This window comes from Alligator mississippiensis, chromosome 11, assembly GCF_030867095.1.
Source record: "Alligator mississippiensis isolate rAllMis1 chromosome 11, rAllMis1, whole genome shotgun sequence".
Classification (NCBI taxonomy): Eukaryota; Metazoa; Chordata; order Crocodylia; family Alligatoridae; genus Alligator; species Alligator mississippiensis.
Genome location: NC_081834.1, coordinates 21,773,089 through 21,845,177, shown reverse-complemented (window position 1 = coordinate 21,845,177; position 72,089 = coordinate 21,773,089). Strand labels below are relative to the sequence as shown.

Sequence of the window (72,089 nt, the reverse complement as noted above, 5' to 3'; positions counted from 1 at the left end):
GCCCTGTTTTTCTGTTGTAAACATGCTTGTCTTGGATTGCTGTCTGAGTAAGCTTAGGAAGAAAGGGCATAGAATACATCTCCTCAATTTCTCTGAAATTATTCAGGATAAAGATTTAAGGTGGTTTTAAATGTGAAAGGGACTACATACAAATACTTGGAAAAACAGGATTCTTTTATAGGGGTTTAGGTTGTAGCTGTGTTGGTCTAAGGACATAGGCAGACAAGGTTCCTTGGGTGAATTTGATATCTTTTATTAGACCAACCCAAATAGTTGGAGAATATTTATTAAGCAATCTTTCGGGTTCAAAAACCCTTCATCAGGCTAAGGAAGTTTCAGCAGTTGGTGTGTGCTCTTCCTGGATGGAATGAAAAGTAAAGAAGCCAGGGGCTGGGCTGGGGAGTCAGTTGCCAGGCAGATTATAATGTATCAAAAATCCAATGTCTATGTTTAGTCCATGATCTCTAGTATCCAGCAGGTTGATGAAATGGAGCTCATAGGCTCGTCTCTGGGAAGTGTTGTGTAAATTTCCCTTGAGGATCAGGACTGAGAGATTGGAGAGAGAGTGGCCCTCCTGTGAGAAATGTGCCCCCACCGGTAATTGGGTATTTCTGTCTTTGATGGATTTCCGGTGTGTGTTCATTCTGGTGCGCAGTTGTTGCTTGGTCTCTCCTATGTATTTTCCATCAGGGCATTTGGTGCATTGGATGAGGTATATTACATTTCTGGAGGTGCAGCTGTAAGATCCAGGGATGCTGATGGCTCTGTTGTGGGGTGTAGTAATTGTGGGGGTGGTGGAGATGTGTTGGCAGGTTTTGCATTTCTTCTCATGGCACGGTCTGGATCCTTTTGGTGTGTTCTGGGCTTGAGGAAGTTTGCTTCTGGTGATGAGGTTGGCGAAGTTCGGTGCTTGTTTAAAGGCTAGGATGGGTGGCTCTGGGAAGATCTTTTTAAGAATAGGGTCTGTGTCTAGTATGGGTTGCAATTTTTTGAGGATTTTCCGTACAGGTTCAAGGGAGGGGTGATGCGTCATAACCAGCGGTGTGGGATTTGTGGGGGTTTTTCTTCTGTACTGCAGCAGTTCTTCACGTGGTATCCGGGTGGCTCTTTCAAGCATGCGATCTACCTCTCTGGAGGAGTGTCCTTGTTGGGTGAAAGCCTTTTTAAGACTGGTGAGGTGGCGATCCCGGGTGTTCTCTTCAGTACAAATTTGGTGGTATCTGAGGGCTTGGCTGTATATCACAGCTTTTTTGGTGTGTTTAGGGTGATTGCTGGTTCTGTGCAGATATGTATGTTGGTCTGTGGGTTTCTTGTATACTGTGGTCTGTATTTTACCCTTCTGGATACTGATCCTTGTGTCTAAAAAGGAGATGTTGGTGCTGGAGTATTCTAGAGAAAGTCGGATGGAGGGATGGTGACTGTTGAATTTCTGATGGAACTCAATCAGAGATTGCAGGTTCTCAGTCCAAATGATGAAGATGTCATCAATGTATCTTAAGTACAGTAAGGGTTTGATGGTGCAGTTCTTGAGGAAGTCTTCTTCCAGTTGGCTTATAAAAAGGTTGGCATACTGTGGGGCCATTTTAGTGCCCATAGCTGTTCCCATCATCTGGATGATTGTCCATTTTTCTCTCTCACTCTTTTCTTTTGCTGAAAAATTTTGGAATTTGAAAAATTATAGCCAATTTTAAGTTCAGGTCTCCTAATGAAAACTTTGAAGTGCTTCATGACTTTTTAACTTTACAGGAGTACATGTGCAGACATATAAAGTACCTTCATCTTAGATGTAGATGAAGATGTAAAGTACACTGTTTTGTAAGAAGATGATATGTTAAGGCTGTCAATGATATGAAGATATGACCTCTGTATTTCCTCCCCAAAAGAGCCTTTTCTTTTTATTTAGTGTTTCATTCTTGACTTGCATAATTCAGATTTTTCCAAACTTATGACTTAAGTTGTAACTGCTGGTTGACAGGTAGAAGAAATGAAGTTTACGTGTCTGAATGGATAAGTAAAAAGATGCCAAATTGCTGCCTTACAAGCCATTGTTAAAATGCCACATAATTCTAAACAACTGCCTGAGAAGCATGATAAGCACAGATCAATTTGCAGGATTCTGTATAGGCATGTATTAGTAACTATTACTGACAAATCATAGTGAATAATTTATTTGATGAATTATGCCTTTCTGTTGTTAATCGAGAATCTTCTAACAATGGTGACTTTCTTTTATTCTTTCTTTAAAATTAGATGATTTTTCATCAATTACATGCACTCTCTGGCTTGCTGTTTGTGTATGATTTGCTGTGGTTGCATTTCATAAATAAATCACATGGCACTCTGTTCCCAGATTGTGAGACTGTTACACTATTTAGGAATACAGAAATTTTCATATGACAATAGACCACTGTCTAGTCTAGAACTGATAAGACTCATCTTATCTGCAACAAAGATAAGTGCCAGCTGCTTCAGAGGACAGTACAAAAAATTATGGAACAACCTGCATATAGGAGAAGTTTATTCTCTGTTAGTTTATTCCCTGTTGGTTTCGTCCCTTTTGGATATTATGTATAATTCCTAGGTGCACCAATTATGGATTAAGACCTTAGTGTAGTTGGATTATACCTTGAAGCATGAGGACGTAAGTTTTCACTTCAATTTATCTAATGTAATTGTATTTGCTGTCACCATCCATACAAACATCTATACCTTTTTGTTTCTAGTATGAGTGTTTGAAAGAAGCATACTTAAAATTCACTTTCTATGATCATTCATGCTGTTTAAACTTGGCCATATGAATATTCATGGAAGTCCAATACAAAGGAGAAGTGAATGTAGCCAAAGCGAATACATTTAAAAATTCAAACCCATATTAGCAGAAACTTTTCTTTTTTGGAGCATTTGCTATTGATCTTTGTAATCCAAATAGAGCAAATAAATCATGGACACATTGATGACTGCAATATTTCCAAGCACACATTTCACTCAGGGAAGTGTGCCAACGTATGAAGAACAGGCACCAAAGAATAGGAACAACACTCCAATACTACAAGGAGGAAAACTTGGAACTACTCAAGACAAGCATATAGGGCTGTGTGAAATGGCAGCGTTCCGTTTCGACCAGTGTTTCGCAGTTTTGACGGAACAGCATTTTGTTTCAAATTTTTTTTCAAATCGAAACAGCTGTTCTATTTTGTTGTTGAAACAGGGTCAAAATGGCGAACCTGTTTTGCCATTTCGCCCATAGGATATAATGGGGAAGGACAAAACAACTTATAACTTTGTAATTTCTGGCTTGATTTGGATGAAACTTTCAGGAATGGTAGCCCCTTATGAGGGCACAAAGTGTGCCAAGTTTCAAGGAGATAGGTACAGGGGTTTGGGGGAAACTACATGATGAAATTCATAAAATAATTTTGGCTCAACCTGAAATGTTTTATTTCACCAGAAAAAGGATTATTTATTTTTTTTTAAATATGGTGTTTAGACTTTTTTGTTTTAAAAAAACCAACGTTTCCTTTTTAAAATTACGTCAGTTTTACATAAAAGAAAAGGTGTCATTTTGAAACTAGTGAAAATTTACCCCTTTTATCAACTGAAATTCTTTGCTTAATTCAACCAAAATTTCTCTTGAAGTTTTTATCACTAATTAATTATTTATAAATAAAGAATGCATGTTGGTTGACACCAGTGACTGAGCTGGAGAATGCCAGTGTTAGATGCATGAGTTTTTATAACTTAAGTGATCTTTCTGTAGCTATGGACAGTAATAAGCTCATCTTTCATTGATTCAGTGGCACATAACATACTAACAAAGTAAGCTACAAAACTTTACATCTTGCTGCTTGCTTATCTCTGTTAGTAGAAATATAAGGACCTGGACTCTCATCAAATTAAATTTTCAGGATGAAGAACTGTAGTCTTTCGCCCATTTATTTTCAAAGGCCATGATTGCTACTTATTTGAAAATTATTCTGGGATAAAAGATCTGTCCTCAAACTCTTGAACTCAACTGACATGATTCTCCTTCAACTTAATGGTGTTACTACCAATTTACAATAGCTGAAGTTACTGGAATTGCCCTTACATAAAACTAGTGTGACAGAAGTGTTGGGCTCAACAAGATGCAGTGATGTACATAAGGCAAAGACATTGAGAGCTGGAAGTGCCTGATAATTTGATTTCTTCCAATGCTATTTATATTGGAACAATCATTTGAAGGTCTAGAGGAATATTTGCTTCTTATTAGCCTATTGTTTCAATGTGTATATTCCACCTGTCTGTTTAGATTTTAGGCTAACAGATAGTTATTTCTTTTTTCTAATCTCTGCATTTTTTCTAATCTCTGCATGCAGTGTAAAGCATGTGCATGTGTGTGAGAGTATAGATATATATAGATATATATCTATATACATATCTACATCTATATCTATCGGTATAGATATTGATATAGAGATAGATATAAAAGGCCCTGTTTTCCTATCATGCTAGCCAAGTCCTGAATAACTATTAAGGAGGTCAGTGGAGCAATGCTAGTTAAACATTTTCAACATCTTTTAATGAACTGGGCTTTATGCTGTAATCTTGCCGCCTTGTGTGCTTTCATTGGTACTTGTGCTATCTCAATAATCAATTATACGCTATATATTCTTGACAGACAACTTATCACCCCAGCAGTTGAATCGTATTCCTCCTACTGATATAGTTTAAAGTTTGTACTGTTAAAAAAATGTAACACAATAACACAATGATTTTTTTTTAGAGATTTTCTATACTATAGCTATATGGTCCTACTCTAACTCATCAAGATTATCCATAACAACATGGCCTATCTGTTTATAATTGAGTATGTTTGAGAAAGGAAGCTCTCAGCTGCTAAGCATATTATCTGAATAGATTATCCATCTGTACATTCAATTGGAAAAATCAAATGACAATGTGGCATTTTCATATCTGGATAAATTATCCCAAATTACCTTGGGAGCATTAATAGTTTACAACGTTCACCCTCTGTAATGGGCTGTTTGCCTTTAAGGGCTTTGTCAGCTTTGCTGGACTTAGCATGTACTAAGCTACAGAGATCATCTTTCTTCACTACATTACCTGTCATTTGAATAGGTCACACTTTGATGGGATGCATTTGATTCTCTGACTGTGAAACTGCTGTATAATTCTTCCTTCGTGCTTGCATATTTCTAGAAAGATCCATTCTCTTATTCAGATAGCAAATACCCATTTTTTTGCTGCTAATGATCTTGTAGGAATACCTTCATCTATTTCTGAAATGCTGCAGTGACATCTGCCAACCTACAGAAAGTTTTTAGCCGTGGTGGCTAATGTGATGGGAATTAATTCTCTCCCACAAGCCTGCTGAGGTGGAGCCTTGCATTGTTCAAACCTGAAAAATGTTGACTATATTTTGTATGAAGCAGTAAGTGGTGGGAAAGAGCCTTTTAGGGATCCAGGCTTTTAAAATTACTCTATTCCTTTTTGAGTAATCTGTATTTGGCCCTGTATTGTTTTACCTCCCTTCAATTTTAAGGGGAAGGGAACTGAGTATTAGGCCACCTGATCCCCTGGAAGTGTGGTAAATATTCTCCTGGCATAGGTTGAAGCTCTGAAATTCTCCTGGCATAGGTTGAAGCTCTGAAATCAGGCTCTCCATGAGATCCTGTCTCATCTCCCAAGCCTCTTTTACAGTATTTGCTGATCCTTACATCAGTAGTTCAAACTGAACTGATGTTCTTAATAAAGCGACACACATTATACTTAAAACATGAAGACATGACTCTCCCTCCTTTTCAGGAATAATAATGCTGAGGAGAATGGTTTGTATTTGTATTTTACTCCTGCAAAAGAACTTACCAGGCTGGCCAGGTTGGGCATGTTTCTAGTAACTTTGTATCCAGGGTTATTTCTTTTAGGAGCTATAGAAGGGAGTAAACATTATTAGAATTCTCATACAGGAAAAATAAAATCTTAATTAAAAAATACAAACCAACAAGCATAAGCGAGAATCAGTTGTGTGCCTTTGCTGTCTACTGGTGACCCATGAAGCTCTGACCAGTGAGCTGCTGAGCAGACAGAGAAACCTGGAGAAGCTTGCTGGTATTTGCAATGGTACCCTGAAGAGCAGTATTTACTTGTAACTGGACTCCATGGGTGCCCAAAGAGGTGGCTGCTCAAGGAACAGGCTGAACTGGTGCATTGCTTGTGTGCATGGCACAGCCCCAGTCAGCAGTGCTTTGGGGCTGTATAGACTGCTACACACTTCCTGCCAGAAGTGTGACTGGATGTGTCTGGTATAAGTCCTTTTAGGGTGGACTTTTGGTCTCCTGGGGTTCACAGCCTTCAGTTACCTCAATGAAAGCCAACATGAGCTATCAAGACCAACATGGTATTTGGTACCTAGTACCGGCCACTAGCATCTCTGTGAATTAGAGGTGCCAAGTTGCTACTGCAGAGAGAAAAGTGGAAGGAGCAAAATATTAAGATTCGGTATTGACAATATTGCTTGCTCTAGTGGTAGCTGAGTATTAGAGTTTGGAAGCTGACTACAGTTTTAGACAGAAGAGGATTTGAAGCTCCCCTAGAGCTGTGGCAGGATTATCAGAAGCTGTCATGACAACATTAAACTCCAGCATAGTTCACTTTCAGTTTGCCATTTTGAAGATTATCTTAGCTAGATGCCGACATGCTGTGAATTTGTATGATCAAGAGTAATGTGGCTTGAACATACTGCACAAGAAAAGGTAATGAACACTTTAATGCTCAAGGAAAGGTTAATGAATAAGGTAATGAAAAAATTCTACAACAGAGGGGAAAAAGTATTTCTCTGTGCTGATATCTGGATTTCATGCATAGCTTTGCCTTTGGCTGTACTCCAACTGGCACAGCCACTTGTAAATCATAGTTCTTCTTGAACTGCATATAAAATCCATATCCCCACTACCTTCTGTGTGAGCCAGGCAGGCACACCTCTGTTGCTGTAGGATGTGGTACCCATAAAGAAGAGATACCCATAAAAAAGTCTAAATTTAAAGCTAATGCCTTTTCCACCCATTTTGAAAATGTGCTCAAACTGGGCATTGAGCTGTAAACCCCCATATCCAGAAAGCAACAGGTATTTTGTTTATCATTTGTAACTCTTGTCTGTGAGGGTTATATGTTGCGAGTTCAGCAACAACACACTGGACACCCTGGGGTTGAGCTACAGTTATTTATTATTATAATTCTCTGGAAACATATCTGGGGGATCTTAACAATTTCCCTCAGTCTATGTATGCAGAACTTATACTTGCTCTGCCTCTGACTTGACCCTATCCAGTCCTGCAGAGGGAGAGGAACCAAGAAAGCCTCTGGCTCCTCATGGCAGAGAAAATGGAGACCCCAGTGCTGCAAAACTGCCACAAGCAAACTGTAGGGGTGTGCAAAATGGGCCATATTTGATTTGGATTCAGTCCAAATCGGGGACAGTGATTCAGTTTGTTGACTTGGATCACTGTCCCCGATTTGATTTGGCCAAATCTGAATCTGAAGATGTGATGATGTTGACTCAGAGAATCAGTGATTTGGGACATAGACACACCTTTAAATGTTTTTTTCTACACCACTTGAGGTACCAGGTGCAGCTCGTGAACACTGCAATGCTGGGGTGGATGGAGTGTCCCACAGGAGTGAGGGGGGGGAGGCACATGCTTGGTGGCAAACCTGGAAGTGGCTGGAAGTACTTCTGGTCCACTTCTGGGTCCACTGTGAAGCGCGTTGGGAGGAGCTCCCCCATGGTTCCTGGCTCAGCGATTAGGCATCGGGGGACCCCAGGTGCCCCCCTGACCCAGGAGACACTGGTTACCAAGCTGGGCTGCATGGGGGGCCCCTCATGCGCTCTCTGATGGACATGGAAGTGGACCAGAAGTCAAGAAGTCTGCTGCCTAATGTGCTGGGGACTCCCCTGTACTCCTGTGGGATGCTCAAATGAGGTTGCGGCTGGCAAAATCTTGGAACTCTCCTGAGGTGAATGTACTACCATTATCAGAAAAGATAGTGTCAGGCACCCCATAGGTTGCAAACAGCTGTTGGAGAGCTATTACAGTGGCAGTTGATGTAAGAGTTGAGACAGTAACCACTTCAAGCCATTTTGAGTACAAGTCAACAACAATTAAGACGTTCTTACCTTGAAAAGGGCCAGCAAAATAAATGTGGATGCATGAGCAGGGTTCCTTTGTCATTTCCCCAGGGAATACTGGTGCCTTCAGTGGATTATGACGGGTTGCTTGACAAGTACTGCACTCCCTCACAACCCTTTCTAGATCATTGGTACTGGACAAAGGGGATGAGCTAGTCAGTGACCTAAGAATTGATGGAAAGCTGGGTGATAGTGACCATGAGCTGATCACCTTTACTATCCATCACAAAGCTGGTAAGTCAGTTAGCAGCACAGAAGTCCTCGACTTCAGGAAAGCTGATTTTGACAAGCTCAGGAGGCTCATTGTTGAGGCCCTAAGGGACCACGACTTGACAGGAAGAGAAGTCCAAGAGGAGTGGTTGCTCAAGTGAAGTACCTGAAGACTGAAAGAAGGCCAATGTGGTACCCATCTTCAAGAAAGGGTGGAAAGTAGATCCTGGGAATTACAGGCCAATCAGCTTGACCTCAATCCCTGGGAAGATTCTAGAGAAAATTATCAAGGAGATCCTTCTGGATAAGCTGGCTGAGGGCAACATCCTGAGGGATAGCCAGCATGGGTTTGTCACAGGCAGGTCTTGCCTGACAAATTTAATCTCATCTCCTATGACCAAGTAACACATCATCTGGACAAGGGAGAAGAGATTGACATCATATATCTGGACCTTAAAAAAAGCCTTTGATTTGGTGTCCCATGACCTCCTCATGGGAAAATTGGCCAACTGTGGCTTTGGCTACACCACAGTCTGATGGCTGGGAAATTGGCTCCGAGATCAGACCCAGGGAGTAGTGGTCGATGGTAGTGAATCATTATGGCACCCTGTGACCAGTGGTGTCCCCCAAGGCTCTGTCCTTGGACCAGTTCTTTTTAACATCTTTATCAACGATGTGGACATTGGTGTGAACAGCTGATGGAGAGCTGTTATAGTGGCAGTTGATGTAAGAGTTGAGACAGTAACCACTTCAAGCCATTTTGAGTACTAGTCAACAACAATTAAGAAGTCCTTACCTTGAACAGGGCCAGCAAAATCAATGTGGATGCATGAGCAGGGTTCCTTTGTCATTTCCCCAGGGAATACTGGTGCCTTCAGTGGTTAGAAGTGCACTGGCTAAGTTCACCGATGACACTAAACTTTGAGGCATAGTGTCCACACCTGAGGACAGGTTAATGATCCAGGCTGACTTGGATAAACTTAGTAAGTGGATGGTTACAAACCTGATGACGTTCAATACCGATAAATGTAAGGTACTCCACCTCAGGAAAAAAAACCTGCAGCATACTTATAGGCTCAGAAATGCTACACTTGCTCACACCATGGCTGAAAGAGACTTGGGGGTCATGACTGACCACAAGATGAACATGAGCCACCAATGTGGTCCATTCAGATTTCAAATTTGCAGTTTGATATCCCAGAAAGTTGATACTGGAAACTCCCAGTTGACATTTCTGTCTTTTTACTCTGATACCTGCTTTAGCGAATCTCTGTAAAACTTCTCAGAGTCCCTCAGTGAATTTCTCTCTAGATGGCCCCATGATCAACATATCATCAAAGTATGGAGCAACCCCAGGATTTTCTGCTAGCATTTTCTCCATGAACCGCTGGAAAATTCCTGGTGCCGCAGAAATTCCAACTGGAGGTGCTTGACACGGAGCGCTCCCCAGTGTGTAATTATTGTTTGGGCCTCAGCAGCCTTGTTGTCCACTATCAATTGCTGGTAGGCTTGAATGAGGTCAAGTTTGGCAAAAACCTTCCCTCCTGCAAGAACAGACAGTAACTGGTTAATGGCAGGCACTGGGTGCAGGTCCTGCTTAAATGCTTTATTAATAGCTCACTTGTAATCCCCAACACTGCTGTTAGGTTTTAAAACAGGAACAATTGGTATGGCCCAGCTGGTATGTGTGATTGGCTTGAGGACCCGCTGCGTGATATGCCAATTCAATTCTGCATCAATTTTCAGCTGCAGTGCGAAAGGTACATGCCGAGCCTTCGTAAAGATAGGAGCTATCACAGGATCCATTTGGAACATCACAGGTGGACCTGGATTAAATTCCTAATTCCTTGGAGAATACCTGGGAAGACTCCCTTGCAAGCCTTTCCAGACTTTCTGTGCAGAGACTGTGTACACAGTGAATACTGATTCCCAATGGTGAGAACCAGTTTCTCCCCAGAAGACTTTTGCGGGAACCCTTAGTGACAATGAGGAGTAGATGTTATCTAACAGATCCATACTAGACATAGACACTGCAGCTATCCAAGGTTTCCACAATCTGTCTATTGTGGTTACACAGACAATACTCAGGTTTCAATAACTTGGGGAGAGGGTGCCAAAACAACTGAAGAATGTGTTTTCATCTATGAGGGATACTCCCGAACCCAAGTCCACTTCCATTTTGCATTTCTTTCCATTTATTACTACAGTTGCAGTCGTCTCAGAACCTTGAGTTTCAACAACACCAACATTTTGAATCAACTATAGTTTTTGTACCTCACGTTCTGGGGAGGAATCTAATCTGTGAGTGGTTTGGGAATGAATACATTTGCCACAGTCTTTTTGTCTCCCAGAACTGGCCTTCGAGCAGCAAACCCTCTCTATGTGGCCCTTTGTCTTGCAGGCAAGACACTCCATGTTCCTAAACCTGCACTCCCTTCATCTATGTTGGCCACCACAACTCAAACATGTCTGTGGATTAATTGGCTTACGTGGTGCTGTTGGTGAGGGTATAATCTGCTGAATTTGCTGGTGATGATCTGATTCTTGATCTTTTTGGAGTAAGTGGACATTGCTGGAGAATGCCTGGTAAATTTATTTCACGTTATAGGACGCTGATTCAGCTGCCAAGGCTTTTTCTTGTGCAGTAGCCAAGGTCAAATTTGGTTCAGAGACCAGGCGACATTGGAATGCTTTACCTCGAACCCCACAGATAGGACGGTCATCTAGATAGCAGGCCATCCAGCAGATCATCAAACTCACCAAATTCTGTGAGGTGATGGAGCTCTGCCAGGTAATCTGCTATGCCTTCATTGGCTTTTTGGTCCCGTTAAAAAAATGAAATTGCTGCAGGGTAACAGATGGCCTTGGGCAAAAATGTGCCTTTAGCAGAGCAATTAGTTCAGCATAAGACTTAGTGTTTGGTAAGGCAGGTGCTGTGAGGGAACAAACAATGGCAAATGTTTTGGCACCACAGACTGTCAGGAGGATCGTGCGCTTCTGTTCTGGGTTTTCCACTTTGTTGGCTTCCAGGTAATAGGATACGCTTTCCGCATAAGAGTCCCAAGAAGCCGACTGGCTCGCATCAAATTCTTCTATATGCCCCAATGTAGCCATTTTAACTAACATCAGCCATAATAGTGAGAAAAGAAGAAAAAAAAATCTTCCCTCTGATCACAAAACACAGCCAGGTCTCAGAATGGTGTCCCATAGTGTAGGGATGTCTTTTCAGCAAAGGATCCCATCCTCGTCACCAGATGATATGTTGTGAGTTCAGCAACAACACTCTGGACACTCCTGGGTTGAACTAACAGTTATTTATTATTATAACTCTCTGGAATCATATCCAGGGGGATCTTAACAATTGCCTCAGTCTATGTATGCAGAACCAATACTTGCTCTGCCTCTGACTTGACCCCATCCAATCCTGTGCCATTGGCAGGGCTGCAGCAGCGCATAGGGGATGGGGCCAGGTGGGGCAACAATTGGAGGGCTGGGGGTGGGGCATATGGGCCTTGTGGGGGGTGGTAGCCCCTGTGGGGGCCATTTGGCCCCCCTTGTGTGGGGGCCGGACCCCCCTGTTGAGGGGCCAAACCACCTGTTTGCCATAGCCCTTGTGTGGGGGCCGAACACCTTGTGTGGGGGCTGAATCCCTTGTGTGGGGGCTAAATCCCCTGTTGGAGGGATGTAGCCCTTGTGTGGGGGCTGAATCTCCTGTTGGGTGGCTGAACACCTTGTGTGGTTGCCGAACCCCTTGTGTACGGGCTGAATCCCCTGTTGGGGGGCCAAACCCCTTGTGAGGGGGCGAACAACCTGTTGGGGGGGCCGAATCCCTTGTGTGGGGGCCACTGCCCTGTGGGAGGGCAGCAAAATATATATTCATGAATTCGTGAAACATGTATTTAGAGTTCACTTTATTATTATGATAAGAGACTTGCTTTAACACTCTAGATATATCAATAAAACATTGTCCAACTGATCACTGTCTCTGTCTCTGTCTCTGTCTCTCTTTATAGTGGGTTTTTGTCTTACTTGTGGAGGAACATGGATTTGGGGGTCTTTTCTAGAATAAATGGTGACTTTGGGATTTTTTTATCAGGGATTTTTCAGTTTTCCAATAGGGAACACCAGAATTCCTGCTAGGGAGGCCAGTGGCAGGACCCTGCTTGCTCAGAGCTGGCACCCAGGCTCTAGCTGCCCCTGGCTGCAGATCCGGGAGGAGCCAGGCAGGGTTATTTTGCCCCAAGTGGCACAATTTGATCCACACCAAAGTGCATGTCTGAGCACGTGCAATGAAGCAAAAAGCCCCGGCTCAAATTTGCACCGCTTATATTTGAGCTGCTGCAAGCGCACGTGTTTGCATGTGTAGACGCGCTCACTGAAGCGATGGCTAGGGGGCTGCGTTCTCTTACAGTGACTGAATACGCTGCCTCCATGGCAGTCTTGATTCCTGCTGATCCAAACATGGAGAGCTGGGAAACTGAAACAAGTCTGTCTCTTGGCAATGCACAGCTCTACAATTGTATCTCCAGGCCTTCGAACTTATATTCTCATGCTGCAGTTGTTTATTCCACAAGTGAACCCATTGATTCCAAAGAATTTTCTCACTGAATAAGAAACTGATCCATGAAATTAAGAATAGTGGTTTCTGGTGTTTTACTTAGTGGTGGCTAAATCTCTATACATTCAGCTGTTTAGAAAATCACTGCAATTATGAAGTGCATCTGCTCTTACATATAGCATCAGTTCTCTTCTGCCCTCTTCCCATTTTCCCCTGTTGATCCTGTAAATGCTACACCCCCTCCCACCAAGACCTACCATCTCAACAAGTTGGTTGGTGAATTATTTATCAGCACATTAATTTACCATTCTGTACCTCTACTGTTATCAATGGATATCCAGTCCTGACAGTGTGTCAATAATGTGTACGCCTGTTCTGCATTTTTTATTTCATGTCAATCCAGCACTTCTCTAGCCATCAGGAGTCTTTATACCCTTAGTGGGAAGCCACTTAGTGCTTCCTTGATAAATAATTAATAAATAATTAATCAAGTGCTTGCAGTTTCCTCTGCTCTGTACAAACATTTAAGAAGAACTTTCAATGTAGTAAACATTAATGAAGGAATGGCACAAGGGGTTTATGAGCCATTTCAAGTTCCAGAATTGTCCTCTGTATGAAGGAATGGAATACGTTTCATTCCGGAAGCTATGGCTGACATGTGTTTGTTTGTTTTCTTTTCTTCTGCTGCTGCACTGCATCCTTTTGTAGGATGACTGCCCCTAGCTTACTCTTTCATGTTTCTGATCATAGAAAGGTGGTGTCATCCAACAGAGAATAAATATGTTTGTTTCTTTTTCAGTTTGCTGAATACATCTACCAACATCTTGATTTTTATTTGAGACAGAGCATTGAGAGTATCAGAATCAGGATTACAGAGATGGATATAACTCTTGCCATACCTAATACTTACTGACTGGAGATCAGATCAAACATCCTGAGAAAAGGGCTGTTTTAAATTCTTCTGCAAAACACATTAAGTGTGGAGCTATGTCCTCTGTAAACTCTAGAAGCAAATGTTATACATGCAAGGACAAATTGTAGTTACCAATAGTAAGCCCCAGCTGCACCCATCGATTACCCAGTGCACAAATTAGAAATGACATCAGATGAGCATTCCTTTGCAGAAGACTTGATTAAATTGGATGCTGCATTGGATAGGGAGGATTACAATAATGTTAAAGGTCCTAAGGAAACATGTAGCAAAATAGACCATGCTATACCTCTGCCTGTTGACCCTGACCACATTACTTCTGTGAGAAAACCTATTAGGGTAAAGAGAGAAACCTGCTGTAGCCTGATTGTTTTCATGTCATCACATAACAATAGGTCCATGGTGGCTTAAGATATGTCTGCAACACTGTTTATTTTCGGATTGAGCAGTATGACTAATTTTTATTATGGCGGTCTCAGCATTGCCCTAGATGTAGAATCTTATTACATATATACACTATTCCTACTGTGGCATTCTTTTCATATACTGTGAATTAGCTACAATGCATGAATCTCAGCATGTCATGTGATAGCATTTTATTCATGCTGGAAATACTACATGATTACGTTATGTATTTCAAGCCCAAAGAGACCTAGCATGACTTCAGGCAACAGAAATTAACAGTATGAAACATGATTGTTTGTGATGTTGATGTTTTAATTGCTCCATGTTCATCTATGTTCCTCAACTTCTGAGGTGGTGGAATTATAATTAGTCCTATGTGTTTTGTTGAAATGTAGAAAATAATTAGTCTGCCATTAATGATGAGGCATATGGGACCCCAAAACTGAGTGTCAAATCAACGCTTCTGTTGCATAGTGCATATTTTTATAGTTATTTCTGGAGAGAGTGGCATTTGTTAGGAAAATAACTAAAACCAAAGGAAAATTAACAACTTGCAAGCACTTCTTCTGAAAAAATAAAAGGCTCTACATGTTTTATTTATTTCCATTTAAATGCTAATTATATTATGATGTAATTAACATATTCTGGTACAACAGAAAAAGGATTTGGTAATGGATGTTGTTTGGAAATGTAAATAATGCCATTATGGTTAATCATAAACTAAGTCATTTATTCTCTTACGGATGTTTGTACAGCTCATTAGAAATACATGTACTCCATTTATTCTAGACTATTTTTTAAAGCCAGGTAAAGGTCACATTAATCATAAAATGACACACGTATGATAATCAGTCATGCATATATGAAATTAATTTAAAAAATGCATATGTGCAAAAGTTGTGCTAATTCTGGACCTTCAAATTTGGATCTGCCCTAGGACCCAATTGGCTTTGAAAGTTAGCATATTTTCTGTTCTATTCTCAGCCCTTTATCTGAGAAGTAAAATAGAAAATCATATTCCCCTATGTCATTGCAATAGGCATTGATGCCCATATGATACAATTAGGTAAAGAAATTATACACTGTGTTGCCTGAATTAACCTGGCTCCTTGAACTTCATCCTTAACAAATTGCCCTTCAGGCATCAGCAATTTTTCATTCATGAGGGCATCTTTTTTCCCAATGCCACAGTCTGAAACCAAATTAAATCCACTCTCTATTGACAAACTGCATAGAACACAGCAGGTAGCAAACCTATGAAATGGCATGTGTGGACTGTAATACTGGTTTCATATTGGAAGATAGAAGCATTTAAAATATCCCTTCAAAACACCACTGAATGTTCACTCACAACACACCATAACTCGTCTACAAAAGCCCTATTATTTGGCCAGTCTGTCAAATTTAGTAGTGCCTCAGTGGAATAATAAGCTAGTGTTTCTGTATGAAATTGTTCTTTTCTGTAAATTTTTGGGAGTGGGGGGGGGGGGATCAGAATGAAGGATGAAAAAGATGAGGGGTACATATGTATTAAAAATCCCAGAAAGTAAGCTCACTAAAGAAATGCCCCTAGATTAAAAAGCCAATGATGGGTTGAATGGGCTTAAGAAGAAAGAATTCTGTTGGAAGCCAGAGAAATATTTATGGTGACATCCAGTTAGGTGGGTTGACAAAATAAAAGCAGAGAGCAATTAATTAAATTTAATATTTCTTTATTGCAATGCAGTCATTAAAAACTTTACTATTCTGCTTATTCCAAGGGCTTGTCTAAATATAAGTTTTGCATGCTTTGACTATATTATTTAAGTAAAGGTAAACTCTGTCTTTGGAAGCTATGACTGAAAAGGATGGAGAAGCCATGGTGAATTGTCAGCTGAGCATGAACATAATGCAGGAACCAACAAGCAAAAAATAATTCTCCATGAAAAAGAGGGATCTGAACTAAGGACTAAGTACAGACATTCAAAAAGCCTGAGGCAAAAGTGCTCTAAGTATCACGCTTTACTCGAAGCACTCTAGATCAGGTCAGGACCAAACCAAACAGTCCTGTGTTGTTTAGTGCAGGAGAAGGGGGGCGGAGGCGGGGGGGCTTGGAGCCTACCTGAATGGCCGGGGCCAGCAGCTTTTGCATGCCCCCAATGTGCCCCACAGGCTTCCCAGGCTGCCGGAGGCTTCTGAGTACAACAAAACTGCTCCTCTCCTGATGCAGAGGAGCAGTTTCTCCAGGAAGACCACCTCTGTGAAAGGAATCACAGAGAAACAGGGCTGGAAGCAGAGGCAACATGTAGGGGGTGCATGCGGGTGCACGTGCACCCCCTGGTTGCCGCTTGCCACCCCGCTGCTGACATTGCTGGTGGCATTTGCAGGTAGTCAGCAACCCCCGCTGGCTGCCACTGATGCTGCCAGTGGAGCCTGTGAGTGGCTGCTGACCAATTGTTGGCACTTACCACCCCCACCCCCAACTGCCGACAGTGCCGGCAGCATCTGTGGGAGCTCCCTGCTCACCGCTGCGATGCTCCCACCACTGCCGCCATGCTCCTGCTGCCGCCAGTGCAGCTGTGCCCTGCCCAGCCGCTGGAGGCACATGCCATTCATAGCTGGAAGGGACCTCCAAGGTAGGCTGTGGATGCTGGGGAGTAAGGATCCAGACAGTGGAGCCCATATGTTGAGTGCTGGCAGGGGCAGTCTGGATACCAGCATTTCTCCGGAGCCTTGATGGGCATTGGAGGCACCTGTTTTGCTTGGATCTGGTGCGGATTGGGGGTGGGAAGTGAAGGAGTGCAGGACAGGATCGCTTGAGGCCAGGTTGAAGACACACACCCAAGCACCACCCCCCCCCCAAGCCTTGCTTTCTACAGTGGTGGCATCAGCTCTGCCCCCCCACCTCCCTCCTGCACCATGGCCTCACTTGGGGCCAGGCTGGAGACATGCCCTGTGCCCCCAAGCCTCACTCCCTGCTGAGAGCCAGTCGGAACAGCAGCAGCATCATGCCATGGCCCTGCCAGGCTCTGTGCACACAGACCACAACAGCCCACCACTGCCACTCACTAGCTCTGTCCTGCCCTGCTGCCACTACCTGCTGAGGGGCCTAATCCATCTGTGGAGCACCCCATCCCTGCCAAGGACCATTGTATAGTGGTAGAAAAATACAGATACAGACATTCCCTTCCCCCGCACTCCCTGTCTGTGGCTGACAGCTCAGGGCATCCAAGTGAGCTAAGTTCCAGCATACCTCCATGTGAGGGGGCTAGTGGGGAAGTTCACTAAACTACCTGGCAGAATGTGACCTACCTTGATTCGCAATGGGAGCTGTTACAGACGTTAGACAAAAGTGTTGTAACCTGAAGTGCTTTAATCTGATACCACATCCATCTAGGACTAACTTAGAGTGGGATCCACCATTTTTAAAGTGCTCTATGTGCCATGAATGTCTGTTTGGTTATGGCTGTAGAGCACTTCCTGAGTGTTTAATGCACAATAAGTGTAACATCTGTACCTAGCCAAGAGTTCTGAGTGTATGGTACCTCTATCTTTGGCAGCAGTGTGACAGCTCCTGGGATACTGCATGCAGCTCTGGTGCAACAATTCAAGAAGGATGTTGATAAATGGATAAAGTTTCAGAAAAGGACCCCAAAATTATTTTAAAAGATTGGATAATGTATCTTGTGATAAAATCACAGGGCTCAGTTTCCTTAGCTTAATTTAGACAATGCTCACTGTATCTTCATCACAGTCTTTGGGGGTGCCTATATATACTTGCAGTGAGGCTACTCCAATGTGCTGTAATTACAGTGCATTGGAGCAGACTCGATTAATCAAGTCTGCTGAAGCGTGGTAATTACTGCACTTCAGCAGACTTCAGTGTCTCATGCATCAGAGTCCCCAAGCTGAAAAATGGCAGTGGGGGCATTTTAACAAAACCTCATTTGATGAGCTTTAGTCAAAGCACTCCTGCTGCCATTTTTCAGTGCAGAGATATTGATACACAAGATGCTCCATGCGCTTTAATTACAGCAGCTCTCAAAGGTGCTGTAATTAAAGGACCCCCCAGTCGCTCCTGGACCATGTGTATAAATGCCCTGAGTGCCTACATGCAGGACATAGGCAGACAAGGTTCCTTGGGTCAATTTGATATCTTTTATTAGACCAACCCAAATAGTTGGAGAATAGTTATTAGGCGAGCTTTTGGGTTCAAAAACCCTTCATCAGGCTAAGGAAGTTTCAGCAGTTGGTGTTGCTCTTCCTGGATGGAATGAAAAGTAAAGAAGCCAGGGGCTGGGCTGGGCTGGGGAGTCAGTTGCCAGGCAGATTGTAATGTATCAAAAATCCAATGTCTATGTTTAGTCTTTGATCTCTAGTATCCAGCAGGTTGATGAAATGGAGCTCATAGGCTCGTCTCTGGGAAGTGCTGTGTAAATTTCCCTTGAGGATCAGGACTGAGAGATTGGAGAGAGAGTGGCCCTCCTGTGAGAAATGTGCCCCCACCGGTAATTGGGTATTTCTGTCTTTGATGGATTTCCGGTGTGCGTTCATTCTGGCGCACAGTTGTTGTTTGGTCTCTCCTACATATTTTCCATCAGGGCATTTGGTGCATTGGATGAGGTATATTACATTTCTGGAAGTGCAGCTGTAAGATCCAGGGATGCTGATGGCTCTGTTGTGGGATGTAGTAATTGTGGGGGTGGTGGAGATGTGTTGGCAGATTTTGCATTTCTTGTCATGGCACGGTCTGGATCCTTTTGGTGTGTTCTGGGCTTGAGGAAGTTTGCTTCTGGTGATGAGGTTGGTGAGGTTCAGTGCTTGTTTAAAGGCTAGGATGGGTGTCCTTAGACCAACACGGCTACAACCTAAACCCCTGCAACATGGAAGATATCTAATTCAGCCATCTGAAATGGAAACTGTACAACATGAAAAAGAAAGAAGCCAAACTCAACAGCGACATATATTTTCTAAGCCTTTGCAAGAAACACAATTTCATTCCTCAAGGACTAAACATCTTCAATCCCCTGTCTACTACACACAACTCCAAATATGCTTCCCAGCTATGCAGAAGAACTTCAGAGAAAATTAGAAATCATCTACTTCACCTACTCTACTCCAAAAGAGACCATCACAGGAAGGAAATCACCAAATGCTACAACAACTTAAAAGACAGAAATCCATGCATGTTCCCTGACAATATGCAGTGGATACAAAGAGACTACGAAAAACTTTCTACAGCATTCATCCTACATAAAAAGAAGAAATGGAACAAATTACTGCAAGAACAAGCTCCCCAGCCACAAAACAACCATCAGAGGAACAACACCAACACCTTCCAACCTTCCAACCTCAGATTCGATGAAACTGAAAGCAGCAAACAACCCACAAATATTATCTATCTCTCCTTACACACACTTACCAAAACTGAAAAATCTGTCCTTTCTAAAGGCCTAAATTTCTGTCCAGAAAAATACCCTAATAAAATACTTCAATGTGGAGAACTAGAAGAATTCTTCCGATGCCTGCACCTCAAAGAATATTTCCACAACCAAACTGAACCCACTCCCAACAACAACTCATCCTCTGACAACATTCAGGAAAGGATCAATGCCAAAAAGCCCCAAAAAACATCAGATTGGACACCTCGCAGTGGACGAAACCCTAACCTTGACCGCTACATTGACTGCTTCAGGGAAAGAATGAACAATGAAATAATCAGCAACACGCGCCACCACAGCAACTGCTCTCTACTAGAGAAAAAGGCCATAGAATCTCTAAGATCCAACCACCAAATAGTAATAAAACCAGCAGATAAAGGAGGAGCCATAGTCATCCTAAACTGTGAGGATTACATAAAGGAAGCCAAGAGACAGCTCTCTGACACCACCTACTACAAAGAACTACAAGAAGATCCTACTCCCCTTTTCACCAAAGAACTCAACAATACCATCAAATCATTTCCATCAAGACTACAAGAAAAACTACAGACCTTGATCCCCCCGCTACCTAACCTGGGGACTTTTTACATGCTCCCTAAAATCCACAAACAAGGGAACCCTGGCAGACCTATCATATCGAACCATGGGACACTAACTGAGGAAATATCAGGTTTCGTTGAATCAATCCTAAAACCACTTGTCACCCACAGAGCAAGTTTTGTACAAGACACTACAGACTTTCTACGGAAACTTAAAAACATAGACCACCTTCTCAGCAACACACTCCTAGCCACCATGGACGTTACCAGCCTATATACCAACATCCCACACCAGGATGGCATCCATGCCTGCCTTACATATCTACAGGAACAAGATTACAACTCAGAATACAGACCCAAAGATATTACTGAGCTTATACACTTCATCCTCACACACAACAATTTCGCTTTTAATAATCAACACTTCCTCCAGATGATGGGAACAGCTATGGGCACTAAAATGGCCCCACAGTATGCCATACTTTTTATGAGCCACCTGGAAGAAGACTTCCTCAAGAACTGCACCATCAAACCCTTGCTGTACTTAAGATACATTGATGACATCTTCATCATTTGGACTGAGAACCTGCAATCTCTGATCGAGTTCCATCAGAAATTCAACAGTCACCATCCCTCCATCCGACTTTCTTTAGAATACTCCAGCACCAACATCTCCTTTTTAGACACAAGGATCAGTATCCAGAAGGGTAAAATACAGACCACAGTATACAAGAAACCCACAGACCAACATACATATCTGCACAGAACCAGCAATCACCCCAAACACACCAAAAAAGCTGTGATATACAGCCAAACCCTCAGATATCACCGCATCTGTACTGAAGAGAACACCCAGGATTGCCACCTCACCAATCTTAAAAAGGCTTTCACCCAACAAGGACACTCCTCCAGAGAGGTAGATTGCACATTTGAAAGAGCCACCTGGATACCACGTGAAGAACTGCTGCAGTATAGAAGAAAAACCCCCACAAATAGCACACTGCTGGTTATGACGCATCATCCCTCCCTTGAACCTGTACGGAAAATCCTCAAAAAATTGCAACCCATACTAGACACAGACCCTATTCTTAAAAAGATCTTCCCAGAGCCACCCATCCTAGCCTTTAAACAAGCACCGAACTTCGCCAACCTCATCACCAGAAGCAAACTTCCTCAAGCCCAGAACACACCAAAAGGATCCAGACCATGCCAGGACAAGAAATGCAAAACCTGCCAACACATCTCCACCACCCCCATAATTACTACACCCCACAACAGAGCCATCAGCATCCCTGGATCTTACAGCTGCACTTCCAGAAATGTAATATACCTCATCCAATGCACCAAATGCCCTGATGGAAAATATGTAGGAGATACCAAACAACAACTGCGCACCAGAATGAACGCACACCGGAAATCCATCAAAGACAGAAACACTCAATTACCGGTGGGGGCACATTTCTCACAGGAGGGCCACTCTCTCTCCAATCTCTCAGTCCTGATCCTCAAGGGAAATTTACACAACACTTCCCAGAGACGAGCCTATGAGCTCCATTTCATCAACCTGCTGGATACTAGAGATCATGGACTAAACATAGACATTGGATTTTTGATACATTATAATCTGCCTGGCAGTTGACTGCCCAGCCCAGCCTCTGGCTTCTTTACTTTTCATTGCATCCAGGAAGAGCACAGACCAACTGCTGAAACTTCCTTAGCCTGACGAAGGATTTTTGAACCCGAAAGCTTGCCTAATAACTATTCTCCAACTATTTGGGTTGGTCTAATAAAAGATATCAAATTCACCCAAGGAACCTTGTCTGCCTATGTCCTTAGACCAACACAGCTACAACCTAAACCCCTGCTACATGCAGGACAGAAATTTAGTAATAGAGAGCTCTTCAATCTAGCTACAAATATATAACAAGATATAATGATGAGAAGTTGAAGCTAAAAAAACATTCAGACTTAGAAAAAGGTGCAGTTTTGAGGGTAATTATTGGAACATCTCATTTCAGTTTATGGTAGATTCTCCATTACTCCACAGTTGGATTTTTGTTTAAAGACATGCTCTAGTTCACGCAGAAACTGATTCAAGGAATCTCTATGTGCCCATACTATGCAGAAAGTCAAGCCCAATGATCATAGTGGTCCTTTCCATCCTTATACCATACAAATATTGTTTGTATTGGTTGAATGCATGAATGTTGGCTGATACTGTGGGCTGCTCTAGCCTATACTGGAGGGAACATTTTTCTACAAAGCGTTCTGGCAACCCTGAGTTGCCAGAAAGCAGCATGTTCTGGGCCTATGGCCTTATTATGACATCATGTCTTTACCCCATCTTGAAGTGCCTCCTACTGGAGTGAGATGAGTGGAGTGGGATGACTTCTGTATAGACAGGTGCAGGTGAAAATGGTTAAAAAGAGATATGTCGTAAGGGAGTACAAAAACATCGTTTGTTGAAAGCTGACTTTAATGAAGATCTTTCTCCTTTAAGATATCACTGCAGCTTCTCTCCACTCACCCTGAAGATCTGTCTACACGATGGAACCGTAAAAAGAGGATTCTTGCCATTGCTTGTGCTGTTTTGACATCAGCCTTAGCAACTTAGGAATCCTAGCAATGATCACTGTCTAGTTCAAGCAGCTGTTCAAAGCCCCATGAAGATATGCTAATTCTAGATATACTTAAAATTGCTTGTTACTGTAAACAGAAAGTGTATTTTTTCACTTTTCTATAGATCAAAATCCTTCAGCTGCTCATCATAAGGTCAGAAAAGAAATGTTTTAAGTAGGGCATGTGAAAAAGGGTTATAATGGGAACTATTTTATAGCCTTAAGTATGGGTAAGGTGCAGTCCCATAATTGTGCATGATACTTTACAACAGGTAAAGTGTACTAAACATAAACCACAATTCTATCCTGGGAAACTTCTCATATTAAAGATAAAGACTGGAAGATGAACTTCCATAAATCTGAGGCATTAAAGAAGCTTAAAGCCCTTTTAAGTCTAAAAAGGGAATTGGCACAAAAATCAATGTCTCCAAGTAACCACCTGCTCCCAAACAAGAAGGAATTCCTCTGTAGATATTTCTATTAGACAAAGACCTTTGCTTCTAGTCTAACAAACGATATGCATCTTACTAAAGGCTCATTCCCACTGGGTACTGAGGATTTCCTCCATAGCAGGAATCCAACTTTACAGGAGAAGCTTGGGACTTTGCAGGATTGGACCTTTTAACATTCTAAGAACCATTCATGCTTTAAATTGCAATCAATTGTTGGACAATACAGACCCTAGGGGAATTGGCAACAATGACAGAATTGGTGTTAGCTTGGATGAGAGTTTTGATCAAAGTGATGATAATGTTCCATTCTAAAGTGTTTTTTATGAGACCTGCAAAAGGCCAATTCCCTTCCTTGTCAATGGGCATGTCTACACATGCATTTATGTCACCTTAAATTTACTGTGCAGTAAATTACTCCGTGGTAAGTGGGAATAGGCTGGCATCCACACATGCAGGTCTTAAAGCGCATTAACACTATGGACCAACTGGGATAAACTTTAGCTTGAGTCCCAACAGTCAGTCCACACACAGTGTTACTGTGCAGTAAGGCATCCACACGTGCATTGCTTACTGCTCAGTAACTAATTGGGCGTAAATTTGATACCTACATAATGCAATTATGTAGGTAGGTAATTTGATTATGTAGGCATCAAATTTATGCTCAAGTTGGTGTAAATCACCATATTTACTGTGAAGTATGTAGATGCGTGTCCATACTGTGCAGTAATTTCAGTTACTGTGCAGTAAATGAGCACATGTAAATGTACCCAGTGATGCACACCTTCAGTGTCCTTCACTCTTACCAAACACAGTGGCAGGATCTAGCAGCAGTTATTGTAGTTAACTGTAGAAGATCAGGGATTAACTCTCCTGAATATCATGGATAACATTTAGCTTCACAGCTGCAGCTGTGTCCCATGGTTTAAACAAAGATAAGAACATAATAGTATCTAGGAAAGATTCTTTACTACCAGTTGTTTCTTTAAAAGAATGTTTTTAAATGGAGAGAAAACAACTAGAGCAATCTATCTTTGATATGGGTTTCATGAATACCATTTGTGAACCTGAAAAGGAAACAAAGAAAAATAATGTTTTTACTATTTAGCTCATGGCTACCTTCTGGCAGAAGTAAAGAGACAGAAGCTGTGGATGACATGCTGTTTGAAGCATTGCAAACAGTGAAGGTGCAGACACTCATGGCTAAAGAAGTGCATCAAAAATGACTCACAAAAAACCCAAGCCAAGACAAAACAAAACAAAACAAAAGCAAAAAACTTTGGTGTGCTTCATTTTGAAGTACTTTCTGAAACTTTTGCACACTCCAGCATCTCACAATGCTCTCTTTCCCACCCTACCCCCATGAGGGAGGGCGAGATGGGTACATGTCTCCTGAGGGTCCTTCTATGTGCTCAGCTGTCCTCAGGAACCTCTGGTGGCTGACAGGCATGCCCCCTGGCTGGAGAACCATGCTTTTTCATGTTGTCACAGCCATTTTGAAGTGCTCTGGTGGGACTTCATGTCTTTACAGCACTGAAGGGTGAAGAATTTGGAGCCCTTCAAAGACATGTCTATTCATATCCAAACTTTTCTCTCCTCTTTCAGCTTTATTACAGAAGTCAGGGATGGTCCCACTTCAGTTTGAGGCCTTTAATCTTCAGCCAAGTTGCATTGCACTCAGAATCTTCCTCTCTTTCCCAGTAGGCAAATGATTTACATCTATATAAGGTCTGTGGTTGATTCCCTCTTCCCTGTGGGCAGAGAGATCTGTGCAGAGGGCCCCTCTGAATACAGATCAATATGGCATGAAGCTAGACATTAATATTTAAGGCTTTTAATAGAGTCAGTACAGGTTTCCATCACTTTATGCGATACATGCGTTCCTCGAAAACTGTGCATAACTTAAATTCACATAAAAGGATCCCAGTTTATAAAGTAACAAATAGGGATACTTTCCCTAAGTTACTGTGTAGTACCAGTGTACATATAGACGCATCCACTGGATATAAACTAGGCTTCACCTTTTCCATGGTCTGTTCTACTATAGAATCTGCTACCTGTGCCCTTGCCTCGAGACATGTATCGGCGAGTTCAACTGGCGGCTTCAGAGCTGGTCTTACCAGGCGGGCCCTGGGTTCTTGGACCATGACCCACATTTCTGCACAGAGGACATGCTTGGGTGGGATGGGCTTCATCTCTCCCCAAATGGTAAGTGTGTTTTTTCTTCCAGGCTGGCTGATCTTATACAGTGAGCTTTAAACTAGGTTCGATGGGGGATGAGGATGCAGAGGAACATGAGGACACTTCACCATCAAGCCGGGTGATGTACACAGATAGTACCCAGGTAAGTGACAGGGGCCAGGGCAGGCTTAGGAACAAGGGGGTGGCATGGGCACAAAGAGGAGGCCTCAAATGCCTCTACACAAATGCTCATAGCACAGGGAATAAGCAGGAGGAACTCGCCCTCCTGCTAGCTAACAAAAACCCAGACCTAGTAGGGCTCATGGAAACCTGGTGGGATTCTACCCATGACTGGGCAGTGAACCTTGAGGGATACAGGCTGTACAGGCAAGACAGAGCAGGGAAAAGTGGTGTGTGTGTGTGTGTAGCACTGTATGTCAAAGAGCAATACATGTCCTCAATGATCAGGATGGGGTCAGAGGAGGGGCAAAATGAGGTGCTATGGGTACTGGGGAGGGGTCCGTTTGTACTGGGGAGGGGTCTGTGGGTACTCAACCACCTGGGCGACGGTGATCATTGCCTACTGGAATTTACTATCCAGCGCAGGGTGGTGAAAGCAAACAGCAAGGCAGAGGTACTCAACTTCAGGAGGGCCAACTTCTGTAAGCTTAGAAGGTTAGTAGGAGAGGCACTGGGGTCTTGGAGCTTCAATGAGATGGGAGTCCAAGGCAGGTGGTTGTTCCTGAAGGAGACAATGCTCCAAGCTCAAAGGGAGTCAGTCCCAATGCACACCAAGGGGGGCAGGTGTGCTAAGTAGTCCTCATGGCTCAGCAAAGGCATCCAGGAATGCCTGAGGGCAAAAAAAGGAGGTGTACAAATGGTGAAAGCAAGAGGCTATCACCAAGGAGGATTACACCTCCATTGCTCAGGATTGCAGGGAGGCTGTTGGGAAGGCCAAGGCAGAGATGGAGCTAGGGCTAGCGACCAGAATTAAGGATAATAAAAAGTCCTTTTTCAAATACATAGAAAGTAAGAAGAAGGCACCGGGTAATGTGGGGCCCCTACAGGATAGGCTTAGCAATCTGATGATTGCAGCAAATGAGAAAGCTGACCTCTTTAATTAATTCTTTGCCTCCATATTCCTGAACAGGGACCGGGGCATCTCCCCCACTAGAATTGTGGATGTGCCCAGGGGAGGCACAGTTGGAGTCCTGCATCCAGTTCTGAGCGCTGCATGTCAAGAGGGATGTGGCTAGCATTGGGAGGGTCCAGAAGAGGGCCACTCGCATGGTCAAGGGGCAGCGGGGCAGGCCCTACGAAGACAGGCTAAAGGGCCTGAACCTATTCAGCCTTCACAAAAGAAGGCTGAGAGGGGATCTGGTGGCCATTTACAAACTCACCAGGGGAGACCAGTGAGAATTGGGGGAGGCTTTGTTCCCCGGGCACCACCGGGGTTACTAGGAATAATGGCCACAAATTGTTAGAGAGAAGGTTCAGGCTGGACATCAGGAGACAACATTACTTTACAGGTAGCGCTGCCAGGCTCTGGAGCGGGCTCCCAGGTGAGGTGGTGCTCTCTCCTACCTTGGGGGTCTTCAAGAGGAGACTGGACAGATATTTGGCTGGGGTGATGTGACCCCAGCATCCGTTTCTGCCCGAGGCAGGGGGTCAGACCTGATGATATGTTTAGGTCCCTTCTGACCCTAAGCACTATGATACTATGATACATTCTTGTTTACCTGGGGAAGTTGCAGTGATGTAATTGAAGGTGTAAATTTAAAGCAATGTAAACCCTGGTGTGGAAACACTCAATTGAATAGCTGTTGTTAAAGAGGTGCTTCACTATGCATCAGCTACTCCATAATAACTTGCTCCTACCCCAAGTAAGTGGAAGTTAAGCCAGGTAAGAAAAGTAGGTTACTATACATTACCTTTTTCTTAATATGGGGTAGGAATGTATACAGGGCCTGTTATCCTGGAACAGATGATGCATGGTATAGTCCAGCCTCCTGAATAAATTGTTCATATATGCACACCCTTAATGCAATTGAAGATAGACCCTTGAAAACTGAGATGAATACTGGTTTAGAAACAGATTTAAATTAAAAAGGCACAATTTTGCCATGTGGTCAAGTGTAAGCAAGCATGGGTCCTGTCCTGCTTCTAGCAATGTCAGTGGAATCTTGCCATTTGTTTCAGTAAGTGCAGAACAGATCACTATTTTCATGCCAAAGGGTCAGTGTCTATCTTGATATAAATCAGCACAGTGCCATTTACTTTATTGAGGTGACAGTGATTTATACAAGCTAATAATCTGTCCTTTTAGATTTGAAATGCAGTCCTTGTTTTCCAAGTCACCATTGACTGTTTGTATTTCCATCAGCTAACTTCCTGTGCTAGGGAAAACTTAAATTCAAGGTTAGCATGGAAGTGACAAATGGTTCATTCAGAAATTATTTTGTGGACTTCTAAAAGCAGCTGTTGTTTCTGCACTGTTGTCATCTCTGTAATTAATGATGACATTCCTGTTACCAGCAGTCAGCTGAATGTCAAGCTCTTAACGATGGGAGTTTTCAATGCAGCTCCATTTAAATTCAGTTTTAGAAATTGTAGGTGCAACTAGATTACAAAAGTCTTATGTTGTGATGCAGCACTTTTCTTATTATAACTGCTGAACTTTTTGAAATGCACTTGCTTTTGGATTTAATGCCATTTCAGCTCAGTCGCTGGCCTTGGATAAATACTAATGCTAATGTATGATAGCAACCTCTTCTCTGTATGTGATAAATAATTACAAGTGAATAGTTTTGATCCTAAATCTCCTACCCTTTTACAACTTAGTTTTTCACTGCTGAGTTTTAACCTTTATTTGATGTTTTCTGGGACTTTGTAAGTCAGGCTGTTCTAAATGTATACTTGACCCTCAAGAACTGACATTTTAAAGATGTCCTAAAAAGGCAGAAACAGACACAGATACACAGACTGTTTGAATAATATGATCATTTGAAACACAGACAAAATATGGTAGATTTTAGAAATAACACTTAATTTGGTTTCCTCTAGCTAGCAGGCAGTGTGGGGTTTGAAGATCGAATGCATCTAGTAATCTAATGATATGATGAATAAATATGGGGAATATTTGGTGAATTCTTATACCACGGAAATGGAAATTCTGCCATTTCTGAAGAAGATGGACCAGCTGTATGGAGATCTTATGTGAGACTGATGAGAAGAGAAAGTCCCCAAAAGGGTTGTGGATATGGTAAAAGAATTTTATGCAGAAACGTGTTGGTATGTTCTGGTTTCAAACTGATGTTGAAACAAAACTAAGCATTAATATAACACAAGGCACCATTGTTTCTTGTTTTAATATTCATTTACTAGTTTCATGCCAGTTATGGCCCATGCAAGTAACTGCAGAACCTTTATGCATCTGACCAACCTTTCCTTCATCCTTGAGCATAAGGACCTCGTATTCTCATGTGCTTATGCTTATACAGCCCCTTGACCAGGGGATCCCACATTTCTTAATACAAAAGACAGATTGTAGCATTACTTGTAACAGGATATACTTTAAAGATGTAGCACTACTTGTAACAGGATTTGCTTTAAAGAGTTACTACAGTTCAAAACAGTGCAAATCCTTCCCTTCACTTGCGTTTTCTCTTTCTGACTTTTATCTTCTCTTGGAAGATTTAACAATCCCCAGCATTTTGGCTTTCAAAACAGCAAAACTGGCGCCAAAGCAACAAACCAGTTTGGAATGAAAAACCTTGTCTGAATATAAGGAGAGGAGCAGAAAAGTGATCAGAGGAAGAGAAGAAAGAAGAGCGCCGGGGGTGGGGGTGGGGGGGAACTGTTTTTTAATTACGCTATGAACTTTCTCTCCCAAGTCTTGGATCTCACCCTAATTAAAGCAACTGTCATGTAGTGATGCAATGCAGATGGAACTCAGAAATATACTGTACCAGGCACATAAATACAAATGTTTGAATTCATGCTGGCTAGCATGCAAAGGATAACTGAATCTTTTTCCTTTTCCAGTGTACAAGTTTGAAAGGAGGAATGACATGTGGGTATAAATCTGTGCATGCCCATCTGAAAGCTCAGTTGCCTATATTGGTTACAGACACCTTCAACCCTAAGAAGGTTATCCTGAGAGAGCCAGGCCCCTTATCGGAACTGGATTGTATTTAACTACCACCAGATAGGTTGGGGGAATATTTTATCTTGTCTGGTATAGGATAAAAACTACACCTACTCAAGGCCATATTCACCCTTGATGTAATGCTGGGATAAAGCCTAAAGTGAATCTAGCCCATTTTATCTACTTATAATTTCAGCTTTTAATCCTTTTCTTCATTCTGTCCAACAGATTTTGCTGTCTTATTAGTTTGCTCAGGGGTGAAGAGGGAGTGAGGGATTATGGACTGTTCATCTCTGCAACAGAAAATTTCAGCTTTCATTAAAGGAGGGGGAAAAGGAAAACGATTTCTGTTTTCCTTCTGAAGAGCCTTGAAACCATGACTAATTTAAATGGACAGCTAGGGCAGAACATCTGACACTGATTTTTTCTGAGATATTATAGCCATCCAGGTCAGGTTTTTTAGGGCCTGGCAAAATTGTAGTTATGCATCTTTGACTGGAGGGGAAACACCAAATCACAGCACTGTTTCTGGGAGTACTGCAGTCTTAAGATACTGCTGATGGCACTAGAAATAGCACAAGTTCCCTAGCAGTCAACTGCCTGAGGCTGATCAACTCCTGTAGGGAAGAGCAAACATGATCCGTGGTCACTTGGAAAGACAACTGAATAGGATGGCAGGCAGCATACTCTAGTAGACAAAGACAAGGGATTAATCTTAGCTTAGACATGATTCAGTCTGTGAGTCACACAGATCAAAGTTTTCAAACATAAGAGCCTAAGGCTAAACTCCTCAATTCAGAAATGCTGAGCAGGCATGGCTCTCATTGGCTTCAACTGGAAGTTTGTGAGCTCACAACTTTTGAAAATTAGGCCACTCTTATTCAGGTGCTCAAGCATGGATTAACTTTTCAAGGAATATAAAGTATAAACCTATCTTTGAAAGTGTGGCCTAGCTTCCCTGGGCCTTTGTTTCTTGCTCTGCAAAATAAGGATGATGATAGATCTCATTGCTGCCTTTCATGTGTGAAGTAATATTGGCTCCCAGGAGTCAAGGGACTGTATAATCTCTCAAGAACATGAGTCTATCTTAACAATAGAGAAGAAAAAAAGACTTGGGTGTAATAAATATGTTGGGGATTTTTTTATTTAGAATGCTAAGAGCACAGAGCCCATAGGCCACTGACTCGCTAGTTACATTTGTGGAACACAGCTTGTGATTTGCAGTATCTAATGCCGCCCCTCCCTCCAACCCATTTCTGTCATAGCAAATTTCACAGGAAAAAATAATGATTTGAAATTTTCTGACCAAAAGTCTGAGTTTATTGTGTAAAATTTTGGGTTTTTTTTAAATGTAACAAAGGCTCCTTTCAAAATATGTTAAAATCTTTGCTTTATTTTCCCATATTTGTTTCAATTCAAAGTTAAGATCTGGTTCTTAAAACTAAAAATGTTGATATTTCAATTTCAGGTCCTCTCTTTGGAAGGATGCCTTCCCTTCCCTTCTCTCTCTTTGTTTAGTCCCCTCTTTCTTTATCTACTGCAAAAAGCTGGAAAATAGTAATTTCACTTCCCAAAATGTCCTTCCAATTATGGGGGAAAAATAATTAAATGAAAATCTTTCCAAAATGTTTTTTGTAAAACACTTTGGCCCATAAACTGTAATTAGATGTTGGAATTAATGCACTATAATTACCTCAGGCTTTACATATGAGATAATGAATTGCACATCTTTGTCATCATTGCTGTTAGTGGTACTTATACTGAAGGCTGAGACATGTAATTTGCAGGGTTGGCTCTCCTGGGACTTGAATGGCTACTATTGATATAGTAGTCACAGTATATGCAGGTGTCTTAAGATATGAACAAATGGACATGTAAAGCATTTCAAAGTCTGTCATAATTTGGAGCACTTCAGTGCCAGGCAAACATGAGGGATCCTCCCAGCTTTCATATACCAAAGCTGCTGCTATTTCAACTCTCCACAGCTAGGGAGGCAGTAAACAGGTATTCCAGCCTATGTCTGGGCCATAATTTCTCACTCTCCAAGACAGCGGAGTGCCAAAAAAAGGGTATTATGGGCTTTGATTTGATGCTTCCTGCCATTGCAGGGCTCATTTTCATTGTGGCTGAGTTACTCAAGGTTATTAATTTTGAGGGGCAGAGGAAGTAATGATGCAGGTATAGTATGGGTGTCCTCTTACCAGAGAGGCTGGTGTCTAGCTGTGTAGCTATTCTCTCCAGGTGGCTGTGCCCTGGATACTGAAAGGATAAAAGAAGGGAGGTCAGGAGGGATGGTGGCAAGAGAACTGTGTGGCATCACTGTCGGACAACTGTTTGCAATGATGGTGGAAATAGATTCGTGAAGTCCTGATGGGACAGTCAGCTGGTTCTCCCAGAGGGTGATGCCATCTGAGCTGACATGTTCCTAGGGCTGGTTCATCTGCTTGGTAGTCTGAACAGGAGGATGGATTCACTAGGATTCTCCTCTCTCTCCTGAGATTGTGCCCTGGTTGGGGCTTGGGCTGGAGCCTCCTAGCAGTTTTCCAGGTCTGTGCCATCTTTATCATCACAAAGCTACTACCAGATTGGTAGCAACGTGAGGCTTGATGGACTGATCTATGGACAGTATGTACCACTATTCCTTGTAGAAGCACATATAGCCTGATAGGTACCCAAAACCTAGTTGGTATCCTGGCTTCCCCTATACTGTGTCTTCAGGAAATTTGCCTTTTCCCAGCACTGATGTTAATCATTGTTGTAGTCTTACACTCTTATCTCTACCACAATCTGCCCATATGTGGCCTGATTTCAAGGGCTCTGAGGGCATTTTGGTGTTCTCCTCACCTTACATGGAAAGAAGGTCCAGGATCTCCACTTGTCTCTAGCTTGGGAAGTGTTTTGTGGATGCAAATTTTTTTTGGGTGCAGTGCTTAACTGGGTGCCCAAGTGACCCACACTGGAGAAGCCAAAAAACATCTGAGGCATGCCTTTGCACATAGCTTTAAAAGGATGAGATAACATGTAAAGCAGGCCCTATGGGCCCTAAAGCAATGGAGCTGGGAGTGATTTGCAGAGGATCACCTTAAGTCTGTGTGAGATTCAGCGTGTTTTGGAACCCAAGCAGGTTGACCAATTCCTTATTGTGTTTAGCTGGAAGGTACAACTATAGCATGAAGGTCTTCCAGGTGAATTGCTTCAGAGTTTTTCTTGTTTCATTCAGGGTCATTTTTGATACAGTCCTGACCAATTTGTAGTGCTTCATTCCTGGGCATTTTCTGTACCCTCACTTTTTAGTGCTTTAAAGGCCCTTGGAACATTACATGTTATATCTGTCTTGGAGTCTGAGTTGTGAACTAGATACTCAACATTTCTGTGGTTTGTGTTTTCATTTTCGTATGGGTACAAGTGGAAGTGTGCAAAGCCTTAGAGAATACCAGTAGTGCCTTTCTCTGACTATAAATATTGTTCTGTGAGTGTCAGTGCTCTCCTGGCACTAGCAATAATGTGGGTTCTGCAAATTATTGCATCCATCTGTGCTGGGATGGCAACAGGTCCCTCAAGGCTTCTATCAGCTATTGCTTTAGTCTGCTTAGGTCAGAGAAGGACGTTATGGCCATGTCCAGACAAGTGCAGGCATGTGGTTGTCCAGACATGTCTGCAGTGCCACATACCACACATTGAGGTGTTCTGTGCACCGCAAGGGAGCAGCACAGGGATATCCAAGGGTCAAAAAATGCATGCCAAAAAAACAAACAAACCCTCAAACAAAACAAAAAAAAAGCAGAGCAGTACATATGGGGGCAAAGTGTGCCACTCAAAACCAGAGCCATACTCTGGCTGGTGGCCAGGTCCAGGTGACAGGATCACCATTGCTGCAGACCCAGGAGGTCCCCAGAACCCCAGGTAAGGCTCCTGGGGCCAGGCCAGTTCTGGCCCCAGCCTCCCCTACCCCACCTGGGGTAACTTGCCACATGCCAGAGGGCGCGTGACACAAGTGTTTCCCAGGGAAAACTAGAGTCAACACAAGATGTGCCACTGCTGCTTTCCCCCAGGGAACCAAACATCCACCCTCATGTGGACATGGCCTATGGGCGCTTGCAGATGCAAAAAGAGCAAAAAAAAACATAACCCCCCAAAAATCCCCATGCTTTACTTTAAACTCAGTGTATTCCTGCAACAAGCCCCATGTATGCCCAGAAAAGGCAGTGTATTACTTCCATCTGGCTTGCCTAATGTCTGTAAAGATTGGACACTTTAGGGGGCTTTTTTGGCACTTTTACTTAATAGCTGATTGAATCAACTTTAGCTAAAAGTCCCCAAAAGCCCTGCTGTAGCACCTGATCTTTACAGACACTGCAGAGCCAAGTTGCAGTAACACAGTGCTTTTTCCAGTAAAACATGGTAGTTTTTGTTGTTGTTGTTTTTTAAACATCTGCAAACAGCCTATGATGCCAGTTGATCACAGAGCTTTTTGATGACTTCTGCATGCTCCTTAATGCTCTTCTATTTATCTTCAGTTCCTGTGAAGAACTCCAGGTGTTCTAGAGGCAAAAATGTGCCCAAGTCCTTTTTCTATTAAGGCAATCATTCAGAAATTGAGAACGCCTGGGAGGTCTCCTGGTAAGAAGACACCATTGTTCTCGGGTCACCTCACTGTACAGAAGTTACTTTTTTGCCATTTAAAGCACTTTACTGCCATGACTTAACAGAAATGCACTGCTCTACAGCACTTTAAAAACAGGTGAAGCATTTTAAATTTACCCTTGGTAAATGAGGTATTATATTTAAAGCGCTGTATTTAACAGCCAATCAAGCAAGAAGAAAGATTGCACTGCTTATTTTATCATTTCACATGAAGAGTGGAGGATTTTCAGAGATTTGGTATTGTCTCATTAAGTGGCGACACATAGGGGGTGCACAGGGGTGCATGTGCACCCCCTGAGAGCACTGGTGTACCCCCTGATAGCCAGTGTTCCTGGGCAGGGGGGCAGGCAAGAGCACTGGTGCCCCCCTGAGAGTGCCGGCCAGGGAGTGGGGGTGCCAGGAGAAGTGGCCCCCCCCACGGCTGAATATGCTTACCCATATGTGCCATTGCCACTTGAAGGTTGGGTTGGAGAGATTAGCCACAGGGGGACCTCCTCCCTTCCCAGTTGCTGACTGTCGAATGGGGGGGGCAAGTGCTCCCCCTGACTCAGGAGGCGCCAGTCGCCCATGGTCTCATTCTCTGGTCAGCAACCTGCACAGGAATGCATAGTGCCAAAGAGCCTGTGCGCTGTGAGGAGTATTGGGGGGAGGAGGGGATCTATTTTTATTCCTTCTAAGGTGGTGACAGGCACAGAAAACACAGCTGCCTGGCCTAGGGACCCTGATGCAAACAACCAAGCACAGTCAATTTAACAAGCTACAAACTGTTGAAGACTAAGCACCTTGTCAAACATGCAGCAACAGAAAGCTTGCTAGTGATATGTAAATCATTGTGAAGTTTATTGTCTTGGACAATATTTCTCATTAAGTGTTTTACTTGATCCTATCTTCCCTTGCTGGGGGAAGGGAAAGAATGATTGCTGATGAATGGTTGCTGGAGTACATACATAATTTTTATAGGTTTGCCATATTTTGCCCCTGCTTCAGAATAACAGAAAAGCCCATGGCTAATTTAAACTAAAAGGACTGAAGGTCAAGCATTTGTTTAAGTGCTCTTTTGAATTAGGGGCAATATATATAACCCTGTTTTATGTTTTCTGGTAACATTCTACAAGTTGGTATAATTGGCTATAAGCAAGCTGAATTTGCATTAGATATTGGTTTCATTTTTAAAGTCTATGTTGATTTGGTTGTTGTCATAGAGCTAGCTAGCATTCACAAAAAGCAGCTACTGACTGGTTCACTTTTAATATATTTTGTCCTGTTCTGTGCTTGGGATTTTGTTAGCACCAGTAGAGTTATAATGTCCAGACAATACAATTTCTTACTGCATATAAAGTGACTACATTAAATTCAATAAACAGGTGATTTTTAACAGCTTTATGCACAACACTGAAAACTGAGTTTTAGGTAAACAGGGAGCTCCATGAAAACCTTCAAGATGAATCTCACATTTCTCTCTGTATTTCAGATCATTCTTAGGCATATTTGACACATCTTGCATTTGTCTGCAAAGAGAAAAAGTGTAAAAATAAAAAAGTTTAGGAAAATAACTCCATTGACTCCTGCTAGAAGGCAGTCTCATGCTGTTGTCATTAACAGCCTCTGCTGAGAAACTGGCAAATTGATAAATTAAGCTCTCCCTCTGTGACAGTCTCTAACACATTCAGGATCCAGTCCTACTTTAGTCTTCGCAGCTGATAAATCAATCTACTACAGAAATACTTTTACCCTACTACCTGGGTACAAATTAAATGCAGAGTCCCTGTGTGTCAGTGGGTTTAGCTCAAACTCTATCTTTTGACTGATGAAAGAGGTTTAAATTTTGTATTTATGTTGCAATGCATCCCTAATTCAGATGTCTAAATTGCTTCAAGCATCTCTTCTTGAAAACCAATTAATACATATCGCACCAGAACACAGCCTTTTTATTAAGGCTCAATTAAAGAAGATATAAGGAGGCCAAACTAGGTAAAGCTTTTGGTGTGTGTTACATGCAATAGATCTTGAATGAAAGATGCAAAGTATAATTCTACTTTGAATGTGTTTTTAGCCAGTAGCAATAAAAAAACCCATCTTGTAGACACCTTGTTAAGTATTAATGAGAAGTTGATAAAGTAAAAAAAAAAAAAAAAAGAAGCTTTCCTTAAATAAGAGATGAAGTTTAGTTAAGTTTCTTATGGACCTGGGAAGCTGATATTTTTCTTCAGAATTCTTTTGTACATGCTGATAACTCACTTCACTGAATATTTTCAGAAGTTAGTAAAATATTACCTTTTGCCTTTTCAGTAGAAATAAATGAGCAGAATTTTTCTTTTCTTATATTACAAAGATTTTTTTACTTTTTGTCCTTGATAGTCATTTAGCCAATCAGTATTATAAAGCTCCAGTTATAGTTGCAGGAATATTTATGATGTATTTGTTGTTTGACAAACAGAAAAAGGATATTTTGAATGAATTTGACAGCCCCTTTCATGCTCAATGCAGGGGACCACTGTTTATCTTTCACTTGCTATTGTTCGCTCATATCTGTTAAGGGGACTATCTTTGTGCCATTTGTTAAAAAAATAAGTGTGCATCTTTCTAATGAGCAAGATGACTTTTTATATCATTAGTATTGTTTAGCGGTATTATATTTGAAAATCCTATTATGATCAGTAGGATGCTTTCATCTGTATTCGAAATGTGTTTTTCTATGATGATAAATATTAAGTATTTAAAAAAAAGCTCATCATGGTACTCTAGGTTTTTGATAGAGGCAAAGGATTTTACATGGAGAAAGATTTGACTTTCTGGTGGGTACTGTTTGGAGGAAACAGAGTAGATCTTATTTAGGTGATTTTTTTTTTTTAACCTGTATATCCAAGCCAATTTCGAAGAATTAGGAATTCAAGTCCCACCCCCAAAAATAATTATGTGCTTTCGGGTCATTCCTAGTAATGCAGAAATAATGACTCTTCAAGTCTCCAGCTTCACTGTTACTGGTATTTTACAGTTTTATTTTAGTTGGATAGCTCATCCAGGAGTTAATCTTGCCAAGTGTGGAATACTCAGTTTCAAATCCAGCAAAACACGCTAAATATGTGGTTAGCTTGGCTCTATGTATGTGTGCATATATTTCGTTGATCTCTGTACTAAAAGTCAGGTACATACAACTTTCAGGATCGAGTCTATTTTGCACCTTATCCTGGTTTTCAGAAGTTTGAATCTGCTTGGTATTCTGGAAGAGTACAAGGTACCCTGAGCAAGCGTGAGTATCTCTCAACAAAGTTTGTTGTTAGTATATTTCCTAGTGTTTTTTAATATGAAAGAGAAATGGTATTTTGGTGGGGAGGGAGCATTACGTTTCCTATTATCGCTATATAGGTTTACAAAAGAAACCTTCATTTGTTACTAAATGAAGGTTAAGGTAAGTAGCTGTCAAGATCAGTTAGAGAGACCATAGGCATGATCTATGCCCCCAAACAAAATAAAATCTAACTGTGGCACCATTTAATTGTATAGTGATTACAGTAACTCTTTAAGAACAAGAGTGTAGTCAGTACCTCTGTCCCCTTTTCTGTCCTGTGCCCCTCTCTTGCAATGCTATTTCCAGATCCATTTCTTCTCCTTGTTCTGTTAAATCATAAGTATTTTACTAGCTTTTAGTATATAAACATATTGGGGACAGACAGAAGTGAGAATTTTTACCTGATTTAGCCACAGAAAACAGTCTATAGCTGTGGTCAAACACAAGTGCTTGGCTGCAGACAGCTTAAAAAGGCTGATCAGGTGAAAATCTGAACTCTTATTTCATGAGGGGTCAGAGGAAGATATTTAGAAACACTGTAACTTCTGTCTCTGCTGTCTTCCAGCCTCAAGCTGTTTTCAGAATGGGAGAAGGGAAAGGGAGCAGAGGTAACTTGGTTTGAGGCTTTTTCAGCCCCTGCTCGAGGGTGGGCAGGTGTATTGGAACCCCCCCCCCTCCCCACCCAAGGTAGGGAGGCTCAGTTTACCTACCCTATCCTCCAGCCTGGGCTGGGGACCCCAAGAATGAGCTCCTTCTGTTCCCTTTCCACCCTCCCATTCTGAAACAGGGACAGGCTGGGAAAGAAGAGGAGCCAATGCTCAGAGAAACAGGCTGCAGCCAGCAGCTAGATTCCACCTCCCCGAACCAAGTCAACACCAGTGTTTGGGGGCAGGGGATCGTTGTAACTCTAAACATTTCCTGCAAAGGATTCTCAGTTACAGCAGGGAGCAGCACTTCTCTCTGCACCCTCGTTCCTTGGTGTCTGGTGCTTTATTCTACTGTATACATGTATCACAGGGTGTGGACATATGGATGCCTAGAGCCCCCTTTTTGAAGGATTCCCTTTTTAAGAGCAGCAGTTGGCACAATTGTTATATACGAATGAGTGGAGAATGATCAGATTTAGAACACCTGCTCCAGCTTGAACCCTCCTTCCTCTTGTGTTAAAGTTGGAGCAGGTATTCTAAATCTGAATCATTCTCCGCTCATTCACCTGTAACAATTAGAATGTGTCAGCTGTTCCCATTTTGAAATATTCCCCTTTTTGAAAGGGCTTTAAGTGTTTACATGTCCACACCCACACGTCACACTCTTTTTTACTTGATTATGGACTCCAAGATATACATTGAAGCAGAGCTTGCACCTCACCTAGATGGCTTTCCTGTTTCATAGTTGGTAGGGTCGGAAGGGACCTCAGCAGATCATCAAGTCCGACCCCCTGCCATGGCAGGAAAGAGTGCTGGGGTCCAACCACCCTGGCTAGGTGATTATCTAGCCTCCTTTTGAAAGGACAGACTGCCCCACCTATGTCCCCTCTACTACTTACCACCATATCTAGCCAGTTACCCATGTAAGAGTAGCATGTACCTTAATTCTGTACTTCCTGGTTTTCAGAAGTTTAAACAAGGGTTACTCTCAAGCCTGTTCCTCCAAACCCTGACTCCCATTGGGTGGGCAGAAGGGTGAAGTTAGATCAAACTAAGGCAGTAGAATCCCTCCTAGCTTCTACCAGGGGGCAGGAAATGGGATTCATATTTTCATAACAGCCTTTAGTTGTGGCAAGAATGAACCTTTGCATCTGGTTTTCCTACATAGCTAGCTCCACAACTATTTCACTTCCTCTAACTTCCTCTTCATTAAATATGGCTGGCCATACTAGTTGTTCAAGAAATAGTTTAATGATACCAGCTTCTATAAGAGAGTGAGGAAGGGACTCAGGCCTGCCTTGAAGGCAGGGAAATTTCCAGGTCCTTTGTGTTCAACTCTACAAAGAGGGGCAGACTAAACTTTTTGTTCAGTAATGCACTCAATAGTGTTTCTCTGAAGTTGAAGTGGTTACCATGCACTAGTTTGGGTAAGCATCCAAAGCTAAGACTCCATGAAGTCCAGTCAGAGAAGTAGTTTGATTTGGCAGGTCAGAGTTTTCGCTTTTTTTTTAATTTGAACTTTTTCAAGGTTAAAAAATGCTGTTTTATTACGGGTTGCTGTATCTTGAGACCCCTTCCTCAAATGTTCTCAAACCATTGGCGAAGTGTAAGGGATGCATGCAGGTGCACGTGCAACCCCTGAGATTGGCAGTGCACCCCTGAAAAAAGCACCACCAATGCTGCCAGCAGTGCCTGCGGGTGGTCACTGCTCATTACCCTTCTCCCCTTGCCACTGACACCCCCAGCGGTGTCTTTGGGCAGGCGCCGATTGTCACTGGCTGACACTGCTGGTGGCATCTGCAGGTGGTTGCTGACCACCGGTTGGCGCTTGCCACTCCCCCGCCACTGCCACTGCAGTCACTGCCTGTGGGAGCTCCCTGCTTGCTGTTGCCACACCCCTGCTGCTGCCGCCTGCAGGCAGTCACTGTGGCCCCCCAGTCTCTGGTGGCATGTGTCGTTCATGTCTCAAACGATCCTAAACCTGTGAGGTACACCCAATTTTAAAAAAATCTGAGTAAGCATGAGTATCTGTAAAAGGTAACCTGCTAACAGGAAAAGAATCAGAGAAAGGTAAAGGAGAATATCACATTGAGATATCCAATGGAATAAGAAAACTTTAAGGAGATTAATACAGCCTGAAACAATTGCTCTGATAGGTATGAATGGCTGTATTTCTGCTAGTGATTGTTCTCATTTCCCCTCCCCAGTATGGGTGCTTGAAAGACCATGATATGCATGAAGCTCCATAGTCTTAGTACTGGTTACAGCATACCCATGTTCTGGAATAGGGAAAGGGGCTAAGATTGCCCCAACAGGATGCTCCTATCCCGTTCTTAATTTCAGTATACAAGAAAGGCTCATACTGCCTTAGACAGACAAGTTCTTCCAGGGCTCAGTTCCAACAGGGGATGTGGAGAGATGCTCAGCTATACCTCAAGAAACAACTTTCCTTCAGTTCTTGACACATCCCCCTGCTCCCTCCTATACCCATCTCCCCTTTCTCCTCTTGCCCAGCTATCTATTTTCACACTGTCCCTCCTTTTGGCCCAGACTTCCCAACCTCCTCTCTCTTTTCCTAGCAGACTTATAGGAAGCAACAAATTTAAGAACATGTGGATTAAGAGCAATTAGCAAATCTACCTTTAAACAGAAAAGGGTTCTTAACCTTAATCATTGCAGTGCTGGTCATTGGCTATAATGTAAGGCATATTGTACTGCTCTGAGACACTTGATAGAACTACTTTAGCTGTAATATCCTGAGGAAACTAGTTATGTGATGGATTTGACTTCGAATTTCCAGGATTTTGTGTTGAAATCAGACCCTTTGTATAATTTGACATCAACTTTCTGCATGTAATTACAAATCTATCAGAGAAACAATTTAACGTGTGTCTGGCCACAGATAACTGGTTTTACCTCTGGCTGCCTTTGTTTGTAAAGGTTGTTCAGAGGCTAAACAATCAAACCATTCTGAATTCTTGATTTCCATATCTACTCTGCTGAATAGGAAAATTAATGTTCCTGGTTTGGAAAGAGGAGTTTCAAAACCTTTCTTCTTGGCAATTTCTTCCTATGAACAGATATCTATAAAGTGAGGGCACAGAGTTGGAGGGAAACAAATAATACAAGTTATTTAATGCTGAACTATCACTGCATAAGATAACAAAAAGTTATACTGGAAACATTGATTTCTTTTCTTCTCACAAGAAGTTGGCACAGGGGTTCAACAGATCAATCTTCCACCTTATTAGATCCTGTGCTCTTTAAATGGGTTCCCGTCTTGGAACATTAATCAGGTCACAATTATGTTCTATAAAGTTAAATGAGGACTAGTAGATACTGATGGTGGCCAGGGTGGAGAGTTAGCTTACATCATGACAACGAGGTAAGATGCTTCCAACTAGGTTTGCAGGGAGAAAAGAAAGTAGGATTCTCTTTCTCTCTCTCACCCTCACTGTCTCTCACTGTGTGCCCCTGTGCATGTGCATCCTCTCACTCTCTCTCACTGCCTCTCTCTTGCTGCCTTGCTCTCTTGCTCTCGCTGCCACTCTTTCACTCTTGCTGCCACTCGCGCTGCTGCTCTTGTGCTCTCGCTGCCGCTCTCTTTTTAAATTATTACCTTGGTTGAATTTCTGGACCCAGGACTGACCCCTAGGGAACCCTACTTGGTAATTCCTCCCATCTAGACATTGAGTCATTGATGACTCATCACAAAATGATATTACGCCTCTTTTCTTCTTTCAGGGAACAGCCATTAATGTCTATGTGGAAGATGTAGCTGTAGGAATTGGATGAAAATAAAATTCCCAGGTGTCCCTGTTTTAGTTTTGATTAATGAAAACACACCTACAGGCTTGGTGGAATCAAACTGACTAGCACTATGAATGAAAGGGACCTGGAAGCAATAACAGACCACAGTATGAATATGAGCCAGCAGTGCGATACTGGAGCCTGTAGGGCAAATAATATTCTGGCAGGCATCAATTGATGCATCTCCAGCAAAACTGAGGTGATTCTTCTGCTGTACTCAGCACTGGTGAGACTGCAGCTGGAGTACTGCATCCAGTTCTGGGCACCATGCTTTAACAAAGACACAGACAAGCTTGAGAGAGTCCAAAGAAGAGCCACCCATATGATCAGAGTCTTAAAAGGCAAGCCGTATGAGGAAAGGCTGAGGGATCTGGGACTCTTCAGCCTGAAGAAAAGAAGGCTGAGAGGGGACCTGGTAGCAGCTTACCGCTACACTAAGGGAGTACATCAAGGGCTTGGTGAGCAACTGTTCACCAGGGCACCTGAGGGGAAAACCAGGAGTAATGGCAACAAACTGCTGGAAGATCGATTCAGGCTCAACATTAGGAAAAACTTCTTCACAGTCAGGGTGCCCAGACTGTGGAATAAGCTCTTTCCAGAGGTGGTGCAATCACCTACCCTGGAAATCTTCAAGAGGAGACTAGAGAGTCACCTCGCTGGGGTCACCTGACCCCAAGGTATCTTTCCTGCTTGGTACAGGGGCCTGGACCTGAGGATCTTCCAAAGTCCTTCTGGCTTTACAATCTATGAATATATAGATCATGAATGTGAATTTGGATGCTTATCTTTCTGGGATCCTTTGACTCTAGCTGACTTCCTGGCCCTGGGGCAGGCAGCTGGACTTGATGATCTTTGAAGTCCCTTCCAGCCCTTATGTCTATGAAAGCTATGAAAAATGGACATTCTAGTAAATAAAAGCTAAAATATGCCAGGGTGAAATCATAACCTTATGTGAATCAAAGCTTTGTGTTACTGATTTCAGTCAGTCACCTTGCATCATTTAGGACTGAGCATGCATAATAATTATAATGTATAATGTGCAATAACCCTGAGTGTGTGCAGTGTTGTTGGGTTCCTTTTATTCAGTCTCTACTCCTACAGGCCAGTTACTTATTAGCACAGTCCTCAGCTCTTGTACCTTGCTCAGGCTAATACTCAGTGTATTGTTTAACTGTCTGTACATTTATGGACAGTCACTAAAATTTCAGCATAAAAAATGTCTGTCCCTAGAATCCCTAAAAAAAATCTTGAGCTATCCATAAAAACAGTAAGCAGTCAGAGCTGAATGAAAATCCCTGGTCAAAAAGAAGCTTGGCGCAGTGTTGAAGGAAAGAATGAGCATAGCAGCATCACATGGTGTCCAAGCAGAAGCACAGCACCCTGCAGAGATCCTTCTGATAATTTCAAAAGGGATGATCCTCCTACCCTCATTGCCCTATGGGGCACCAAAATGGGTAGTATACTTCCTCTTTCACAGAAGGATGAAGGATTTAATTGCAAGATAAAAATTGGTGTAGGGAAAAAGGTGCAAGTGGAACATGTCATTCCAAATCTTAGCAGTTGCTGATGAGCACACTTAGAAACTACTAGGATACCCAAGACCAGCACCTGTCAAAGTATACAAGTGAAAGCCAGCAGATATAGCTATGAAGTTATCACTTAGTACAGCCAAATTAGTACTTCTGCTCTCCTGCTACATCCATCCTGTGTTGGCTGGATCTGTATTCCTCCTTGCCCACCGCCCGCCTCCCCTTAAATAATACTTCATTTGCTACTTTAACCACAAGCAGGTTTTCCATTTTATATGGAATTGTTTCCATTTTATATGCAATTGTTTGTTGTATGTAGTTTGGGATAGATATTTGCCATAGGTGTTTGATTAATCTATTTCTTCACCAATTATAAGATTTGATTGCTAATACCTATACAGCTGTGTGTGTGTATGTGTGTGTTGAGGAGGGGGAGAAGAATGGGGGGAGCAAGACCATTTGAGGAGTTGAGGCCAAGCTGTGATAGTTTAAGGAAATAAGGCTAGGAAGTAAAATGAGAGAAGTGTACGGAATTTAAAGTGCTCTAGGACATTTAGGTGCTAAAAATGTCTGGAAATGTAGTGTCAAACACATGCTAGTTTATTGTTCCTAGCATACTATGTCTGGGTGTAATTATATTTCTTCTATAACTAAAAGAATATTTGTGGCCAGCTCCCTCACTGGTGTCAATCAGTGGCATTACCTCAATTAACACTAGGTGGGGATCTGGTCCCCTCTCTTTCTAACAGAAAACCTTAAACATTTGAAACCTACTATTTTAAAAATATGTAGTATGTACTGAACTTATGTTCACTGGGATGGAAACCGCCTGGGTGTAAATCCCTTTTCAAGTATAGAACTCAACACGATTTATGTGGAGAGTTCTATTAAAAGTAAACTAGGTATTAAGGAACATTTCCAGAAGTATTAGTTAGTGTGGCTAAGCAAGTTTTGTAGATAAACACTTAAAAGGCTGTAGGCAGATTAGAAAAATTCATCACAGCTTTCTGACAATATCTGTTAATCTATTTATTTAGCAGGATTTCAAAGTGAAGTGTACTTTGGCAAGGACTGTGCACTGCAGTTGTTTCTGCTGGCCTCAGAAAATTAAATTAATTCACTTGAACTCCTTTTTTGTTATTTGTTTATTGTCAGAACTCTCTTGATGACATAATCTACCAATAGCACAATTCTCTGTGTCATTTCTGGGCAGGTGCACTCATGATTTTTTGCCTTCTGAAAATGCTTATTGCAGGAGGCTTGCAATTAGAGCTTTGCCAAAATACTTCTCCTGGCTGGAGAAAAAGAGGAAAATACATGTCTAGAGTTTACAAATAAAGAAATTTCTGAGTTTTGTGCCTGATTTCATTTGGGGTTGTATTTAGCTAGCCAACAACACCAAAAAACAAAAAGGCAAATAAAATACATGATTCACTTCATACATGTGATGAGTCGCATGGAAGTCATTAACTTGGATTCTTTGCTTGACTCGAACTTTGCCAAATAATTCCTTGGGTGCTGAGGCCACGCCTATATTGCCTCTCTGCTGAGTATGCAAGCTTTGCTGAGAAACAAGCTGTGACCTCTCCTTCCCACTCCATGTACACACAATACCTGCAATTAGACAGCGTAGAGGGGTCTGGAGTGTATACTCTAGTGCTGCTCTCTGGCTCTCTGTCCTTGGAAAGACTGAGAGCAGGTACTGTGCTCAGGATGCCTCCAAGCTTAATTGTCAGACTTGGGTGCATGTAGGTGAGGCTTGTTTGTCTCAGAGGCTTCATAAACATTGCCTTTCCTATGATGTCAAGCCCCTGTTTATTGCCTCATTCTAGGGAAAGCAGTACATTTTGGTCTCTGCTGAGTGAGTTTGACAAAGAGTGAGTAACTCCTTTAAGGATTCCTTCGTGCCCCCCCAGCCCTCCTTCCCCAATTTTGTATGGGATGGTTTAGCTATGCATGATCCTAGCTCAGGCAGGGAGTTGGACTAGATGACCTCCAGAGGTCCCTTTGAACCCTAATTTTCGATGATTTGTACCTAGGGGAAAATAAAATCACAATGATTCTAATCTTTCTGGTTCTGAAATACCTGGAGAGCTAAAGGGCTCTGATTTCACCTAACTCCAAGCAGCTTCTGACAGCTTGACCTGACCCCAACAGTCTTCTAGTTAATTAAAAATCCCAGTTCCTAATTCAGCACAGCAGGCATTCTGCACCCTCTGGAACTTACTTTAGATTGTGGAAGGCAGGCACATCCTATCAACATCTCTTTCTATGGTGTGAACAGCTTAATTTGATAAGGAGTGCAGGGCCCAGTTCTGGTACAGCTCTTCCCCTTTGTGTGATTAAGCATGTGCAGTAGGTCGCACCATTCAGAGAATTCCAGAATGTTGTGAACTCTTGAGCTCATGTGGTCATTTGACCTACTTTGAGGGTATGAGCATGTACGGTGCTTGTGTAGGTTTTGGAGAGAGGAATGTATTCTCCTGGTAAGGTAAACCGAGGGAAATAGTGATTGACAAGTAGGGTGAAGTGTGCAATGGAATGGTAGCATATGCACTGGCATATGATTGGTCGGTGTGAGGATGATGCCTGTTTCTGGGCTATTGGCACATAAAAGCCCATCTCAGAGAGTGAAGAGTGTGCTAGAGAGTGAGTGAGCTTGCCTGGGAGAGTCAATATCCTGCAAGCAGTAAGGTTGGAAGCAGCTATGGATGGCTCTCCCCTTAGCTCAGTATTGAGTGGATATTGGAAGCATTCACATCTGAGAGTTGGGGCTGACTAAAGGTGTGCAATGTGGGTGGGAGTGCATTTAAATGCTGCAATTCTTGAAGATGTGTGTATATGTGCACAAAGTATCTGTATGAGGCCTAAGTGTCTGTTTCCATGTAGGTGGAGCTATGTGCCTTGCTCCCTTGGGCTAAGTGCTAAAAGTCAAAAAGCCCAAGGCTGAATTGATTCAGTCTTTGCAGTTTAGTCCAAACTGCAGAGATTAAATTAGGAAACAATTAGACACACATTCACTTTTAAGTCAGGAAATGCAGCCATATGCCTGCAGTGACTCAGTCCAGATGCCAGGGGGCACTAGAGCATCTCTCTTTGGCACACAGCTAGCATTATCTGTGTATTCATTTCCTCTTCCTGATGCCCCTGAGGTCGCTGGGATTTGCAGTCCAGAATCACAGCAGAAGGACTCTGCAGGGTTGCTCATCTCTTCCTCTTCCTGCTTCCAGGTACCTCTGGGATGTGTAGTCCACAATCACAGCCAGCAGTAACATTCAGTAAGTTTGGCAGGGCAGTGCAGGGCAGGGCAGGGCAGCTCTGTACTTGGGGGAAGGGGGGTTTAACCCCCCTCCATAGCCGCAGCCGGGGTTTGTTGGGGGTGGGGGCTGTCCTCCCCCCCCCCCACCTGCAACTCTTCTCTGCTGGAGCAAACAGCACAGCACAGCAAAGCATGCTGGGGGACTGTGATTTAACTAAAACCAGGAAGGAGTCTGGGACAGAAGTTTCATAAACTAGTTTGACCCAAATCAGTCAAGTCTGGTACTACATTCAACCAGTTTTATCTTAAACCAGTTTCAGCCATTTTTAAACTGGTTTATATGCACTGAACTTCTGTTCTGTTACAGATTTTAAACCAGTTTCTGATGGCTTAAACTAGTTTACATGCAACTCCTGTCCCTAGCTTTGGAGATAGCTTGACAGACAGAGATTGAGCACTGGAGGGCCCAGGGAGGCCAATGGCTCATCCTGTCAAGTAATTAGAGCAATGTTGATTGTGGTTGTTGTTGTGGTTACTATCATTGTTTTTGTTTGTTGTCCCTTTAATAAATATCCTTTCCCCCACTGATGTGTGGATCTGGGTTTTTGTTCAGGGATTAAACCAACTGTCATAGGGTTTGATAGATGGCCCATGCTATTGCACCCTATTTGTGTTATAAATTTAATGGTTGATTAATCACGCAGTAACAGATCATCGCCTTGGGTGGGCTTGAGGCAATTGGCCTATTTAAATGAGCCCATGGTCAATAGATTGAAAACCCTTGTTGTTACAGGGTCTGATCAGGCAGGGAGATCAGAAAGTGTTCTCCAGGCAGTGGCCCTTCAAAGTATCATGAGATGATCCCATTTCTCCATGGCAAAGTGATTTGGAGGTGGCCCATCTGTTTTACAGGGGAGTTTGTTGAGGAAGCAGATACCAACTCCACCCCCTGAATTTTGAGTTATGTGGTATGCCTGACTTCACTGCTGGGCTGTTATAACAACATGGAAGCAATATGATATAAAAATTCACTGTCACCAGGAGATTCCCTCTATATTTGAGACCTATCAGGCTTCCTTCATCATCAGAGCTGCCCACCTTCTGCTACTGATGGCTGTCATAGCACATTCTCCACAGGCTATGGAACAAGCGTGTTTCTTGCTGCTGCCGTCATCCAGGTTCTCTGAGTATATTCTCTGAACCTCGCCCTCCCTCTTCCAACCTTTTAATTAGTTATTTAAATTGCTTCTTTGAAGGAACAGGAGAGTTGTGAGACTCTTCCCTGTCACAGATCATCAGGTAAGGGTCTCTAGTAGGATTAGATACTTGCCTCTCGCCTTCCGAGTGTGGTCTTTAAAAAGGTATTAAGAGAAAAATAAAAAATGCCTCCTCATAACTTGATTCTTCAAAAATGCAGTTAAATATGAGGGACTGAAATGAGTTTATTCCTAACTGTGTCCAGCTTTTATTCCTTACTTCCCTATTCAGACTGAGTAGCTTACAGATGGTAGGCTTCACTCCTCCCTCAGGCCTCCTTTAAATGGTGTTTACTGAAAGGATCTGCATCATTTCTTAATACTTCTGATTTTTATAGGTGTCATTCATTAAGCATGTATCCATAAGAAAATGAAGAAGAGGCAAAGGACCGAAGAAGAGCTATTGGGGAAATTGGTTAAATGTACTGAAGTATGTGGAGGGTGAGTCCAGTCCTTTTATTTGGCAGGGGGAGGAGGAAGAAATGTATTACAATTAATTATAGATAATATAGAAGGAATGAGGCTGAAGGTATTATCCTGGGCTTTTACAGGGGCTGAGAGAGATTATTTCAATCAGTACAGATACCATGATTGCCTATTTGAATGCTTGGAGAGGAGACGGTGTACTGCTCTGCAACCTTATCAATGAGCCTGTTTTCTAGGGAAATTTTGCCTCTTCACCTTGGGGGGGAAAAACACGTTATAAATAGAAGCAAAAAAAAAAAAAAAAATCCTAAGAAACAAGGCTGCAAGAATCTGACCATCAGTGCTACTGGATACCAACCTTATTTAATTATATAAACAGGGAAACAACTAGGTTGCTTAGAATAAGCTGAGCCCTAGTCCATCTGATTTAAGCAAAGGTGGCTGATGCACTTGTATTGCTGACTCAGGATCACTTTCTCTTTGGAGGGACTAGATGCCTCTTCTGCCACAGCCAGTCACCTCGTGGCCTATGCAGTGTGGAGAGCAGATGTAATAGAACTGCCAGCTGAAGTTATCTATGAGCTTGGCCATGGTAAAAGAACTGCTGGCACCAAATACTAATAATGGTCTTAGACCAGTATCATCACTGAACTGCAACTGACTCCACAGGTGCCAGCTCTTGTTGGCTGCAGGAGAATAATTTGCAAGCAGAAAACATTCATCATTTGCTTTAATGAGGATCAGGCTTCAGGCAACTGAAAATTAGGTGTGTGAAAGTGCAGACTGCAAGGCTTTAATGTTAGAGATATCCAAAGCAAAGAGTGGCAACTTTTGGACAGCAATATTTAGTAGCTTCTTGGGCCGTAAAACATTCCCATAATCCCTTGTTTCCATCTGAACATCACATGAATCCTGAGCCTGTGATTTTTATTTTTAAATATAAATAAAAGTCAGCCTAAAATCAGTCATGATTTCATTTATGAAAAGAGAGTCCTCAAATTAGTCCAATAACCTGAAAAGGTTGACTTTTTGCTGGGTTCTAGGGAGAAGCGTGATTATTGACACTTCTTCAATGAGTTATTGTTTAGATTCTGACTGGACCAACTGTTCAGTCCAACTTCTGCACAGCAGAATGGGTTTTGGAAGGCGGCAGTCAATGTCATAAACCACTCTGGGCTCTAATGTAGAAGAAATTACAATGAAAAATATTTTTTGCTTCTACCCCCCACTACTCTCCCTGTCCTGCTGACTGCTGAGAGGTTTTTAAAAGCCCATCTCCATCATGAGTACATGGTTGGTTTTTACCCTTTGTCAGGCACAAGGGGAGGCAGGGCAGTCTTTTGAAATTTCTCAGCAGTCAGCAAGAATAAAGTAGGCATCCTAGTGGCAGGCACAATTTTTAGCTTCCTGATAACAATTGGCAGAACGCTAGGAAAAGCTATTAAAAATGAGGTTCGATCACCCAAGTCTATTTTGGCCTATACTTAATGAGATATGTCAGCTAGAATTTACAATAAGTGGCTAATTGTTAATAATAGACTTCCCTAAAACACTCCTATTTTCAGCAGATCTGCACAATGCAGCCCCATGTGCTTGCTCAGTTTTCTAGCGTTAGGTATTTCGGGTCAACTTATTGCTACAATGAAGGACCAGGATGTGACGGGAACAAAAGCATTGTTAACTATATACAGGTGGATGCCATATATAATACTGGACATTTATTGCAGAGGCATTAAAATGATTTTAATGTAACCACCAAGATATGCATATGAACATTTGATTTTATTATAACTACTGGTTTTCCATTCCCTGTCTGAACTGTTTCCAGAACACAGCCCTACATGGACACAGACTTATGAAGGATAGTTTTGTAAGACACTAACTCATTGTCTAACATAGTCACAAACTTTCTGTATAACCTTGGGCAGCTGCTTAATTTCTTTATACCTCAGTGTTCTATCTAGAGATGTAGACAATAATACTTTCCCAAGTGGCCAGTGTGGTGTGAATATAAATCTATAAGTAGCTGGGACATGCTAACCTCTTATGGTATGTAAACACACAGATAGTGTACACTCACCTCTTACTCTTACCCTGTATAATTACTTGATAAGAATAAGTGTACAGCTCACTTGTACTGCCAGAGAGTAAGATTTCAACATAAATAAGATTGTATGAAATTAATTTTATTAATTGAACAAGTGGCACATTTCATCTGACACTGCTGAGGAACAGAGAAATCTATAACATGGGAAATTTCCAAACATTGAACTTAAATGAGCTATTCACAGTTTCCCCTGATACATCAAGATGGGACAGACAGTGGAGAAGAAGAGACTGCAAGTAGCCTGAAAAGTATTAGGGTTTTATTTTATCCGTTTGTAATGTCCTAGCACTGTGCAAGAATAAGGATTGGTTTAGAAGCAGCAAGTAAACTATAATTTTCCTATGGTGATGTTGCTTACTGACCACCGTCCCCATGATCCTGCATGTAGGTCCAATGGCTTATTGCATTTCTGAGGGCCAGATCCAACGATGGACCTGTGTACCTCTAAATTAGGTACCTTGTTCCATGATAATTTTAGGTGGCTCCTGGAGTTCTTAAGACCTGTATTGTCTGCACATTAACACCTGAAACTAGTTTTAAGCACTTGTTACATGGTTCAGATACAGCCACTCCAGAGCATGATTAACTCTGATCTGTGTTTACACTCAGGTTTAGCCACTCTAGGCTACACCTGAGTGTATACACCCCACTTTCCCCACTGGCATGGATTGGACCCACTGCCCTCTTTCCCTGTGCCCCCTCCTGCAGCCCTTCCCAACACCCAAGATCCCTGCTCACTGCCCAGTTCAACCTGGAACAGAGCAGAAGCCTGGCAGCAGGGGCCAGGGCTGGGCAGGCAGGAGAGACAGATGGTGTAGGCAGCCACAAAAAATGGGAGGGAAGCCCAGAATGGGAGCGGGGAGATTCTTACCTTTCAGTCCTCCAGGCTCCTGCTGGCCTGAATATATGACTGCACCAAACTAGAGCTAGCACTAACACTAACCAACATTTGTGCAGGTCACATTATAACATGTAACAAGGCCCTTAGGCACCAGGGCTAGGGACAGACATTCAAAATGCCTGAGCCTGAATTGATTCAATCTTTGCAGGTTAGTCTAACCTGGTTAAGCCAAACTGGTTTGTAACCACACACACATCCCAGAAATGCAGGCACATGCCCACAGTGGCTCAGGTTAGAAGCCAGGGGTCGCTAGAGCAGCCCTCCCTTCCCTTCCATAGTGCTGAGCTGAGGGGGGTATGGCCAGGCCCTGGCAGGACGCTCTGATTAGGGAACGTTCCCCCACCCCCAATTTCTGAGCAGTCAGCAGGGAATCGATAACACAGTGTTTATCACCCCATTAAGAAAACAACAGAGGGGTATTACCAGCTACCTGTTGATTCTGCCTTTGTCATGTCTGTCATAGCATGGACCCTAGCCAGCATGCAGTCTGCTAGCTACTGCTGAGAGGTGTCTGTGTAAGGCAATCCCTGCTCAGCAAGAATGGGGGAGGGAAGTGGGGAGCAAGGGGAAGCCAGGCAGATGCCTGCAGTCTCTGCTCAGCTCCAGCGAGGGAGCAGAGGGGAGGGGTCAGCCCTGCTGTGGAGCAGAGAGCCCCACCCAGCCAAGAGAGCATGCCAAGGTTCTGGGGTGTCTGATTTAACTTAAATCAGCAAGGGGTCTGGGACAGACATTGCATAAACTAGTTTGCCCCAAATCATTTAAATCTGATACTACATTCAACCAGGTTTATCTCAAACTGGTTTCAGCCATTTTCAAACTAGTTTATATGCACTGAACATCTGTTCTGTTACAGGTTTAAACCCGTTTCTGATGACTTAAACTGGTTTATGTTTAATGTCTGTCCCTAGCCCAGAAGGAATTGAAAGCTCAGGGTTAAGTGCATGGGTCCCTATAACATATATGGAGAAAGTTAGATGCCTCAGAAAGGCACTCCAACAAATCAGCCCGATGAGCAGTGAGTGGCCCAGAGCTGGCTAGTAAGAAATGCTGAGCATTGAAGTATTTCTGAACTCCCATTTCTTTCTGGAGCTTAGACATATGACTCAGGCTATAAGAGAATTGCCTTTATCTACTTGGGATGCAGAGCCTATCATCATCTCTCATGGTAAATGCTTAAAATGGTTCTTAAAATCCAGCACGGGGAATTGGTGCTGCCTGTTTTTTAATTGCTTAGTGATCAAAGCATTCCCACAAGAAATGGGAGGCTTGAGTTTTAGGTCTAGATCAGACTGTGTAGAGAATAATCAAAGACTCATAGGGCCAGAGGGGCTACGTCCAGACACGAAGGCATGTGTAGTTTGTGGTGCTGCAAACCACACTTGGGGAACACTAAAATGTGCCTCACACTGCATATTTGCATTGTGGGGCCAAAGTTTGCTACTGGGAAATCCTGATAGAAAAAAAAAAGTGCCAGGAAAAAAGCTGTATGGTGCACGCGACAGGAACATATGCCAGGAGACATGGAGGCTTGGTCCTCCAGGGAGACGCTTTAGCTGCCAGCCAGAACATCTCTACTCCTGCAGTTGTGCCCTGGCTCCTCCAGGAGCCAGGAGGAGCTGGGGAAGGGCAGGTTGCCTGAAGTGGGGCAACTTGTACCTAACCAAAGCGCATGTGCAGGCACATACACTGCTGCAAAAAGTAGCGGCACAAATTTGTGCCACTACTATTTTTGCCACTGCAAGGACACGCCCCTGCACATTTGGACACAGGCCAGGGAGAGCAAGCAAGAGGGAGCATAGCATTGTTGCCTAGTGGTTAGGACACTCATCTCTGGGAGGGGAATCCTGGGTCCTGTTCCCTTCTTCTGTTTTTTGACCAATGGCTGTGTAATGTACATAAAACATTATAGGAGCAGGGATTAGAAACCAGGATTTTTTTCCTATCTCATCCCTGCATCACTCTGCATCACTTTGCAGGCTACAGAAACAAGCTGTCTGTTGCTTACTCTTTCTGGCCCCAGGAATCTTGTATTCTTGATTCCGGTGACCTAGCTTCAACAGGAGGGCTTCAGGGTACTTCACCCAGAACATGCCTCCTGAATGTACATTCTCCTGTGATTTAACAGTCACACTACTTCATTTCTGGATCCAAAAGGGCCTAGGGCTGGGTGCCAAGCTGTTCAGACCAGCATAGTGCTGGGCATGTTCCAAATCCAGAATTACAGTCACTGATCGAATTTTCAGGTGAAGAAGGTAGTGTCTGATGAGTTTATGCACCTTCATGATTAGGTGATCATTGCGCAGGGAACTTTTGGATTGCATTTTGGATGTAGGAAGGCTTTAGCCCACAATTCATTGCAATTGTAGCTTTACAGATTCAGTTAATTTGCAGAAAGGCCATCAAATTAATCTTTAGGACTAACTGTGGTACTTTCCACTTCATGCATAGCTTGCCTTTTTTTGTTGTTGTTTTTTTGTTTTTGGAGAGCCGTTGTTTAAATTTTCCCTAAATGTTAAGTTGAACTTATTTCACTAAATAGGAATATAACTATGATTTGAAAACTGACTATTGCTAGTATGTACTTTTTTGATGTAGTGTCTTGCACTTCTTTTTGTTAAATTAATGTAAAATGCTCATATAGGCAAGGTCTCACAAAGGAACTCAACATTTCCTTGTTAGGCCAGTAGTTAATATGACTGAGACTTACAGCAAGGGGGTTCTTGTCTGGGTACAACAGGGAATATAATAACTTTATTAACCCAGTCCATCAGATTGCACCATCATTGGTGGCGCTTCTCAAAGCAACAATTATGTTATTTTTTTAAGGGCCAGATTTTCAAAGGTATTTCAGTGCACAAAGAGGCAGATAGGCTCATAGGTATTGAACTCCTATAGAGTTAGAATTGGGGGGATAGATAACTGCACACTTCCAAAAACTCAACAGCTTAAAAAATCTGGCCCCATATGCCCACTCCTGCAGTCAAGGAGAATGGAAGTGTTCCCTCTGATATAAGGGAACACTTGCATAAGGAAAATTGCTTTGTGATCTATTAAGGGAGCACTCACACCCTGCAGCAGCTCTAGCAAGCAAAATCTTATGGGCGTGATTGTGCCACCACTACTAATTCTATGCAGTTCTTCACATGTGTGAGTAACCCATTGACTTTTTTTTGCAGAGAAGCATTGCTTATTGTCAGAAGTAGGCTCGGGGAGGCCTCTGGGGTATAATACACAAAGTGCATGAAGGATCCATTTCTCCCTTGAGAATGAAACTGGCATGTAGTGACAGACAGGGTACACTGCTGCTTCCATATCTGTCTTGCTTTCCTCCATTTATATTGGCTCCTTTGACTCTCTTTATGCTTTATTTTCTCCTATGGTTCATTCATATTTTATCATCTCTTTTCCTTTGTCTTCTCTCCGTTTAATTAGACTTTTTTTTCCCCTTTACTCTTTACTGCCTTATCACGGACACCACTTTTTCTCTCATTGCTCCTTTAGCCTCCTTTTCTCCTATGAAAACAAAAGGAAGAATTTGAAAGACACTGGAAAGACATAAGGCTAAAATTAGCGAGCTGCTTCTAATCTATAAAGGGACACAATGATAAAAATAAACTTGACTTCTTGGGCCAGCATCTTGGGCTTGTGTATTTAGTTTTTAATTTCTCATTATGGAAACAAATGCTCAGTTAACTATTCATTGTGACACTTGTCCCTCTTTGCTTTACGTATTGCATTAAAAGTCCTTTCAAAGACTAAGGTAGGTGGATTTCTTTATCTTGTTAATCCGATTAGAAGTAATATTCAGGATATGTTGATGCCCTCAAAAAAAGCATTCAGAACTTATCAATTAATGCCTTCTTGAAAAGCAATCTAGATTTGATCTGACATATTTAAGAGAAGAAAGAGGACAGAAAAAATATAATGTAGTATTAATCCTAATAGTGAACATCTGAAGTAACTCTGAAGTAATGCTATTTCATAAGAGTTGCATTTTTGGCACAAAGACCAGAGCTTAGCACCTACCTTCCAGATAACCAGTACATTCAGCTTGGGTTTGCACTAATTTCAGTATTTGACATTTCAGTTGACATTACTCAGCAGTAAGCAAGAGTGTGAACTTAGCATTCTGCACCTGTTCCGTATATGGATCGTCTTAATGCACACTAATGGAATGAAGAGATGAAACATCTACGCCAGCATTATCAACATTAAACTGATATTAAAAATAGCAAACAAGTGATGCAAAGCCCTAATCTTATATACATACACTGATTCAGGTATGGAATTACCCTGGAATGAATCTGGAGTTTACCAATATTGGTACGTGTAAGTGTATGTTTCATCTGTCTGCGCACCCATGTTGGTGTAGTTGAATGGTCAGTTGAACAAAACCCCATAGTACTTTACAGGCCTCCACTAGATGCCTGCTCTACCTCACCACCCATTCTCAATTGCTCTGGGGTCAATGCATGTGACCTAGTCCAGTATCTATAGGACATACGCACATCCCATTGTATGCTAGGCCGTCTCCGCACTGGTATACCCACCAACAAATGAAAACCCCTATCAACCCATCACAATGTTGTCAACCAAAAGGAGGCTTGAGAAAGCAGTTGACCTTTTAGCACTCTGAGGTGAATCTGCTTGGCAGTAGACAAAAAGTGAATAATCTATATAGCCATTGGGTCTCAGATGGCACTCCATGGCCAAAACCAGGACTGGCAACCAGCAAATAACAAATGTAAAAAACAGTATAAAAAGGTTCAGGATGCCAACTGTTGCTTAGGTGTCAGGAAAATCTCATGCCCCTTTCACGGACAGTTGTTTCTGATACTGGCAGAATACAGCAGCAGGCCATATTTTGTCATGGATTCTGGCCTTTCATTGGGAGGTCAGCAAGAAAAGCACTGCAGAAAAGAGAGCGTGAGGGAAAGCTTGCTCCTTGTGGTAACACAGGAATAAGAATTGATCTGACTGTTCTGATGACACCAACATTGGTGAACCCTGGACAATCAGCTTTGTATAAATTAGACTGCCTTCTTCCCCAACCAAATTGTCTGTGATGCTAAGGTCACTAGTTCAGCAAGAGTAAACAGCCCCCCACTCCTCAAAGATCCATGTAGCTTTGTTATGGCTGGTGTCATGGATATCCACCCACTCCCATCCACCTGCCACACACAGGCCAAAACAGTTCTGGGTCTCAGTGGCGATGCATAGGGGGTGCACTCATTGACCAGCTGTGCTCGCCGCTTAGATGATGGGCAGGGGGGGCAAACGGGAGTGTTGGTGTTCCTCCTGTGAGTGCCAGCTGACTTGCGATCAGCCATGGGGGAACCGCCCCCCCCATCAGATTGGCCATGGAGGAACCCCCCCAGTCAACAAGATTGGCTAAGAGGGCACCTGTTGCCCATGCTAGGCCTTCTCTGGGATTTGATCACCATGGTCATTCTGTCACAGTTATGGAAAAACAGCTCATACAGCAGGTGGAAGATGCAGATTGAGGACGATCAAATAACAATATATTAGGGCTGTGCAAAGCTTCGGTTCCTGATTCAATTCAGTGGAGATTCAGCCCTATTCAGTGGCTGAATCTCCAAATTCAAATTGAATCAGGAGACCTTTTAATCTCTCTGAATTGAATTGGAACCTTCAGAATCGATTTGGAGAGATTTAGAAAGATTTGGTGATTCGGACATAGACACAGCTTTAAATGTTTTTTCTACACATCTCAAGGTACCAGGTGGCTCATCAATGCTGTGATGATGGAGTGTCCCATAGGAGCGTGGGGAGAGCCCCAGTGCACTCGACAGCAGACCCGGAAGTGGACCAGAGCACTTCTGGTTCACTTCTGGGTCCACTGGGGAGGAAAACTACCCCCCCATACCCCCTAGCTTAGCAACTGGTGCTTCCTGGGTCTGGGGGGCACCCAGGGTCCCCCCTGCGGCCAATCACTGAGCCTGGGGAGCTCCTCCCTAGAGTGCTCTCCAGTGGACCAGGAAGTGGACCGGAAGTATTTCTGATCCACTTATGAGTTCACCCCCAAGTACGTGTCCCCCCCCACTCCTGTGGGATGCTCCATCCACCCCAGTATCACAGCATTCACGAGCCATGCCTGGTACCTCATGGTATGTAGAAAAAACACAAAGCTGTGTCTATGGCTGAATTGCTGATTCTCTAAATCAGCATCGAATCTTCAGACTTGGATTCAGCTGAATCGAATCGGGGACAGTGATCCAAATCAATGAATCGAATCACTGTCCCCAATTCAGGCTGAATCTGAATCGAACACGGCCCATTTTGCATACCCCTACTGTATGCACTCCTTATTGAGACACCCTGAGCAATGCCAGGACCAAATGCCATTGTTCAGCCCCTGCCTACAGGAATCTGAACCAACAGTCATCCCCCCTGTCCTTTTGCACGGTGACAACTGCTGAAAGAACCCTTGGCATCATCTTTTGCTCAGTAGGTGAATAACCATTTGGGCTGTGTCAATGCGGTTGTCTTGGACCAACAACATTGTGTCATTTGTTTAAGATGGCTCAGGAGAGGCAGGGTCTTAAATGGTAGAGGGAATCTATTCTCCCATAATGCTTGCCAGTAGGGCAGCATAAAGCTGGTTTAGTTAGGGGCTATTACTACAGAAAAAGTAGGTGATAACTACAGTTCTGTTCATTGTTCCCCCATGGTGCACTTTTCCATTGACACATGTATCAGTGTGAAATACACCAGTCTATGTTCATCTATAAAGTTATTCTCCCACTATTTATATAATACTCTTTCTTTGGAGTTTTGGGGCTAGACTCCTATGCAGTGTTATGTAGCATGGATGTAAGTGAAGATAACTAAAGTGGGTAATAGCTGGTAATGCCCTAATCCTTTGAGTTCTACCAGCATTTTCTTGAACTAGACCAGTTTCGCCCACTCCTGGCTTGATGAGTAGCACAGGACCAGCATTAGGGCATGATCCCAGTCCTGTGCACTGACTTGATCCCACATGCTGATCTGGCCATGCACTGGTCCATCTGTACTTTCAGTGCTTCCCTGCTGCCATATTTCTAGACCAATGGGGAACTCTGCCAACTGGATGATAAAGTTCCATGGGCTGGATTTGACCTGCAGGCCAGAGCTTGAGGAACACTGAACCAGACAATAATACAGTGTTGTAATGTAGAGAGATGTTTGAGCTGTATCTTAGATGCATGTATTTAACATCAGGAACACTAATATGGTGGTAGAGTATATAACTCCCTCTGCTTAAAAGAAAAGATGACAATGTTCACTGAATGCATACAAGGAACATTCACTTCCAAGTCAATATCAATCATGTGGATGCAGGGCAAACCTTTTATCCTACACTGCAATAAAGTTGTGGCGGATATCTGGCTAATTTCCAAGCCAACCAAGATTTAAATCCTCTGTCTTCAACAAACAGATTTCATAGAATTAATTTAGCCTTCAAAGCCCAAAGAGGTCAGAGCTAGGTCAACTGACATCTCTCCTGCACAGCAACATGGTTTAGGATAATTATGCTGTGTTCAGTGCTGTCATACTGACTAAGCTAAGCCTAAAAATACTAAAAAGTGGCTTAGATGATTGCACACCCTGCCAGCATGGCTTATTTAATAGCTTGTTCAAATGGATCAGTGCAGGGTTTCATCTGTGCGCCTCTTGTCCAATGCCAGTGCAGATCTATCCTGCAAGCAAAATCTTACTGAGTATTAGTAAAGATAACAATGGGTTTCAGTCTAAACTTTACTGAAACCCATACAAAAACATTAGAATATCAATTCACTTGGAGTTACACCTTTAACAGTAAGGTCTGCAGAATTATATATTCATTATTTTCCCATCTAAGCTAGTATACAGCAGGAGATTTAGCAAAGATTTTTGTTTAATTATTAATCTGTGCACATAGACTGTTAAGAATATATGCATAGTTCTAAAATTATAACAAACTAACTTTCTGTAAGAGACATGATGTAGGCACCATACATATTTCAATAAAAAGAAGATAAATGCTTATATGGATAATAGATGCATGTCCAAGGCCAAAACACCAGCCCTATCAACAGTCTATTGCTTAGAACAAGTCTAGAAATGGCCAGCATGTTCTGCTCATTTTCTGTGTATGAAAGCAAGTAATCTTCTATGCACTTTTATACAAGTGGTGTACAGGTTTCCCTTGTTTTATGTTGGTTCTGTATGTGTGAATTTGCTCTTATGCAATGACCCCTTTTATATAAAAAAATTGTTATATGCAAGGTAAATTCACTCTTATGCGATCAGTGTGGTGGAAGCCCGCAGTCAGCTGCTTTGTGTGATGCATTTCGGGAGTGACACGCTCCAAAATACAATCTCCTGTGTGGGTCTGTGCTCCTTGCTTGTTGTCTGCATTGTGTTTCCATAGTTGCCATCCCCATTATGGCTTCTAAGTGTCCTGCTAGCTTAACATTTATCACCACTCTGTGTTGTGTGTACTGTTTGCTATTGGTGAATAATAGGTCTGGGGGTCAGAATGGTTGAGGTCTTGGAAGGTAACTCTATTTGTTACTAAAAGAGTAACAAAGTGGGTTCCCTTTATGCAAATTCGAGTTATGCGCCATTTTCCAGGAATGCATGCACAGCATAAAGTGAGGGAAACCTGTATTGAAAAGTAGTTCACAGTATAGGGCATGAGTCAAGAAACTCATCCATGGGTGATCCTACCCTTCCCTATTCTGGTGGCTTCAACTGTTCTTCACTCTCCTGTTGCCAAAAAAAGAGGGGCTTTTTAACTTCCCTTTTGTTATTTAATTTAGTTGCCCTGAAGAGTGCCAGCACAGCTCAATCTATACCTGCTTTGCTGGTGCTATCATGACCCCCTATACACAACTTTGCAGTGTGTTGGACCAAAGAGCACAGCAGTTAGCATAACTTGATTATGTACCAGTACAGGCTCCCCCAAGAGCGTGCTTTGGTACCAGATGGTGGGCTGCAATAATTTCCATCCTTGGAGGCTATTGAGAAAAAACAAATTGCACAGTGCAGTATTGACTGATTCCTAAAGGTCTTCAGCCTGCTTAGGAACATGGGATAGATCAGGACACCAGGCACAAGCTCTGCAAAATGCATGGACTTGATACATAAAATAAAGACTTGTGTAGCTGGGAGGAAGGGAAGGTAAATCACAAGATTTGGGTTTGGAGGCTGAGCCACAGAGCACATGAGTACCAGCCAGCATAGGTATAACCACAAACATTGCTGCTTTCATTAGCAAGGTAAGTTGGGCTTTGTATTTTCATTATTAACATTAAATAAAAACTTTATTAAATATGAACAATGTACTGTCTGTCACAATGTACATACTGTGCCATGTTTCCTATCCCATGAGGCACACACAGCACCTTGTCAGTATAAGCCTAAAAGCCCTGCTCTCCTGACTATGCCTTATGGAAAGGCTTGTAAAGTTGGGGTTGAAGTAACAATAACTAGTCTCGATTTTGTTTCTTAATGGCAGGTGGTTCTTCAAACCTGCACATTTGGTTAGTTAAAGCAGTTTTGAAAAGAGCATTTATAAATGTAGAAGAGTAGACCTTAATCACTGCTCCAGCCAAATGCGTTGCTAAAAACCAGAGTAAAAGGCTCTTTAACGTAGACCCTGATTCAGCAAAGGTTTTAAGCATATATTTACATGTTGCATTCAGCCGGGCCTTAGTTACAAATATGCATGAATATAAAAATCTTTTCCTTCCCCCTGTACGTGTCTATCATCCACTGACATCAGGAGAAATTGCTCACACATGGTCTGAAAGGAGAGGACCTTTATATGCTGAGCACAAAGGAGAAGGGAAGCTGAAGGAAATAATAATTAGAGGAAACTAGAAAACAAGAAACTCAACAGTCTGGTTTAAAAAATTAGAGAAAAAAATAGGGCTTCTCCTATAAATTACATCATTTGTTTAGCAAAGTTTTCATCCTACTTTTAATCTGTGAAATGGCTTTTCTGGCTAACTGCAATAGATGAGAAGAAATGAGAGTATGAATGTGCTGAAGTGAGTTAATGTCACTCCAGAAGTGCCTCTAGGTGCCTAAGTGTCAATGTGATTGCATAATTGAGCATAAGTGCAGCCACTGTAAATGAGAGTGGTTGAATGTTGTCTATGTACCCCATTTTGTTATGTTGTGCTATATTATTCAATGAGGCAATTGTGATGTCCTGTCAGAAACAAATACCCATTTTAGCAAATACCTAACCTGTAAATTGCAACTATTTCAAGTTATACCCAGACAGTTTCAATGCCTGAGCAATTTGCTAGCCTTATGCAATTGATATTATACATCTTTGAGGGGCTTTGCTAATAACAACATTTGGCTGTGATAATTTTTTTTAGATACTCAACAAATTGGTCATCTTACTGATGCAAACATGTAGGATATATTCTATTCCTTTGCATAGAAGTGGCTGATTGAAAGACCATGCTAATGCCTTACCTACTTTCTTTTGAAGTCCCTTGAGTTTCCATATAGGAGCCAGGCACAACTGTCTCCAGATGATACTGAAGTGTAATCATTTCTTCTAATAAATTTGCAGGAAAGGAATTTAATTTAATTTTAGTTTTTAAAAGGTTAGAGAGCATTACAGCATTATTATCCTGACTGGCATAGAAATTGGAATCACTTTGCTGAGCTGAAGTCAGTTATTTTAAGGCTGTCTTTTAGAAGCTAGCTTTTACTTTGAATTGTTCAGGTGTATTAAAGTTAATTGTTAGGGTAGGCAGTTGCAGGATTTACAAACCCAGATATAAAAAGCAAGAAGTGTTACAGGCTATAGCTTAATTGCACTGACTCTCATAGAAATTGAACTGGCTTTGCAAAACTCAATGGAATATTTCAAAGAGCTGTTAACACCTCTTGGAAAGCTTTCAGTTTAGACAGTTTGCTTACATAGTATATATTTTCTCTGTTATTTTTTCCTATTTTGTATTTCCTAAGTTATTGTTATAAAGTTAGGGGACCTGGTTCCCTCTTCCTTTATTCAGGCCCTGAATACAAAAGAGCTACAAACTATAACTTTTAGATAACATTTTTTTAATGCACCATCCTCTGGAATATTATATCCCTGCTATTGATTTTTAAAAATTCTCTATACATTCTGTAAGTCTTAAGAAGAATCATTATGTACTTGCACTCCATTGTTTCACTCTTATTAATATGTAGAGCACTTTTTCTATGTGGATAGAGTACATATGTGGATATGAAATAATCCATTGAAGCTATTCAGCTGTAGTAACTAGTGTAGATGAAAGGAGAAAGAGATGCAGAGCTTCGCCTTTTTGTTTTTAATTCTCAATTATTCTATGTCACTAAAACAGGCAAAGGCTTAGGACTGTTCCATTGAGAATCACTAAATCACTATTCTGGAAATTTCCAGAAGGAAGGCCAGCCAGGACAAGATTGTCTGTGTACAACTTTCATCCTACATAGGTTTTCAGTGGAAGGTGAGTGGTGCACAGGCCTTGTTTAAATCCTCTGTAAGGGATGAATGTTCTCTGAGTCTCAGATTCGCCAGTTTTTTTCAGGATCCCAGCTTTAACTCTTAGTGCACCTGGAAGCCAATGCCAAGCCTAGCTTCTATATAAGAGGTAGACCAATAGATCCTTAAACTCTGAGACTGGGCCTTTGGGGTACAGCCAATAGCCTAGCAAGGGGTGGGTGACCATAGCACCTGCCCTAGGTGCCTACCCTGGGTGGTGTGGAGAGCACAAAAAAAAAAGCAGCAGTTGCACTGTGGTCCTTCATGCTGCTCTTTAAAATGCTGTTGCCCAGCGTACTCAAGCATCCCGTTATGCTTCTGTTTACAGCCATGTTTGAGTATTAATGCAAAAATAAAGTGCAGCAAGGCTGGCAGACTTTCAAAAACAAATCTGCATTTACTGATCAGCTGCAGTGGAGAGTCCTTTGGCCAGAGTGACCAAGCCAACTTTAGACACCACAGCAGCAAGACTATCTTCCTTTGAAATCAGTGTTGGCTCTCTGAGCACCTGTCTTGTTTTCTTCAGCAAAGCTTCAAAAAAAGTCTTCAAACCTTGTTTTCTTTCATTCACCATTGGGCCTCAGTTATTAAAAGGTGATATATAGTGACCGAGTCCTCCATTGTCTTTGCTGAAGTGTTGCTAAATACCCATCCAGTTTTGGGCTGGCGATTTCATACTGAGCCAGGCCCCTAGGCATTATTACCCATGACTTAACTTTCAGCCTTTACTAGACTTTAGCTCATTCAATCCCAATGGATAATAGTATGCATGCAGATGAAAAATAGAATTCTGAGTTCATAATTATCATAAAAATAGTAAAATCCTTGCATTCTCTATCACCATAGTGGTTATCACAGCAAACCAAAACTTAGATTGGATTATCATCAGTAGCTAAAGGACACAGGGAGCTGGGAGTAAAATTGCATGAACCAAGCATGCAGAGCGGGTGCAGCGAGAACTCTCCCTAGGATGAAAGAGAATTTTACGTATGAAATCACTACAGATTCAAACTCATGCATCTCTTCCCTAAAGCTTCCATAATGTAAGTAAGCAATGAAGAAGGAACTTAGATCTACAAGAGACATTGTTATAGGAGGTTCAGTTGTGTGCCTGGAAAGTTGAGTTATTCTTTACTGTTAATTTTACTGCATTATTACTGTACAGCTAATTATGCTGCTCCTACCATTGCTCTGTTCTAGGATGAAGATCCAAACATGCAGATAGTTTGCAAATGCTCAAAGACTTCAAATTCAGAAGCTCAGAAACCCGGAGTGCAGATTGAGAGGCCTCTAATGGCCTGTCATAAACAACAGTAGCCATTGAGCCTTTCCTAAAGTGAAGAGTCGTTTGATTTCATCTAAAATTACGCTGCTGTTTCATTACTATATGAAACCTGGTTTGGTCCCCAATTTAAATCAACCTGCTGTACCAGTTTTAGTGCCACATAAGGTATACCTATTACTTCCAGCCTGAAGGTCATGGCGAATCTGCTTCTCAAATAAATATTACTTCATTATTTCTGCACTACTAGTCTAGTCTGATATTTATCTCCATGCTTTCAAACCTTGTAATTGAAAATATTTAAACCCTAACTCTAATTTTGGTAGCATCCACTTTGGGATCTGAACAAGTAGGTGTAAACATGCTGCCATTCTGGCTAAATACATGGAAGTGGTTGTACGCTCTAAGCAAAGAGGGCCAAACCCCTAAGTCTTTGCTCAACCTCGTGCAAGCAAAAATCCTGTTGACTTTGGAGGGAGTTTTAGCTGCAAAGGCTTATAGTTGCAAAAGTGCAAGTTCTGAGTAGGAATTTTGCAAAAAAAAGGTCTTTAATTGCAAGCTTTTGGGTGCACACACCCTTCATCAGGCATCAGAGAAGAAATTGTAAAAGTTTTCCTGGGTAAAAATGAAAGTTCATATTTCATAAGAGAGTTCAAGGTGTAGTAAAATCTCCTGTTTGGAAAAGTTCATTTTATATGCAGATTAGGCTCAGAGAACAGTTGGAATAGTCTGTTTACCTCAAAGTTGTTTGGTGGCAAGCAGGATGTATTCATATTTCCTTCTGGTTATGGTGTTTCGTATTTCACAGAGGAGTAAATAGAGGGAAAGCTCTTCTGGTGGGCATTTCTTATCCAGTGTGGTGTCTCTGAGCTCTGCTGTGAGGCTCTGTGATGATGCAAATTACCTTTGTTCGAGAAAAGCATTCCATCTAGTTACTCCTCTGTGTAATATGAAACACCAAAAATCTAGTTGGTCTAATAAAAGATATCACCTCTACCATGAGTCCCGACTGCTTTTTCCTTTAGACCAATATAGCTACAAACTGGATACCCGACAGTTTGAGTAGGTGACTCTGAAACATCTGAACATCCTCTGAGGATTAGGCCTCCTAGACTTCTTGGTTTGTGGTCACTCCATGAGTGCTGCATTCTGTTTCTGCATGTCAACCCACTGTGCAGGTGAGCAGGATGAAGGGGCAAGACCACGACTCTCTCTTTCCTCCCAACAAAAAAAAGTTGAGAGAGAGCATTTGAGGGAAAATGTGGACCAGGATTTAGATACAACTGGCACAGAAGGGGCATGTTTCTTGAGCTGCCCTCACCTCCACCCTATGCATATGTGAAGCAGCTGGGCAGAATATGATCCTGAATGAGAAGCTGACCCAAAATAAGTAGAAATGAAGAATCTGAGAGACATGACCCATTTGGAAGAGGTTTCTGAATGTGAAAGCTATGATTTTTTTTTGTGTTATTACTGTTCAGAGAGGAGAAACAGAGCAACCAGTCAAGGGAAATGGAGCATGGTTTTTTTCCCTGGGAAGGACAAAACAAGCAAATGGACAGTCTGAATGTTTCACAAATACCTCTGTGCATACCGCATATACATTACACACATCTCTTCCCTCTGAAACTTCAGAAGCAATTAATTTAATTGGTTGTGGTTGGTCTCATAGCTTTTATTATGAACAAGTGCTATTCATTTAAAAGGTCAAGAGTAGTCTCTTAGTATATTAGCTGTAATTCTCTTATGCATAATTTAGTTATTTACATGTAATAACTAGACACAGTTTGAAATTCCATAGATATAACTCATTACTATCCATGCACAGAATTATGGATACATTTAAAAAACATTGAGCTCTAGATCATACGGTGCTTTTTATTATTGAACAAAAGTGTGTAAAAACATAAAATAGTCTGTAATAAAATGTTTTTGAACTTTTATTTACATACTTGATTAACAAGAAATCATATGCATTTCTTTCAGGAACAGAGTAGAAAGAAATTAAAGGGTCAAAAGACTATATTCTAACCTAATATTTCCTGTAGTGCTCCTTATAGCAGGAATGAACGTAAGCACTGAAAGGAGAATGTATTCCTTCCTGTTAAAAAGGAAGTGGTATAGACCAGTGGTTTTCAACCTGCCATTTATGGACCCCTGGGGGTCTACAGACTATCTTTAGGGGGTACGCAAAAGATTACTATGATCAATCAAAAGCATGTGAATACCCACACTTACAGTTCAAAGGGTGGCACCTTCATTTGAAATTTTTTAGGAGTCGGCAAATAAAATGTTGAAAATCTCTGGTATAGACTAGAGTGGGGATGGTCAACTTGCAGTGCACTTGCCCCAAACGACATGAGCAGCCATTTCTGTGCGTCACGCAGCAGGTCAGGGAGGGGACAGGCAGCACAGCAGCAGGTAGGGCAGGAAGCAGAACGGGTGGCGAATTGAGCAGAAGGGGATCAGAGTGGCATTCGGGGAGGTTGCAGGGGTAAGGCGGCATACCAGCTGAAAAGGTGGGCCCCCAACTTGACCGGAGTGTAAGATGAAGCTTTATTACTCTTTCTATCCACAAACAGTTAATGCAAGTGTAATTGAGACAATGTTCCACCATCAAATTTCTATCCTTCTCTCTCTACTGTTGCTGAAAGTGATTTTTGTTCTGTTTATACTAGCAGTTGGATCAGGTTCAATACTAGCTGGCCAGTGGGTACCCATTATTTGAATTAATCATTTGCAACAGGTGACCTGGTGCATGGGAGGCTTAAAGGGAGTGAGTGGATTAAGAGGAAAAAGTGAAAAACAAGTATACTGCAGAGCAGAGTTTCCTGGGGTTTTTAAGGCATGAATTTTAATGAAGAAAATATAAGATAAAAAGAGGCTAGTTGCAGATTCTTATAATTGTGTTTCAGGACAACATTGAACAGATAAATAAAATGGTTATTCTTCAGATACTGGCAATATAATCTAATAAATAAAGCAATAACTTTATCATGAGTTAGAAAAAGCTTCAAAACAAAGATGTTCTGAAATAAGTGTAGCATTAGCAAAAACATGCAATGAACTAAAAGCTTCCCCTTATTTCTTCTCCTGAGCATTGCACCTTCTCACAGTGTCTGGGAGAGGGCAGATAGCATTTTCTGCTAACCTATATTTTCTTTTCCTAGCAAAGAAGTAAAAATTGCTTTCCTACTTCAGTCACCCTGAGTAGAACTAAAGTTCAGTGTTGCTAGAAAGATATAGTGGAAAACAAGCTAAGGTATGACACAATTATTGTAGTAAGATATGGGAAAGACTTATTTGATTATTCCATCTATTTTCTTGTCAACATAGATCAGCCATCTATAGTAGAACCAGTGAAATTTGTCAGCTGAAACTCTTTATCTAAAAGGCAGATTTGTGTTAACTTTGTGAATCAATTCAGTCTCACACACAAAAAATTCAAACAAAGCAAACCAACAACATCTCTAAAAACATTTTCAAAACAGTGTTTTTGTTGCTTTATGTGGAATGGTACTGTATTTTAAAGAATTCAATACTAAAAAGGCTGGAGTACAACTTGTTTTGGTTTGTTTCAGAGCAAACAAAAAGGCTTGTTTGTTCCAAAATGATGCACTTTTTGGCCTAATCTCTTATTTTCTGGAACTAAAAAAACAGTTATCTAGCTCTGCTGTTCAGTACCTTTTGTAGCATCTTTTCCTTTTAGAAAGAAAAACTTCAAATAGTAAATACTATGAAGTTAAATGCTATAATTGGAAGATTTCTATCCTCCCCTTTCTATTTATGTCAGAAATAAACCTGTCCTTGAAGTTCAAACCTAACCCATGGATAGGTTTGAACTTCAGATAACAAAACTCTATGTAGCTTAAGCAGTCACCGCTAGTTCTTCTGTGTGGGGCGAGTTGTCCGAGTCTGAACTTGAATGGTTAAGATTTTGAACACTTGCAGAACAAGAAAGTATGTGTATATTGTAGAAGGGGTTGTGTTAACAAGCTACAGATGCTGAGTTAATGAGTGTGTTTAATAAGCAGATTGGGGTGGGAGTGGTTCTGTCTCTATAAGGGAAGCAAATAGTTCCATGGGGGAAGACAGAAAGGAGCAGAGCTGGGTCTGATTGGGCTGCTGGTATGTGGTAGTATCTGAAATAGAATAATTTACCAGCATGTAGCCTTTTTTAGGAGGTGTTTTGTTAAAATCCAAGCCCTGTTTGGTTTTCAAATTGTAATGAGTATAGTTTGGGGATGCAATCAGGGAAGTGTGATAAAATAATTTGAAAGCTATAAAAGACTAAGGACGAATGAGCCTGGAGACTGAATTACCCTTGCAACCTCTTGATTTGAGGTTGTGTTTGGGTTCTTAATTGAACCTCTTTGTCCAGGGAATTCTATCAGAACAGAGCTCTCCTCCTTATAGGAGATTTCTGGTTGAAAATGCTGGGGGAAATAGCCTCTCACTAATGAAAATACAGATACTGAGAAAGGTCTGGTATAGATGATGTACCACATTGCACCCTACAGATCATTTTATACACAGCATTCCATCACTCAGATTACTAAACTTGGTCCCTGTTGAATAGTGGACTGTTTAAAATCTGGTCTCGTTATCTTAATCCGTAGCCCAGTTTTACATGGTCAGAAAGCCTTTTTAATTTTTTTTCCCCTGTGATCAAGGTCTACTATGATAGTGCTGCCCAGGGTATAATCTCAGGAATCATTCTGTGCAATTTATTAAGTGAGTAGGAAAAGGTGAATTCCATATATTTACTAGGCTGCCAACCTGAGTTTTGGTGTGGCGCTTTTTACCTCCTCCTTTCACAATCCATGTTGGGCTGAAAGTCCAAAGGGTGGATGCACAGCCCTCACAATAAGCGGTCATCAAATAGAGAGACATACAAAGAAATGACAAGTTAGTTACCTTGAGGTAAACAGATGTGAGCTCAAAATGTGCAAGCTAGTTTGTGGTAAATGCTTTGCAGGGTAATGTTTTGTGTGCTCCTACCCTAAAATAGCTCCAAGATGCAGCTTTTCTTCCAGAATGTGTTGCATTGCATAATAGTGATCTGCACTTGGCTTTTACCTCAGGTTGAACCAGATCTTACGATGAAAGATAGGAGCATCACTAACACACAATAAATAAGTTGACCAATAAACTGGGTGATATGGGGATGATAGGGAAAATTGAGCCTTGATCTGTTGTTATGTTTGCCATTGACTGTATGAGAGATCACTTCACTTCTCTGCCTCTGTTTCTTCATGATTAAAATGGGAACAATATCCAAGGCACAAGAAGTATTTTGAAAGCTCATGAATTGATGTTTATAAACTGATCGTTGGTCTTTGGCTAAGAGGATTTATAATCATTTTGCTTGGCAATGCTATTAGTGTTGTTGCATATTACTACTGTATTTTTCAGTTCTTATTTAATTAATAAAATTGTGTGCGCTAATTGCATTCAAACACATGAATGCAGCCCTCTGATCACAGTGCCCTTCTCTGCTGAGTTAATTCCAAGAACTGCTTCAACAAGTTGCACAGTGCCTAGTACTGTCCAACCCCCGCATGGCTGCTTTATTGTTCCAGTAAGAGGCGGGGGAGCTCTTAGAGCTACACACAGTATAGTTTCTGAGAAAGGAGAGATTGGGGAACCTATACCAGCATGGCTTAAAGTAACAGCTCTTGGATTATAAATGTCCTTCTTGCAAGAGCATTTAATGTTGTTGTGTGACAGACATCACATTTTGCTTTTTCTGCAAATTAACTGTCTAATTACTGAGATTCACCCAATCAAATCCAGCATGGAAGAACACTCTCTAGCTTTTTGACATATTGAACCCTGCTGAGTGAGCTGTCCAAAGAGAGAGAGAAATCCATCCTGGGACTGTGCCTTGTAATGAAAAATAATTTCCTGCCTCCTCCAGGCTTATGGGGTGGTTCTGACAGATTATATGAAAACAAAGTAAGACAAAATTCAGTTTCTTCTGTAGAGGGTAGGGTCATTTGAGGGATGCTTCATAAGAAGTGAAGAGATTAAAAGACTCAGGATAATGTTGCTGTAAACTATAATTTAGAGAGCTGCAAGCTGTGTTCTGCAATCAGCAAAATTATAAGCACACAATTACTGTTTTCTTTATTAAAGTTTATACTTTAAGGTACTGTGGAAAATCCATTTTGTTTTGCAAAAAACATCAGCAGCTCATCCAATCCTGTCAGTCTTCGTGAGGGCAGAATTTGTTTGCGCTTGGTACCATTGAAGTCCTATGGCTGTGTGGTGTAGACAGAAGTGGAAGGGCCTGGCTCTGTCGGGGATCTTCCCACATCAGAAGTATCACAGTGCAGCTCTGTGCCTGGGGCAGTTGCAAAGCGCCTGGGGCATCACTGGCTCCTGCCTGTGGTGGCATAATCAGTTACCATCCTGGCAGTGGTGACTTGTGCACCCTCCCCACAAAAATGGTGCCCTGGGGCTGGTGCCCTGTTTTTCCCACCTCACTTACACTACTGTCCTACATGGTACAGGATGGGAACCTGAGGTGACTCCAATATGTTGTGTATCAAGGAAACTGAGGAAGCAGGACAAAGTTCAAAAATCCCTTTGGGTATATTTATCAGTCCCTGGTCTCTGCACCTTGCAGGTATTGCACAATTAGCTGGTTAATGGCACAATTACTTTGCCCATGAGACCAGCTACACATGCAAAGTACGTAGTGCACACAAAAAAAGTTCAAACTAGTTATGAAGTTAGATCTTGAAAACGTGTACTAACTTTATAGCTGGTTGCTATCAAGCTTTAATTTGCACATGTAGCAGGGGCTTCCCTATGGTGGGAGCCCTGTCAGCTGTGGGCTCCCAGCCGCAGGGATGCACTTTGCCTAGCTGAGGCTGCGAGTCCCATAACTGCTGGGGACCCTCAGCCCCAGCAGCTGCAGACTCTGGGTTCCAGTAGTACCCTGCAGCTGTGATAACCCAGAGTCCCACAGCTATAGATACTGAGTCCTCACAGCATGCCTCCTGGTGCTGGGACCCAGTTGGGCACAGTTATGATCTCCCAGCCAAAGCAGGTTCATGCACCCCCAGGCTGGGGGATCACTGCAGCAGTGATCCATCCAGCCTGGGGTTTTCATGCATCCCTGAGGCAGGGAGGACACTGCAATGGCTATCTCCCAGCTGTAAGGGGGTACATGGGGTGCTCCTGTGGCTGGAAGCCCCTCAACTGTGGGGGGGTCCTAGCAATGAGAGCTTGCTTCTTGCCAGTGCATACCGGCAATGAGGTGCGATGGGATCTAATGCGCAATCCCACAATATGGCATGGCAGGAGGCACGATTTTGTGAATCGCTCATTAGCCCCCCTTGCACCTTTACCTGCATGTGTAGAGGGAGCCACAGTTTCATCCTTATGGAAGACCTGGTACTCTGTCTGTGAATTAAAAAATTGTTTATACTCATTACCCTTTTTGGAAGGATTACCTATGCATTGCCATGCAAAAACGGCGTAGTGAGTAAACTAAACAATATGAAAGTATGTCGATAGTTACACTGATATAAAGGTGCTATACTAGTATAGCTATTCTTGTAAAGCTATACCATGAAACTGTTGCAACTCCACGGATTTTATAAGTGAGTCATGTATCACGCCAAAATATTTATACTAGTACAAAATTCGTGTTGCCCAGACCTCAGTATCCAGCAAGCTTTCTGAGAAATAGGCTTTGAGTAGGAGGTTGAATTTCATTGTGAATTATGATAGAAAGTATATTACTTATGAGGAGCTGTAACTGGCAT

The 72,089-nt window shown here is 42.1% G+C and overlaps 1 long non-coding RNA gene across 2 annotated transcripts; it reads left to right on the top strand.

Moving 5' to 3' along the window:
• The first annotated feature begins 37,233 nt into the window (after positions 1-37,233).
• Positions 37,234-64,544, top strand: LOC109280619 (uncharacterized). Of its 2 annotated transcripts, none has more exons than XR_009455441.1 (4): positions 37,234-37,537; positions 48,416-48,518; positions 62,869-62,994; positions 64,230-64,544. It is a non-coding gene; the product is annotated as an uncharacterized LOC109280619 (long non-coding RNA). The 2 variants fall into 2 exon arrangements; XR_009455440.1 differs by lacking the exon at positions 64,230-64,544 and adding an exon at positions 63,876-64,103.
• The last annotated feature ends 7,545 nt before the right edge of the window (positions 64,545-72,089 follow it).